The sequence below is a fragment of the Melospiza melodia genome, chromosome 14, assembly GCF_035770615.1.
Source record: "Melospiza melodia melodia isolate bMelMel2 chromosome 14, bMelMel2.pri, whole genome shotgun sequence".
NCBI lineage: Eukaryota > Metazoa > Chordata > Aves > Passeriformes > Passerellidae > Melospiza > Melospiza melodia.
The window spans coordinates 5,792,954-5,861,380 of NC_086207.1; the positions used below are offsets into that span (position 1 = coordinate 5,792,954).

At 59.3% G+C, this 68,427-nt stretch overlaps 1 protein-coding gene across 2 annotated transcripts; it reads right to left on the reverse strand.

Moving 5' to 3' along the window:
- Window positions 1–21,912: 21,912 nt before the first annotated feature.
- Window positions 21,913–59,366, reverse strand: CXXC5 (CXXC finger protein 5). Of its 2 annotated transcripts, none has more exons than XM_063168543.1 (3): window positions 59,283–59,366; window positions 27,654–28,727; window positions 21,913–22,962 (listed from the first exon to the last, which is right to left on the reverse strand). In XM_063168543.1, exons 2-3 carry the CDS (start codon window positions 28,437–28,439, stop codon window positions 22,921–22,923), a joined length of 828 nt encoding a protein of 275 aa, XP_063024613.1. In that variant the 5' UTR covers window positions 28,440–28,727; window positions 59,283–59,366; the 3' UTR covers window positions 21,913–22,920. The 2 variants fall into 2 exon arrangements, with proteins under 2 accessions (XP_063024613.1, XP_063024612.1); XM_063168542.1 differs by having other exon boundaries at window positions 21,913–22,965.
- Between the last annotated feature and the right edge of the window lie 9,061 nt (window positions 59,367–68,427).

A 68,427-nucleotide genomic window follows, 5' to 3' on the forward strand; every position in this document is an offset into this window, starting at 1 on the left:
CTGGCACAGGACCTGGCTCTCTGCAGGATGCCCTCCATCAGGACACGTTGCAGCGAGGCTCAAGGACAGATTTCCCTCTTTGCAGTGCACACTGAGGGTCTGATCAGGGTGAGCACCCTCGGGCACACCCCAAAAGGCTGCATGGGCAGAATCCTGCCAGTTTGACTTACAGTTCCTCCTGGAAGTGGCTCCTGAGGTTCCCACTCAGCAGCCAGGCACTGAGTGTGGCTCTGGGACTGAGCAGGGCCACAGCATGTCCTGGCTAGAGCCCTGCAGTTCCCCTGGCCAGCAGAGCACCCTGTCCCATGGCATGACCAGCCCTGGGAGGGCTCAGGGCGCAGTGGCACCTGGCTGAGCAAGGACGAAGAGCCATTCCAGAGCCACAGGCACAGAGATCCCATCCCACATGGGCCCAGTCCCTGCAGCAGGGAGGTTCTGAGGGCCAGTTTGGGGGCCACGTTGGAGATGTCCCTCCCTGCCCCTTGTTTCCTCTTTGGAGAGCTCTTATTGCCCATGGATAAGAGGAGGAACACACAGTGCTGTGGGTCCAGTCTGGGGTGCTCCAGCAGCTGCCAGTGAGGCAGAGGGGGCCAAGCCTGACCCCCACCGTGTTTCAGCACAAGTTTGGCACCCAGTGAGGTGTCAGTCCCCAGTGACTCCATCCCAGCTCCCAGCCAGAGCCAGCTGGACCTCCCTGTGCAGGAGGGAGACCCTGGCTGAGCGTGGTGTGCAGCCTGAGCTCTCCTGCCCTTTGCCAGCTGCCTTCCCTGCAGTGTGTGGGGTGGGGGGGCTGAGGTTTCCTGGCTCCTTGATGTGTTCTGCTCCTCCTGGTTTGGCCCTGATGGAGCCACGAGGGGTGGTTTGTGCATTCCTTCTGATGAGGTCTTGCAGCCCAGGAGACCCTGCAGTCCTCAGGCTGGAGGAATCACAGAATCACTGGGTTGGAAGAGACCTTCAAAATCATCGAGTCCAGCCCAGTCCCAGCACCTCAACTCAACCCTGGCACCCAGTGCCACATCCAGGCTTTGTTAAACACACCCAGGGATGGGGACTCCACCACCTCCACAGGCAGAACATTCCAGAACTTTATCACTCTTTCTGTAAAAAACTTTTTCCTGATATCCAGCCTGAATTTCCCTTGGTGCAGCTTGAGGCCGTGTGCTCTGGGTGTGTCAGTGCTGCTGCAGACAGAGCCCAGCCCCAGCTGAGCACAGGCACCTTTCAGGAGCTGTGCAGAGTGATGGGGGCAGCCCTGAGTCTCCTTTTCTCCAGGCTGAGCACCCCCAGCTCCCTCAGGGCTTCCTCTCAGGGTTTGTGTTCCCAGCCCCTCTGGATGTGCTCAGTGTCCCAAGGTCCTTCCCAAGCTGAGGGGCCAGAGCTGGGCACAGCACTCAGGGTGTGCCCTCACAGTGCCCAGTGCAGGGCAAGGATGCCCTCCTGAAACCAGGGGTGAGAGCACAGCCTTGCCTGTGACCCTCACTGTTGTTTAAGGGCTGAAGGAGATCCTGAATCTCAGTGGGAAATGTCACAAGTCTCCACATCAGGACTTCTCCAAGTCCCATCTTCCAGGGAGTCCCAGCTGAGTGAATCCTGGACCAGGTCTCTGTCCCACTGAAACTCCTTCCCATCCCCACCACCACGAGTGGCACCATTTCTGCTGCCTCAGCCCTCCAGCCTGTGCTGGGGGCCACAGGAGGATGGAGCCACCCCTGGCCCCCAGCCCCACTGCCCCTAAGCAGCCAAAGCCACATGCCTTGCTCCCAGCTGCTGGAGAACAGCCAGGAACCACTTCCAGACTGCGTCACCATATTCATGGCCTCTCCTGGGCTATATTTAGTTTTGTGACTGCAGGTTTTTCTGGACGTCGAGTTGCTACAGAGCTGGCACTCCCCACTCAGAGCAGAGCACATCCCCGAGGGGAGCTGAGCTGGGAGAGGGGAGATGAGGTAGAAGGGGGAGCTGCACGAGCAGGATTGCAGCATCCCCCAGGTGAGGTTTGCCTTGCTGACAGGAACAAGCAGCACACAGCAATTTTAGCCCTCCCTGTCTCCTCTGCAGGGAGGAGTGTGTGGAGCTGGGCAGCCTGTGCAGAGCCAGTTTTGTTTTGCCACAGCCAGCAGATCTGGAGAGGATGTGAACCTCAGTGCCAAAAGCTGCCTTGCAAAGAGGTCACAGAAAACACAGAATAAGGGAGGGAGGAACGGTGGCTGTGCTGCACACCAGCCACTGAGCTCTGCAGGTTTTTTACCAGTCTGAGCTCAAGGCACTGACTCAAGCAGCACAGCCTCCCTCTGGTCCCCTGGGAGCTCCAGGCTGGCCTGCAGCACAGCAGGGATGGCAGGAGGGCAGCTCTGGGCATCCACTGGCTCCCTGTGGCTCAGGTACAGCTCCAGGCCTTGTGATTCTCCTCCAGCTTCACTCTGATGCCTGGGACCATCCTGGGGTGCCATGGATGGGGTGTGGGCTCTGTCAAACCCCAGAGCAGCACAGGGGGAGCTCTGAGCAGCCTGCTCTAGTGGAGGATGTCCCTGCCCATGGCACAGGGTGGAATGAGAAGAGCTTAAGGTCCTTTCCAACCCCAACCATTCCAGGATTTATTTTATCATTCTGTGAAGCCAGTGCTTCTATGCTCACCTGGCTTAACAACACCTAAACCTTTTTTTCACAATTTACCAGGAGATGAATTAGCTGCTTGGAAACCCCAGACATCAATTATTGATGATGAAGCCAGTGCATGGTGATCCATGGCCTTAGACATGGCACAGCCTCCTTCTTCCAGCCTTCAGGAACCCCAAAACTGCTTTGTGTGAGGAGGTGGAGCAGTCCTGGAATGCTGATCTCAACATAAAGTGGCAGAATTTCCCAGGTCACAGGGGACCTCAGAGGGTCTCTAGTTCAACCTTCTGCTCCAAGCAAGGTCAGCTGCAAGATCTCATTGTCCAGTAGGGCTTGAAAACCTCAGAGGATGGAGACAGTGCAGCTTTCCTGGGTAAGCTGCTGATAACAGGCTGCCTTCATGGAAAAAATGTGTCTTTATCACCAGCCTGAGCTTCTCTTAACTCACCTCATACCTGTTGTCTCTGTTCCTCTCAGCACACACTGCTCTGAAGGGTCTGGATGTCTTCTCCAACACCACCTCACAGGTGCTGCATGGCTGCTTTAGGGCCTTCTGAATCCTTCCTTCTTAAGGGATTGGGATAAAACTCAAGGATTTGAGATCAAGGATGAATCTCCCACAGCCTGGAAAGGGGAGGAACTACCTTCAGAAAGAAATTTTAAAAAACAAATAAAGAAAGAAAAGGAAAAAAATGAAAAAATAAGATTTCAAAAAAGAAAGAGAACTACCTCAAACTCTTGTGACCCTCTTCAATCCCACTAAAAGTGACAGCAAATGAGGAGCTCCCATCCCATCATACTCTGGGCTGCTCTAAGAATCAGGAACAATAAATCAACTGACTTCAGCCCAAGATGTTCCCATCTCTTTGCTGACACCAGATAACACAGAGCTGTGAATATTCCCAGCCTGGAGCACCTCTGAAGGAAAAGAAGCTGCTGCTTGCAAGGCAGGGAAGCAGAGGTACTGAACAGGTAAAACAAGGGAAAAGGAGGCTCCAGAGGTCTCAGGTAAATCCATTAATCCCACGGTGCCTTCATTTTCCATGCTGCTCCTGAGGAACCAGGGCCTGAATGCACAAAGTATCTGCACAGAGAGGCAATTGCTGCCTGATCAGCCTCTTCCCCTGGCTGAAGCTCCTGCCCTGTGCTGATTGCACAGACCCTCAGCACGAGCCAAACCCAAAAATCTATGTTGCCATGGTCAAGGTGAGCTCTGCAGGAGGTGAGCTACATCTTTTTCCAGGTTGACAGCAAGATGAAGAGGGGCTGGAGGCACAGGAGGTAGCTCCATCCATCAGGAGCAGATCTGGTACCACCACCATCCCTCCATCAGGAGCAGATCTGGAATCACCACCAACCCTGCTCCATCCATCAGGAACAGATCTGGTACCACCACCAACAACCCTGCTCCATCCATCAGGGGCAGATCTGGTACCACCACCATCCATCCATCAGGAGCAGATCTGGAATCACCATCAGCCCTGCTCCATCCATCAGGAGTAGATCTGGAATCACCACCAACCCTGCTCCATCCATCAGGAACAGATCTGGTACCACCACCATCAACCCTGCTCCATCCATCAGGGGCAGATCTGGTACCACCACCATCCCTCCATCAGGAGCAGATCTGGAATCACCATCAGCCCTGCTCCATCCATCAGGAGTAGATCTGGAATCACCACCAACCCTGCTCCATCCATCAGGGGCAGATCTGGTACCATCACCATCAGCCCTGCTCCATCCATCAGGATCAGATCTGGTACCACCACCACCAATCCTGCTCCATCCATCAGGAGCAGATCTGGTACCACCACCATCCCTCCATCAGGAGCAGATCTGGTACCACCACCATCCATCCATCAGGAGCAGATCTGGAATCACCACCATCATCACCACCATTGACCATCTTCCCCCTGCCTGCAGCAGTGTCCCTGCAATGCCTCCTCAAGCAGCACTGACCAAGGCCAGCCCTGCTCACAGAGACAGCAGTTCCAGATGTGGCAGCTGTGGACAGGTAGGCAGGAGACTGGAGGTGAGCAGGGATGTAGAATGTGTGATGGAAACACGTGGTTCAGAGCAGTGTGGAGGGCAGGTGGAGTGAGGAGGAACAGAGATGACCAGGTAAGAGTGACCACGAGCTTTGGGTGTGCTGAAGAAGACCAGCTGCCATGACAGAACACCACTGGGAGCGGGCATAAAGGTGAGAGCAATCCAGGAAGCCTTTGGAAGCCACCAGGAGACTTAAAGAGGGTCAGGAGATTGTAGGTCTCATCCTGAGCTACTCATTAGCCACAAGGACTCTGGCCTTTCAACCAGGCTAATTACTGATTGCTCAAAGGATAGCACTTCCCACAGCTGCTAAACTTGCTGACACTGGGCCCTGGATGTCTTCTATTCTGGGAAGGGGGAGTGGAGTCTCCTAGTGTGAACTTGTGGAGCTGGGCAAAGCCACACTGGAGCAGAGATAAAGTCAAGGACAGCTGCAGCTGCTTGGCAATCGTTCAAAATGAGCCACGAGTCACTGACTTGGCTATTCTGGGACCAGCTGAAGAGCCAGAGCTGGGGACAACGAATTCGTGGCCTGCTCGCACAGAAATGGACTGCAGCAAGCCTGGGCCTGACCAGTGCCCAGGCACATTTGTCAGGGGGCTGGTGGGAGGCTGCAAAGCTCGTGCCTGGTCACCAGTGAGGAGCTGTGGCTGCAGATCTGCCTTGGGACTGATCTACCACAGCTCACAGGTCTCCAGCAGGGCAGGACAACACAGCTCCCTGAAAGTCACAGAGAGAAATCGCTGCTTTGAGGAGTTTTCAACCCTTCAAGTTGCCTGAAATTGGGTCAAAGCCTTTGCCCAGGGCTGCCATGCCTGAGAACAACTGCTGCTGAATCTTCTAGAGAACCTAGCAGAGGTCTCCCAAGTCAGAATTTACTGGGGAATGAGGTGGATGAAGCCTGTGATATTCCCTGAATCTGCAACCAGTGACCAGAGTAATCCTCTCAAATCTCTGCCTAAAGCAAGGAACCTGAATTGGAACCTGAATTGTTTATGTGCTGCATTTCCCAGCTTTTGGGTGGGAGCACTGGGCTGGGAGGCTCTGATGTGGCCCAGCAATTTCTGTTCCCTCCCTCCTGTGCTCCCAGCACTGCTGGGACTGACCTGAGCCCTCCACACAGCCCAGTGCAGGTCACCTCCAGAGCTGCAAGACTCAGATAGACAATTAAGCTCGTTGGGAGCTCACCCAAAGGACACCAGGCCTTTTGAGGTCACTCACTGCATATGCTGGAAAGCAGATATGATCTCATTAGGCAAATATTTATGATCAATATTGTCCACACTCTGGCAGTGAGCAGCATCACTTGCAGCTAGAAGCTCTCCAGGGATGGATGTGGGTTAACAGGAGGGCCTGGGCTGAGCGTGAACCTCTGCTCACCTGGCTTGAAAACACCTACATTTCCCATAAACATTTTTTTTTCCACGATTCACGAGGAGATTAATTAGCTGCTTGGAAACCCCAGACATTAATTATTGATTATGCAAAAGATTTTGTTCATCACAGTTGCTGAGCTTGTCAGTGCTGAGGACATCAGGATGGAGGGGAAGTCTGGATTTGCCACCAGTTTCCCAAGGTGGGGCCTCTCCACAAGGCAGAACAGCTCCAAAACAGGAGCCAAGCGTGGCAGGGAGAGCCCAGCTCAGACACAGCTGCCTGAGGGGCAGGAAACTGAGGCACAGGACGGCTTGACCCATTCAGGAAACAGAAACAGCACTCGCTGCACCTTGGGGCATCTAACGGAGCATGGGGCTGCTCCCAGGCATGCGGGGGGCAGATACCCAGGCTCCCCGAGGCTCCGGGGCACAGCCCGGTGCCAGCAGCCCCTCCTCGGCCCCGCTCCCCGGGCAGCAGCAGCCGCGGGAGCGCGGGTGGCAGTGATAAAGCTCCTGCAACGCCCGGCAATTAATCTTGCGGAGCGGTGAGTCAGAGTCACCCGGAGCTTCCTCCCCTCACCCAGAGCCAGCCAGCGCCGTCTCCAGAAGCTCTCGGCTCCAGGGACCTGCAGATGCCACCTGGCTGGGGAGAGGGATTTTTTTTTTTTATTTTTGTGCTGTGCCATCATTGCGAGGTGCTGGATTCCCCTCCGGACCTCTCTGCTGTCCTCAAGGGAAACAAGACCCACCGAGAGCCGCCTGTCTCTGCAGAGGAGTGGGGTGCTTGACTCCCAGCTTCTCTGGCCGTCAGAAAGGCGAGAGGGAGATGCCATCCTCATGATAAAGCCCATATAAAAAAGGTGTCAAAAGCCAGAGGGGAGGAGGAGGCAGGAAGGACTTAAATAAAACTCCCGGGAAGGAACGGGTATATTTAACTCCCACCAAGAAAACGCCCCCGCACATTTTTCCCCCCGTCCCAACTCCCCACAATCTGCGGTGCTCCCCAAACTTTCCCAAGCTTTCCCGGGGAAAAGCCTCTCTTCCCGCCTTGCCCTAGGCATGAATGCAGTTTGCAGTTTTAACAGCAGATGTCTCTCCTATTATGATTTATAAAAATGCTTAAAATAAATAATGCAAACATATTTACAGGAATGAATTCCTGCTCCTGAGCGCGTTTGTCACTCGGAGGCTCCCGAGCAGGAGCGCCTCGCCGCCTGAGTGCCTCCCGCACAGGCTCCCGCTGCCCCCCCGCCGGCTGCGGCGGCTGCCAGGAGCCCAGGGCAGGGTGGCCAAATCCCAAATCCCCCCCCCAGAGCCCCTCCTCAAACCCCGGCTCTGGGCCCACACCAGCGTTTCAATACAAATGTTGTATAATCAACGTGTTAAATATTTAAAATGGTCGTGCAGGAGAGCTGCCCGGCGGTGCCTGATTTCACACATCCTGACAATTTCACGGACCTCTGGGCTTACGTTTCTTGGCAAATAATGAAAGGCGGTGGGAGCCCCCTCGCTCGAAGGGCACGTTGGGGAGGTTTGCCCTGGCCGCAACTCCTTCAAACGCGATGCGACTCGCGCAGCGCCGCTCCCACCTCCGCGCCCAGCCATGTCCAATGCTTTTAAGCGTGACCTTCGCGCGGGGCGGATGCAGCCGTCACGCCGCCGAGGTGACTCAAAGGCAGAGCGGGGGGCCGGGGAGGGGGGCATGGCCGGGGGCAGCTGCCGCCAGAGCCGGCGCTTCCAATGGAATAACTTTTTTTTTTTCTTTTTTTTTTTTCTTTTTTTTTTTTTGTTTTTTTTGCCATGGCCGCTTTTTCCCGCAGCCGCGCTCTTTCCGGCGCGGTGCACACAAAGAGCCGCGTACCTGCGGTGATGCGAGTGGCCCAATTAGCGCTCCGCACCCAGGCTGCCCGTTTCCATAGCTTCACAGCACAGCGCTTCCCTCTCCCGAGGCCATCGGAGCAGGACCCGGCATCTTATCAGCCATCATCCTGCCACGCAGCGCTCCTCCGGGCCCTACCTGCCGACGGCCAGTCTCGCTGGCAACGCAGGATAATATCTTTTCCCACCAGAGCCCGCCGATGATTTCTTCCCCGCTGTAATTTTGTCTCGCTTCCAAAGCCTCTTGCATAACCGGTGCCGAGGAGGCAGAGCACAAAGCAGGGCAGCTACAGGAGCTCCCCCGAGCAGGGGATGGGGTGAGGCTGTCCCACCCTGGAGAACACCCCAAGAGGCTCTGGTGCTTCAGTCCTGCTGAAGGAAGGGTGAGAGGAGGCATCAAAAAGAACTAATGTGTCTCCCTGGCCAAACCTCACTGGCAAGCTCAGCCAAGAGGACAGGAAGGTGGAGGGCTGAATTTTCTCCCCAGTGATCCAGATCCTGCCTGGGTGAGAGCTCCATGGGAGCCCAGAACCACAGCCTCTCAAAGCAGGCACAGAATTTGGGCAGGAAAGCCTGCTCCAAGTAGGGGGGGATGTTTGTGGCCTCCTGAAGGGGTGACTTGCTCCAGCTCCTTGCCTTCCTGCAGGTTCCTTGGGCAAGGAGCAGAAGCAGAGGGCATGTAGAGGCATGAGGTGTCTCTGCTGCAGCCTTTGTCATGGAGATAGCACAATTAAGGTGCTACCTGAATTGTGCAGGGGATGGGGTGAGGCTGTCCCAAGCTGAGGACACCCCAAGAGGCTCTGGTGCTTCAGTCCTGCTGAAGGAAGGGTGAGAGGAGGCATCAAAAAGAACTAATGTGTCTCCCTGGCCAAACCTCACTGGCAAGCTCAGCCAAGAGGACAGGAAGGTGGAGGGCTGAATTTTCTCCCCAGTGATCCAGCTCCATGGGAACCCAGAACCACAGCCTCTCAAAGCAGGCACAGAATTTGGGCAGGAAAGCCTGCTCCAAGGAGGGGGGGATGTTTGTGGCCTCCTGAAGGGGTGACTTGCTCCAGCTCCTTGCCTTCCTGCAGGTTGTCTCAGCAAGGAGCAGAAGCACAGGGTGTGTAGAGGCATGAGGTGTCTCTGCTGCAGCCTTTGTCATGGAGGAGAGACACATTCCAGGTGGCACAAGCAGGGAAATCATGAACTGAATGCCCTGACATCCTCCAAGTGAGGGTCTTGAGTCCTTCCCTTCCTCAGCCAGAGCCACAGCCAGCGCTGCACATCCCATCCATCCCATCCATCCCATCCTACACTTCCCAGCTCTGTGGGCAATGCCAGGAGAGAGAGAGCTGCCAGCCTGGTGAGAGGACCATGGCCATGCCAGCTATCACTGTGCACAGCCCAGCAGGACGGCAGCAGCACACACCATGAGGGCTGCTCAGCACTCTGCATCCTCTGGGTGCTGATGTAGGAAGGGCAGATCCCCACATGGATCCATCCACAACTTCCCAAGCAGGCTGGAGTTGTTAACACTAACAGCTCATCACCAAAATCTCTGATTTCAGAGGGGCTCTAAGTAATTCTCTCTGGTGAGCAGCAGTAGGAGCTGGGGGAATGGCTGGAGCTGTGTCAGGGGAGAGTTAGGTTGGATATTTGGGAAAGGTTCTTGTCCCAAAGGGTGCTCAGGCACTGAACAGGTTCCTCAAGGAAAGATCACATCCACAAGGCTGACAGAGTTCAAGATGTGCTTGGTCAATGCTGTAGAGAAACATTGGGATTGTTGGGATATCCTGAGCAGGGCCAGGAGTTGGACACAATGACTGCCATGGATTCCTTCCAGGTCAGGATATTCCATGATTCTATGATTCCATAATCTGGGAATTTGGGCTCCATCTGCAAGGACAAGGAGCATCTCTTACCTTGGGAAGAGCAATGTTTATTTTTTATTTGTCTGGAACTTTGTGACTGTGACTTTTCACTTGCCATCTAGTAAAGTCATTTATATCAGTAGTGGATAAAACCAAGAGCCTCCTGCTGTTCAAAGCAACACTTTTTTGTTTCAGAAAGAGCATCTAGAACAGTTCATTTTGGGTTGACCCTTAGTTATTTCTTTCCCTTGGGTTTTTGATTTAACAGCCCAAACAATACAGCCCCACTCATGCTCCCAGCCCAAGGATACTTTTTGCCACACATCAAGTGCCTGCTTGAAATTTTCCATGCTTTGTGGCTGACTCAGACTACATTTTTCTCTCCAAAATTTAAGCAAAAACTCATTTCTGAGAAGAGAGCTTTGCCCACCAAGCAGGACCATGAGGCTTTCCCACAGCCTTGCCTGGAATCAGGAATGAGATGGCTGTGCTGGACCTTGCTCCATTTCCCAAGGAGCTGCACGTGCATTTGGGGGAATTACCAGCCTCTGGGAATGGCTGTTTGCAGAGGAGCTTGCAGCCTGGAAATGCCACAGAATTTGCTCAGCCTTTGGAAAACTGAGATATTCCAGGGAGCAGAGGGCAGCCAGGAGGATGGATGTGGTGGGAGCATCACTGTACCCAGGGAAAGGGCACAGCCAGGGTCTGCAGAGATGAGATGTTCCCAGCCCTGCTGATGTGACTCAAGGACTTTGCAAGATGGAGGTGGAATGTTCGTGTTTTCTCTTTTTTCTGGCTTTTTTTTTCTGGCTTTTTTTTTTTTTTCCTGAATCTCTCTCTGGTTTGAAAGCTGCACCTGCAGGACATCTCCAGCTCTGCTGTGAACTCACCTGCCTCACACCTCACCCGTGCTGGTACAGCCTCCTGGAGCCCACCTGGGGGCAAACAGAGGTGATGATGCCACGGATGCTGCAGACAGAGCAGCTTCCTCCAGGAGCTCACACCATCAGAAGGGGTTCATCTCCCAGCAGAGCTCCAGAGGCAGCTGGAGAAGGAGGCAGGGGACACCCAGTGAGAGCAAGAAATGCCACTGGAGCCAAGGAAATCCACAGGAGCCAGGAGAAGGAGCAGGACAAGGCTGATAGACTCAAGAGTGCTCATGTTCCACTGACGGTTTCTCGGCTGTTTAGGTGGCCTGGAAAGGCTTGGGGATGGCCTTGGACAGCCCGGCACTTCAAAGGACGAGAAGAGACTTCAGATCTTTTCTCGGTCTCGGTGTTTATTAATTGTTTATCTAAAAGATTTTCTCTTGGCCCGACCAGAGGTCTGCTCAGCAGCCAGCCATGAGCACACTGAGAGCCCCCGGGGCGGTCACCTATCTTTATACTCGAAATTACGTGTGCAATATTTACCTATTTCCCCCAATACCTTTTACCCTTATTGACCAGTACACCTTTAGTAATAACCAATCCCAAAGTGCCAACATCACCACAGAAGATGGAGGCCAAGAAGAAGAAGAAGGACAGGACACGCCCCAATTCCTCCATCTTACTTCTTTAGACCCCCCTGTACAGAAATCTTAAACGCTGTGTTTCACACTGTAATTAACTTATCTCTCCACCATTCACCCAGTGAAACCCTCCCATCCTCATACAGGTGTCGTCTCCTGTGTAGGATCAAAGTCCAGCCACCAGACACTTCTGGCAACATTCCAGGACTCCCGAGCCCCCCAAGGGTGGTCTCAGTGACTCTGCACCTCAGTCCTGAGGCGCTGAGATCCCACATTCCACCATGGCTGTGCTTTCTGAGCCGTGTTCCCAAACTGCCCCGCCCCACCAGCCTTGGGTGGCACCTGGGGCACTGTGCCAGCCCTGTGCCTGCCCTTCAGGAGAGCTGCAGAGGGACAGCCCCAGGGCAGGTCCCCAGCTTCCTGCAGCTGCTGCTGGGCTGGCAACCCTCTGTGCTGGGCAGCAAAGGCACGTCCACCCCTGCCTGTGCCCACAGCATTGCCTCACCCAGATGGGACAGGCTGTGACCTGATTGTGGGAGGAACAGAAAGGCTCCCAGGCAGCAACTGCAGCAGCCCAGGTTGTGCTGGGTGTCAGCTCAGCTCTGCTTGGCACAGACATGACTCAGGACAACCAGCACACTCCTCTGAGACAGCTGCAGCAGCAGAGACATGGCAAGTGAGGTCCATTTCCCTCTTTTCCCTGCTGTCCTGGAGCTCTGACACTGCCAAGAAAAGCAAAGATGCCCAAAACCTGTGACTGGAATATGAATGTGATGTTCAGGCTGTGGCAGTGGCTGTAACCCAGCTTGAACTCCCCAGCTCAGCCATCCTGAGCTGCAGGCAGCAGGGATGAGACCAGCCCAGCTGAAAAACCCTCCCTGCAGCCCCAGCCCTCCTGTCCCAGGCTGCCCACACCCCTTTGCTTGCCCACAGAGCTCTCCTGCCCGCCTGTGCCACAGCCTGCTGTCCTTGGCACCCCCAGGGCACAGCAGAGGCTGTGGCAGTGTCTGAGCAGATGCTGAAGGAGAGGGAGTAACCCACATGTGGTCATGCCTGGGAAAGCTCCAGGCCACTGGGTTTGGCCATGATGCAGAGCAGAGGGATGTGGATGTGAGAAATCCACAATCTGAGCACAGGGGGCTGCACCCCCAGGCAGTGAGGGGGTGCCAGGGCTGGACACCCCTGGCTGAGGGCTGTGGTCAGTGGGGTCCCACCAGCCTCCAGCTCTTTGGCTCTGAAAAGGGCCAGAAACCTCAGGACAGGCTTCTGCACAGATTATCCAGTGGAGCAGGACTGCCTGCTCTCCCTTTCCATGGGCAAAACTCCACACTCAGCCAGCTCCAGCCCCACAGAGCCCAGCTGAAGAGCTGCCGCTGGTTTTCCACCCTCAGCACAGCAGAGCAGAGGTTTGGGATGAGGCAGAAGGGCCACGTTGGACTGACAACACCCACAGAGCAAGACTGAGCTCCCCAGGATGCAGCAGCCATGTGGGAGCCATGCCTTGCTTGTCGGAACTCTGCCTGTTCCTGTCATGGTTTGGGGACATCTTGCCCCACTTTGGAGATGACTTGTCCATGGCTTGAAGGATGCTCCAAGGTCCTGTGGGCAGCAGAGGCTTTGCCTGTTCCTGGGCTGGAGAAGGGCCTGAGCAGGGCTTTGCTCTCCAGCTGGGCAAGAGGGAAGAGGAGAAAGAAAGGCTGTGGCAGATCTGCTCGAGCAGGGCTGTGGCAGCACCAGGATCTGTGTTAAGAACTGGCTTCCCCAAGTTTAGGAGGCTGAGAGATGCATGGAATAAATTACTTGTGACACTGACTCCCACACTTCCAGACTCACACGGGATTTAGCCACCAGACTCCGGGTAAGTCAGCGCTGGTTATTAAGGTCAGAGAAGTCGGGTGGCTAAATCCCTTCTGGGGCTGAGGCACAGGGCTGGGCCAGCCTGGGGAGGCAGCTGTGCCCCCTGGCACCAGTGCCCAACACCCAGAGCAGCCCAGGAATGAGTGCTCCCATCACAGCCTGGATGGCAAATAAAGGAATTACCCATGATTGGATCCAGCTCCTGCATGGGGATATGGAGGAGAGAGGAGAGAGGAGAGAGGAGAGAGGAGAGAGGAGAGGAGATCTTGCCCTGATCCAGGAACAGCCTGGTTTGTTTTGCTGCTGCTTTCTGAGTGGTTTCACTTATCTCTTTCCTCCTTCACTACCTGGGGTTTCAAATGCTCTAGGGAGATGTCTCCATTAACCACAGTTTTCTTTGGCAGTTATATTTCATTATAGTCTCTCTTCCCACTAATCTTTCCCAGCTTTTGTTGTTGTTATTTTTATTATGACAATTTTCACAAACGCTTTGTTTCCAGCTACACTTAACCTGGCTGTGTCCCTTTAAATACCACAGCCTGGGCAGAATAGGGGATCAGTCCTTTGACAGGAGCTAAAGTCCTGTTTGATCTGGATTAGATGCTGATTTTGCTTACCAGACTAAAGACCGAGGGGGACCACGCAGTGCCTGTGTTTGCACAAACCTGCCTGGTCGCATTCCTCTTCCTGCCCGTGTCCAGCCGCGGGGTGAGCACGGGGCTGAGCTCACAGCGTGAAACCCAAGCGGATAAGCGGTCACTTTGTCTGGAGATGGAAGAAAATGGAGCTGTGGGGGCAGAGGTGGCAGCTCTGCACTGTGCTGGAGGGGTGCCCCGGGGTGCAGAGTGTCCCCAGGGTGGGAGCAGACCAGCACCATCATTGGGATGCTGTGGGCATCCTGCAGCTCTTGGCACTGCTCACTCTGGAGACCCAGCTCTGACTCGCTGCCCATTTAAACTTGGGGTTTAAATGTGGGTCCCTGATGGCCCATCTCATGGGGGACTGGCAGGATGTGGGAGCACCCAGACCCCACCATTCCCCACCCAACAGATTGTGTTTTCTCCAAGGATTCCCATCTCCGCTGTGTCCCTTTCCCACCCCCATTTCCAGCTTCTTCTCCTGCCCTTTTCTCTCGTTCCTCTGCCTAAAGGAAGAGTGTTCTCTCTTTCTCTGTGCACTGCCCATCCCCTCATGTCTTGCCCTGCCCTGGCCCCTTCCCCCAGATCGGCCCCAAGCTCCCAGGAGTGGCTCTGCCTCCTCAGCTGCCCTGCAACCTCACCCTCTGCAACGCCTCTGCCTCTCCTGGAAGGCACCACAGCCAAACCCTGCCCCAGCAGAGGTGACAGGGCCACCAGCCAGCTCAGGCACTCCATGGGCTGCAACTGGGGGGCAGGGAGCCCCCATCACACACACACACTTGCAGCAAAGCCAATTTATGCCTCCCCCTGAGGCTGTCTCGATGGGGAAATGTCAGGACTCACGGCAAGGCAGCGAACCGTGCTGCTGGTGGGAGCCCTCCCAGGCCAGCAGAGAGGCAGGAGCTGGGGTTCAGTGCAAACCCAGGGCCTGCACCCCATCTGTCAGTGAGAGCCCAGGGCCTGCACCCCATCCTGAGCCCAGGGCCTGCACCCCATCCCTCAGTGTGAGCCCATGGTACCCCATCCCTCACCATGAGCCCAGGGCCTGCACCCCATCCCTCAGTGTGATGCCAGGGCCTGCACTGTGAGCCCAGGACCTGCACCCGTCCCTCAGTGCCAGGCCATGGCCTGCACCCCATCCCTCACCATGAGCCCAGGGCCTGCACCCCATCCCTCAGTGAGAGCCCAGCGCCTGCACCCCAACCCTCAGTGTGATGCCAGGGCCTGCACTGTGAGCCCAGGGCCTGCACCCATCCCTCAGTGAGAGCCCAGCGCCTGCACCCATCCCTCAGTGAGAGCCCAGCGCCTGCACCCATCCCTCAGTGCCAGCCCATGGCCTGCACCCCGTCCCTCATTGTGAGCCCAGGGCCTGCACCCCGTCCCTCAGTGCCAGCTCATGGCCTGCATCCCATCCCTCAGTGCCAGCCCAGGGCCTGCACCCCATCCCTCATTTTGAGCCCAGGGCCTGCACCCCATCCCTCACCATGAGCCCAGGGCCTGCACCCCATCCCTCAGTGCCAGCCCAGGGCCTGCACCCCATCCCTCAGTGCCAGCCATGGGCCTGCACCCCATCCCTCAGTGAGAGCCCAGGGCCTGCACCCCAACCCTCAGTGTGATGCCAGGGCCTGCACTGTGAGCCCAGGACCTGCACGCGTCCCTCAGTGCCAGCCCAGGGGCTGCACCCCATCCCTCAGTGAGAGCCCAGGGCCTGCACCCCATCCCTCAGTGAGAGCCCAGGGCCTGCACCCATCCCTCATTGTGAGCCCAGGGCCTGCACCCATCCCTCAGTGCCAGCCATGGGCCTGCACCCATCCCTCAGTGAGAGCCCAGGGCCTGCACCCCATCCCTCATTGTGAGCCCAGGGCCTGCACCCCATCCCTCAGTGAGAGGCCAGGGCCTGCACCCTGTCCCTCAGTGCAGGCGGTGGGGAGCACACCAGTGGGATCTGCCCCAGGCTGGTTTCACCCCACCTGCTTCAGGTAAAAAGCACCCCAAAAATCCTGGAGAGAGGAGAAGGGCGTCTCCTGCTCAGGGAGTCAGAGCCTTGCTGGGGCACCATCTCCCAGCTGGCTGGTGTTCAGGTCACCTGGCAGTAGTTGTGTCCACGATGGCAAGGTGGAAGGATGCCAGTGGTAGTGATGCCACCAGCACGTGTCACCCAGAGGGGACAGGGCACAGCTGGAACTCCTGCTCACTGCCGGGATCCAGCTCTGCCAGACAGAGGTGCAGGACATGCAATATCTTTGTGGGCATCAGTGTCCTGCCTGGTGCAATCCCAGAGCTGGAAAATGAGCTCTACTGGAGCTGGGCAGTCACAGCTGTACCACTGCTGGAGGCATCACTGCCCACAGCGGGTGGAGCCTCAGAAAGCACAGGGCAGCACGTGAGGTAAAATGCAGGAATTATGACTGTAAAGGTCAAGCAGGATGCACTGATGGAGGCCCTTGGCTCCCAGGGCTGGGCTTGGCTGACTCTGCTGCAGCCTCAGCCTGCCAGGACGGAAGGCAGGTGGGTGCTGGCATCACCCCCTGCCCACTGCCAAGCCACCCAAGACAAGAGAGGGACACCTCAGTGGCAAGGGCGGATGAGGAGATGGAGAAACCCAGGGTCACCCAGGGCTCTGCCAGGGGAAGATGTTGCTGTAATCTGACAAGTACAGGGATGAGAGGGGAAAGTTGTGCTGCTGTTCCCCTGTCCACAGGGAATCCTCATGACTGGAGGTGGCCTTGTGAAACACCCTGGTCACTGCTCCTCTTCAACCAGGAGTAGGAGAACAGGCAAAGCCAGAAAGCAGGTGGGACCAGATGGAGCATTTTAATGATTGAGGAGGTCTCATCCATGCTTGCCCTGTTCCTGAACCCATCTTAGGTTTAGTAGAACCTGCCCTAATCACTTGTTGGCTCATGGGTTTGCCAAGAAGACACAGACCAGCAGCTCCTCCATCCCTGACAGGCCTGCCCCAGGCTTGCTTGGACTCAGGGAGATGGCCTGCAGGAGAAGCCAGCTGCAGGAGAAGCCAGCCCGAGGGGCTCAGAGGCAAGGCACGAAAGGGCAAGGCATCCTTCCTTCCCCATAGGCATCTCATCCTCCAGCCCTGGGTCAGAGGTGCAGGAGGGACTGCAGGACCAGCTGAGGGACAAGGACAGGGCAGCCTGGTCCTGTGTCCCCAGTGCCCCTGGCACCATCTGGACACTCCACCAGCACTGCATCCACTCCCAGCACTTCGGTGTGGGGAGACAAAATTACCCAGACCGATGCTTCACCAGGGCTGTCAGCACCAATGGCTGGCCAAAAGCGAGGCCAGCTGCAGGCTGCAAACCCCCAGCTCGGGCTGGTGGCACCTGTCACCTCTGCTAAGGCCCTGCTCAGCGCTGTCGTCCGCCCATCGTCACCCAAGGGCTGAAGGCTCGCGCGGCGCCAGCCGCTGCCTCCCTGCCCGATAACAGCGCGGCGTCGTGCGCTGAGTGGCCTCCTCCTGCTGTCACAGGCCGACCTATTTCTCACAAATCCTGACTGCTCTGCCCTTAAAACATCTTGACGCAGTGTTGAAGGCGGCCTTGGCACTGCAGCCAGTCCTGCTGAAGCGGGAGTAGCCGTGGCTTGGCGTGGGCTTTGCAGCGAGCCTGGGAGAGCAGCAGGGATGGGGAGCACTGATGTGCTCCTCAGGAATAATCAGGCATTGATCGTGGTTAAAAAGAGGAATACCATTGCTCAAATGAGACCAGACTCCCGGTACTGAAGTGATTTCAGCTTTTATTATAATAAAAATAAAAGCCTAAAGTGTAGGGGCCCTCAGGAGCATTCCCTCGTGGATGCTGCAGCGCCGGCACTGGAGCTGCTCAGCAGCAATGGCCCAATGGTCCAGGTGGAGTGGCACGGATTCACTGGGTCAGATGACCCTTTTTATCCTGGTTTTTGTCCCTTTGGATCAGTTTCTGTTTGGATCCTTCATTTGCATGAAGGTTTAAGGCCTTGCTTGGCCCATTACAGTTCTGTCCAGGCTGGCTCGTTTCGCTTGGGAAGAGGTGCACTTTACTGAGGTGTAATTTCTTATAACTACCCTTTTAACCCCTTTTACCATAACCAAATTAACAGTACATGCTTAACGATTATCAACTATTTTACAACAGTTTCTGACCTATTTTTGACACCATGGCTCAACCAGGCTAGAAGGTTCTTGCTGCCACAGCCCAGGGCTGCTGGGTGTTGTGGTTCTCTGCTGGGGCTGAAGGATCTGGTGATGGAAGAGGTGTCCTCCTTCAGGCAAGCACAGCCAGCACACCCCAAGCAGTCACCCACTCTGTGGGGTGGGGAGGGGGAACCTGAGACCCCAAACCAAGACAGCTTCTCCATGGATGCAGCACCGTGGAGCTGCAGGCAGGATGCCAGGCCTGGTGGTGCTCTGGTCCCCAGGGCAGGAGGACCTCAGGCAGTTTCTGTGCAGAAAGCGCCCTGTGATGGCTGCAGCGACATCCCCAGCCTCCTGCAGAGCCACAGCAGGGCAGACAGCCAGGGCCCATGGCCAGCTGGAGCTGCAGCTTTGCCTTGCTGGGGACACAGCTCATCCCAGGGTGGGCTGGTGGGATGCAGGAATGGGTTTCAGCTTCCACCTACAGAGTCCTTTCCAAGGATGCTGCTGGGTAAAATCCCCCTGCCCCAGCTCAGGCGTGGGGAGATCTCAGTGTGTGGGGGTCGGCAGGAATCCTGGAATTCCCAGAGGTGAAGTGATGCAGATGTCAAGCCTTTATCATGGAGAAAGGATCTCCCATGGCTCCTCTCCCTTGAGAAAAGTCCTTTTCAATCTTTCTCTGCTGCAGAGACAAGACAGCATCCCACAGACCTTGTGGGACTCTCCTCCCCTCTCCCACACCCAGCAGGCAATGTTTGTGGGGAAGGAGCCAACACAGAGCTCACTCCCTCTGGAGAATGTGCAGAAAACGAGGCATCCTTAGCCTGAATTCAAAAACTCCACAACCTTTTGGAAGAACTTCAGCCAAGGCTGGAAGTGGGGCTGGAAAGCTGCCATGATGTGTGTGACACCGGGAAGGTCACCTGGCCAGCTGCTGGGGAGCAGAACTTGGGATGATTATTTCAATTAATGGTCCCAGCTGAGCTGTCCCAGCAGCCCCAGGCTCCAGCCTGAGCCAAGCCAGATGTGTGAGAGTGAGCATCCCCCAGATGTGTGAGAGTGAGCATCCCCCAGATGTGTGACAGTGAGCATCCCCATGCCTGGGGACCGCCAGGACACCTGCATTGGTCCCATCCGGCTGCTATGGGGCTGCCAAAACCCCAACCAAGCTGGTGTCAGCTCAGCCCAGGACAGGCTGGGAAGCACCCAGTGATGGTGTTGGACATGCTGATGGCTCTAACACGTGGCACCAGGGCTGGCTTGTCCCCACAGCCCCCTGAGCTGTGATAAGCCCCTACCAAGGAAAGCTGAGCAGATCCCACCATCCAAACGTCCCGCTGGAGCGGTGGGTGTGAACTAGCTCCCCTCCCAGCAACCAGGATTGGGTGCTCATGGAGGTTCCCACCTCACCACAGAGGTTCTGCTGCCTCCCCTGCCCAGCCCTGTTCCCCCAATGTCCCATCCCCTGGTGTCCCTGCAGTGGCAGCGGGAGGTCACGCCTGGCCGGCGGCGGGCCCGCCATCCGGCTCAGCTGAAGCACATTTTGTATTTTGTCCGGCGTTTCCTGCATCCTGCCCCATGCCCAGGCCGGGGGGGCAGGTCAGCCCGGGGTCAGCCGCTAATTGCAGCCCGGGGGACGGCGGGATGAGGCTGGGACCAGCGCCAGGCTGAGACCCGGCACGGGGACACGGAGTGGGGACACCCTGCAGCCCAGCCCGGCGCCCCACAGAGTGCTGGGGTGTCTCTGGCACCGCTGTGAGGGTTCCAGCTCCTGCTGCAGCTCACCCCAGAATCCATCCCGTCCAATCCAGGTTACTCCACATGGAAAACATCACTGCTGGATCAGCCCAGGGTCTGGCCACACCTGGCATCACCTGCTGGCACCTTCCCACGCCACCAAGGCCAAGCGGGGTTGGGGACACGGCTGTGCCCTCTGTGACAGCACGCCCTAGGGCCACAGGCAGGTTTGGTTGCCCTTCTACTAACTCTGTCTAATGAGGATGTTAATTAGGAGAGACTCGAGGCCAGCCCTTGTGGAGCGCCCAGGGTTGTCCCTCAGCGCCGTGCCGAACTCGTTACCCTCATCCCGGGTGCCCTGTGTCACCTGGCTGCCAGCAGGTACCCTGGGGACAGCAGCCCTGGGTGCCACTTCCCCAGCAGCAGCCGTGGGGACAGCCCAGCACAGGGGGTGAGCAGGGAGGAGGGGATGGGTTCACCCTCGGGGATGCCTCAGGTCCTGCTCGTTAGGCAAAGCTCCAGGCCAGCACAGGCCACCCTCCCACACACTCACCTGGGAGGCAGGGATGGAGCCCAGCACGGGGGGAGCTGTGAGTGGGATGGTGGGCACCCAGTACCCCACATCCCACCTCCCCACCTCCCCATCCCACTCACGGGCACGGTTTGAATCCCACATCTTTTTCTCCCTAAGCTGTTTACCAGCATGAGGAAGCCCCTGCTCCCTTTGTCCCCTGCTGATGTCCATGTCCTCCCTGGCAGCTCCATATCCCTGCTATCACTGTCCACCCACGGTCCCTGGCAGTGCCCTGCCAGCCTGGCACAGCGGGGTTTGCTGTGCCATGCTGTCATTTTCCCAAGCATTGCTCTGTGCCAACAGCCCTGAGCACAGCCCTGTAGCTTGTGACACAGCCAGAGCAGGGTGACATTCCCAGCAGTCCCCAGCCCCAGCTGTGGGTGGGATGAAGCAGCACCCACCCTGCAGGTCCCCAGGGGATCAGGGCTGGGGAGTGGGCTCTGTGTGCTGCTCCCCAGCATGGGACAGGGGCTGGCTCCCTCCAGGTACCAGGACTGTGCCTTCAATAGCCCCAACCCTTAGCCACAGTCATAAAGAGAGCAGCCAGACTCCTTTTTCCCAGCACACCCCCACCACATTCCTGCTAAGTGCTTTCGGCTGTGGAGCAGCCTGGCTTGGGAACCAGCTCCCAGCAGCCCCTGGCCAGTGCCACCCTGGTCGGAGCAGAGCCATGCACCAGAGCCCTGCTGGGGCACGACAAGGGTCTGTCTGTCTGTCCCTGCAGGCCTCGAGCTGTGTCACTCACCACACTGGCCCAGCTCCATCACTGTCACCATGTGCTGGTTCCCACACCCAGCCCAGGGCTCAGCTCTGCTGTGACCAGAGTGCCTGGGCTCCAAACCACCCCGAGCTGCAGGAGCAGCGGGGGAATGCTGCTGGAGAGGGCATCTGGGGCAGCTTTCCCCAAGGGCTTTCTGCTCCATGCCAGCAGGTCGCTGCTGGGCAGGGACAGAGCCCACGCACCGCCGTCACCCCCTCCTGCGGGTGCACATCTGGCCAGCAGATGCTGGCCCAAACGCTGGCTGGAGCTGGGGACAAAGGCTCTCGCTCCCTCCTCCCGGCAAGGCAGAGCCAGCACTGCCGGCTCCCGCCGGATCTTTTACTGCCAGGCTGGGAGGGCCCTGGAGAACCTCCGGAGGACTGGTAGGAGGTTCCCAGCCCACCTGCCTGGCGTGATTCCCAACACAGCACCCAAGCACTGGCAGCATCGTCCATGGCTGAGCCCATCCAACATCCCCTCCACCCCAGACAGCTCCTGCTGATCCAGTACCAACATGAGGCCAGGCTGGAAAGCCATCCCAGGGCCCACTCACCTTTGGGAGCTCATTTCAGACTTGTCCCAGCAACACGAGCCTCACAGTAGTTTTTCATTGCATTTCAATGCAATATTGCACTTCAATATTATTTCACCAAAACAAATGGTGCTGGCACTGCTGGGTAAAACTCCAGGCAGGTCAAGGAAATATCCCCAGGAGGAGCCAAGGCTGGCTTAGCCCAGGCACTGCCAGGATTAACCGTGGGGATTTAGCAGCCAGGGCGACTCCAGCTCAGCTCATCACACCATCCCACACACTCTGGCATTGTCACTGGCGAGGTCCCCACAGCCAGCAGGACCACAGCACGTGGGCCACCACCACTGCTGGGGGGCTTGCAGGGCTGGACAGAGGGGTGGGAGAGAAATAACCAAGCTGGAAATCATGACACAAAACATGCATTCATTTTATTCACAAAAACAGCCTGGATCGCTAAAACATTACAAACAGCATTTCAATTTAATGATGGAGAGAGAGCTGGAGAGACTGGGGGGGTGAACAGAAGAGAAATATCACTTTGCGTAACTGCTTCAGCACAGGTCCTGCAATATTTGTTTTATTTTGATTTTAACTTCTGTAAGTTTACAAAAATTACTTCTAGGAGTAAACCGTTGCAATTAGGAGGATTTTCTGTACGCAGCATTTCTTGTTCTATATTAATAAACTAACAACGACTTTTTTTTGCCTTTTTTTTACTCTTTTTTTTTCCTTTTTTTTGAATTCCGCCAGTTGTGTAGCAATTGTTTTCTTCCACCATTTATACCGACCCTCTTGTGGGTTAAACTTCCAGAGGTGAATGGCGAGGAGAAGGGATACTACATCGCTTTAAACATATTCTCATTTATAAACATGAAGTTGAGGCATTCTAGAAACTATCCACTCTATTGTATGATGGGAAAGAATCAAATAAAAAGTATAAATGAGGGTGCAATTAAACAACTGTGCTAAATTACAGTAGTGCTTATTAGTAACTAGATTTTAAAAGGTTACTGTAAATTTACATTCCCTACACAAGTACTGCATCTTTCACACATAAACAACATCAACACCAAAACACAGAAAGAAACTGATTGTCCATACTCTGTCTATTAAGTCTTGGTACTTTACAGATCCATTGTTTTTTTCTTTTAATTATTTTTTTGTTTTTTATTTGAAAAGCAGTTAAATGTCTGACTAGGACTCGAAGATGTTAAAACGAACGCAAAAAAAAAAAAAAAGGAAAAAAAAGAAAAAAAATTATAAAAACAGGAATGAGATTTGCGAGAAAATATTTTTGGTTCTAAAGAGACACAGGTGCATCCATTCATTTCAGCCAAAAATCCCTTGCCTGAGACAACACAAGCAAGCAGTGACATTGCACTTGGATGACAGAGCTTTGGGATTCCCGTTCCTACTGGAACCATCTGAACGCGGCTCCTGTAGGAAGCATCACCTTCTGGAAAGGAAGAGAGACAGGGAGGGGGACAGAAGAAGAAGGGACAAGGCGTTAGGTTGGGTCCAGCACAGGTGTGCAGCACCAGGGCTGAGCAGCCACCCCTCACCCCCACCCCAGCACCCCAGTCCCCAGCCTCGGCATGGATCCAGCCCAGGCTCAGCACCCTTTGGTGCTGCTCTACATCCCAGGATTTCCAACCCACGATGCCAGCAGGAGGGAGACTGGGGTCCCCCTGCTGCCAGACCCCTCCCTGGCTGTAGGCCATTGTTCCCACATGCCCGTGTCCCCCTGTCCCCCTGTCCCCGTGTCCCCGTGCTGCAGCTGGCACGGTGGCACAGCCCCTGGCTTCCCCTCTGGCCAGCGGTGAGCACAGTGTCCAGGCTGTGGGCAGTCAGCACGGCCTGGCACAGCCCAGCACAGTCCCCTCACTGCCAGCCCCCACAGTCCCCGCCATGGACAGACAGACACTCAGAGGACAGGAGCCCAGGCACCAGATGGGTTTAGGAGCGCATTTGGATGGAAACTGGGGTAGGGAGTAGGAGCTGAATGGGCCTGGGGACACCAGAGCAGGACAGGGGACATGCTCAGCCTCAGGGAACAACCTTGACCCCAAGAGAGCAGCCCCAGGCACCAGCAGGGTGCCCCTCACAGGGAAGAGGGATGAGTCCCACCAGGCTCAGCCCTACAAAGGGCCAACAAAGGGCCCAACAACAGACAAGATCTCTTAGAAGCCACCTCCAGGAAAGATGGTGTGGGGCCAAGCCCCAGTAGCACTGTGGTACTCTGGAAGGAGAACCAGGGGACATTTTCCATCTGGATGAGATGGAAAGCCTGCACAATGTTCATGAGAACATGGGTGGAGTATGCAAGGACCACAATGTCTCTCAGTGCCAACAGCCCCAAACAAGGCTGAGCTGTGCCAGCCAGACACACAATCACCACAGGATCACCACACAACCACCTGAGAGGACCCTTCAGGTCCCACATCTCCAAACAAGCAAGGGACACGGATGGGAGAGAGGCCACAGCTGCAGTGACAGGTGTGGGCCAGCAGGCTGGCTGCCATGGGGCAAGCAGGGGCAATACTGAGCCCATGTGCAGGGCTGGGACACCTTATGTAGCATCCTAAGAGTAAAACCAGGCACATTTTGGTCCCTAACTCCATGCAGGAGTCAGCCAGATCTCACTGGGTCCTTCTCTTGGATTGAGACACCAACCAAGCCTCAATGAAACATCTGAGCAGCATCACCCCATCCCTGCAGGAGGGTGTTCCCTTCCACAGGCACACCCCAAACACAGGGCTTGGGCATGGGCAGGGGCATAGGGCCAGAATGGGCAGGAGCTGGTGGTGCCCACCAGGCTGCTGACAGATCCCACCTCTCCTGCTGCCAGCCCATGTTGGGGAGCACATTGAGCTGGGGCAGGGACAGGCATCACCCTGTCCCCAAGGTGTCTATGACACATAATCACACACCTGGGAAGGCACCAGTGTCTGTGCCCAGCCATGCACAGGCCTGTGGCACTCCACCCTGACCACGCTGGATCCCACCCTAGGCACTGAGTGCAGAACAGGCAGGGCAGGGTGGACTCTCCAGCAAGGGCCACAGACCCAGATCCATCAGCCCAGGGGAGAGGAAAGAGGGGAGAAAGAGGGGGCTCCTCATGGGTCTGGGAGGAGATGTCTGATAAATACCTCTGCTTCTTTATTGTTAAAGGAAGATGGACAAGCAGCTCTAATGTGGATGCCCAGGAGAGATCCCCCTCATGCCCACAATCACAGACTCACAGAATGGTTTAGAGGAGAGTTAAACATCATCTCATTCTATCCCCTGTCACAGGCAGGGACACCATCCACCAGACCAGGCTGCTCCAGGCCCCCTCCAGCCTGGCCTTGGACACTTCCAGGGATGGGGCAGCCACAGCTGCTCTGGGCACCGTGTGTCAGGGCCTCAAACCCTCATCATAAACATTTCTACCTGATGTCCAACCTAAATCTATCCCTTTCAGTTTAAAATACACACCCCTTGTGTCTGTCTGTGAGGCTGACATGGGGGTGACAGTGACCCTCACTGGCTCTATCAGGAGCACCAGAGCTCTTCAGCACAGCTTCTCTGGGTGGAGCACAGCTCTGATGAGTCAAACCCCAACTATTCATGGCCTTCATGTGACCTGCAGCTCTGCAGACAAGGCCAGGGTGACCTGTGCAGGGCTGGCCAGCAGCCCCCACGGCATCAGCCAGGGCTGCTGGGGCTGGCAGAGCCCAGAGGAGCCTGGTCAGGGCAGGGACGTGCTGCTGCCTGCTCCCAGCACCCGGCCTGGCCGGTCCCAGAGCCCCAGGCAGCCCCAGCACAGGGGGACACCAGCAGTGACCGGTTCTTCAGGCTCTGTAGATGTGCAGATAAAGCTTAACAGTCACTGAGGGATTTAGCCTGTTTTTTTACACCACCATAAAGGTTTAATTCTATTTTTTTTTACTGCTTGATTTTAGATCAATGTTTAATCGTAGCTGCAGCCCCTGTGTGGGCTCTCCAAGGACACTCCTCTGGATGCACAGGGGTGGCAGGACAGAGTCACTGTCCTTCCTCTGGGGGGCAATGGCACTGCTCCCCATAGACAGGGACAATGCCTCACAAAGCCTTGTGAATGATTCAGCCCCATATGAATGGCCACAGAATGGCCCCTCCTGTCCAAGAGCCAGTGCAGGGGTGTGGTGGCACCCCACCAGCACCAGCAGTCCATGGAGCTCTGCATCCTGGCCCTCTCCAGAGAGATCTCCAGCACAGCACAGGTGCTGGTGGCTGCCCTACAGCTGGCCCAATGTATGAGCAAGGCTGGTTGACAGGTTAGATTCAAGAACCCAGCTTTGACCCAGGTGACCTGGGACATCGGCCGGGGTCATGGTGTCCCTGTCCCTGCCACAATCTTGTACAACCCTACCAAGGTTAACACACAGTGCAAGTGGATGTTCTGAGGGAGGGGAGGGGATGGTCTGTCATGAAAAGGGGATGGTGACACCCTGGAGTGACCCACACCTGCCCAGGTTTCCATCCCACCTGCACGGTGGCATCTCTCTAGACCCTCAACACACCGGGTCATGCCCAGGGGGATGGGGCTCACCTCCAGTGAGGCCCAGCTCTACCAAATGCACAGCTCTATTTCAGTGGCCTCAATTTCCCAGCCAGTCATGAGATGGAGAAACCCATCCCAGAGGTGACTGTTCCATGGGTTCCTGGTGCTATTTATCACCCCCAGACCCAGCGCTGGGAGAAGGGAGCGACTGCTCCGGCTGCTGCGAGCTCCGAGTCTATTGACCCGCTTTAGGACTCTTTGGAAGAAATGAACTTTTTTTTTCCCTTTCTCCCTTTTTCCAGATCACTGACTCAGCAAATTAGAACAAGAATATAATTTAGCAATACAGCGGTTTTTGAAAGACACAGTCCCCCTCTCCTCATCCCCACCTCCCAAATAGATTTTTTTTCCCCTTCAGTATTCATTCAGAGCTGATGCTAATTGAAAAATGTAGAATGTGGCTAAGGGAGCGGCGGGCTTTGGTTGCATCTGGACCACCAGAGGATGGGCAAAGCCCTTGTGCCAGGATGCAGGACCCAGCTGATGTCCAGGTGACTCTTTAGCCTATCTGCCTCTACAGAAGGAGGAAGCACACCAGCATGGCTGAGAATGGAGTCAGCTCACAGAAAAATCAAACCTGGACAGCACCTGGGTGTGCAGGAAGAGGGAGGCTCAGCCAGAGCAGGGTGTGCATGGGGCACCCCTGCCCTGCTGGCACCCAGCTCCCAGACACACCATGCCACCAGCAGCTGCCCACAGCCCCGAATGAGTTTCAGACCCACACATTCCAAGCCAACAGACTTTCTCTGCAGTCCCCACATGAAAGTCACACCTCCCCAGTGGATTTGGCAAGGTGGCACCCCAACCCAATGGCTCTCCTCCAAAGCCAAGGACATCCACAAGCAGGCCTGGTGGGCAGTGACAGCCCGAGCAGCTGGCCCACACCAGGGCACCTGGGCATCCCCAGCAGGAGCAGGGATGTGCCTGGCTCTGCTGGGTGCTGAAACAGGAGCACTGCCAGCGGGGACTGCAGCACTGCTGCCACAGGAAATCCAGCTGCTGCCTCAGGGACTCGTCCTGGCCCAGGGAGACCCGGCACAGCCACTGCACTGGGGATGCTGCCCAGTGCACACTACAGCAGTTTGCTCCCAAAAGCAGGGATCATTGTGCTCCTGCTCAGAGCAGAGTGAGCTGAGGGGCTGGGCTTTGGCTGAACTGTGGCCACAGGTTTGATCATCACCAATTACCCCAAGGTCTGCCCCAAAAAGTCATCCCCCTGCTCTGGGGTTGGACGTTGCTCCCCAGCTCAGGGAGCTGAGGACAGGGGATGCTGTCACCAACACCCCACTGCTGCCTGTGCTTGCAGAGGGGGGAGCAAAGTCCACCGTGCCCAAGGAGAGACCCCAGCCCTCCTCCCCACATCAATCAACCCCAGTACATAGCAGGGGGTGGGAACTGGGGGCACTGGGCAGAGCACACATCTCAGGGTGAGAGCTGTTAATGGAAAAGGGAAAAATAAAAAAAATAAGAAGTACCAGGTGTTTTATTATCTAGGGCAAGATCCAAACCCAGGAGCGCAGCCCGAGGAGGGGTTAGGGTGCCTGAGAGGGGCCGGTTACCTCCAGTGCTGCAGAAGGCTTCTTTTTGAGTTCTTCACATTTTCGGAATTTGCAAATCTGGTGGCCAGTTTTGCGATTCCTACAACTGCTGCACTGCTCGCAGTTTATCCGTCTTCGGCAGGGCGGGCACATGCCGCATCTTTTCCGTTTCTTTTTCCCCGAATTGATGGCAGATGCCAACTCATTCTGCATGGGATACTCTGCCAAGCCAGCCATATGGAGCGCGCTCTCTGCCAGAAACACGCCGGCAGGGGTCATAATGAAAAGGCCTGGGTTGATGGGAAAAGCCCCCAGGTAAGGAAAATCAGAGGGGCCGTTCATTGTCTCTGCAGCTGAGACTGCCTCCATGTCAGAGATACCAGTCCCGTGCTCGCTTGTTAGAGGAAGATGCTCCTGTACCACTCTTTTGAGCATTTCTGTCGACTGAGCAAACTGTTGGAGGGCGGTCTGTCCTTCTGAGGAGAGCTCCGACATCCGGTCTAATTTGCTCAGCATACTAGAGATGTTTTTGTGCTTTGAGGTAGAATGACTTTTATCCACAGTCGCATCGTTGCCATTAGCTAAGGGGTTGCCTTTCTCTGAATGTTCGCTTACCGAGCTGCTGCTACCAAAGGTGGAATAGTGGGAGAGTGGACGGGACTTCTTAAGACTTTTGTTCAAAGGTTCACTTATTATTCCACTTTTGTTCCTCCTCTCAGAGTTGACGGGGGGTTGAGAGTCATCTTGGTTATTTTTTTCCGTCTCTGGCTTGTTCCCAGTGTCTTGATGGGAGCCCGAATTTGACATGGTGCCCGGAGCACAACAACCAAACCAACCCCAAAATTAAAAAAAAAAAAAAAAAAAAAAAAGCTGAAAAACCAAAAAAAAACCCCAACAAAAAACCCAAAACCCCACCCTAATGCCAAAGTGAAAGATCCCCAAGCCCTTCTGGTAGCACTGGCCCGCCAGCCACCGGGGGACGCTCAGACGGGGCCGCGCATCAACGGGGCGTCTCCTCCCGCGCGGGCTGCGGAGCACTCAGGGTGCTCTCAGTGCACAGACATACTCTGCGGCTCTGGGACACACCACGCGGCTCTGCAAGGAGAAAAGAAAAGAGAGTTAGCGCTGGCAAGAGCCAAGAGGCTTTTCAAAGCGGCTCTTCCTCCCCCTGCCATGAAAATCTCAGCGCCGCGAACAAAGGAACTCCAGGGAACGGACCTCGGTGGAGATCCGTTCCGCTGCTCTCCAAAAGGGTCGCCATCCAGACACAAGTGGGGGGTCACAGGGGAAGTCCTGGCCTGGTAGCAATGGCACTCTGATACTTAAAGGCTCTCTGTGCCCGGCTCTCCTCCCCCAGGGACAGCAGCCCCAGGGAAGTCACGGGGCTCATCTCCCGCTCCGCTCCAGCGGCGTGCGGCCCCACACCGGATGGCACCGCAGGCGCCAGCACCATGCTCCCGAGCCAGGAGCTGGAGCTCATGCAAGGGGTGCCTGGTTCCCACCCTGCAGCCACCCTCGTGCCCCCGGCCGAGTGCCATGGAGGCAACAGCCCAGCTCCCACAGTCCCAGGGATGCTGCTCACCCAGCTCAGCCTAGGCTGCACCCCTTCTCCTCCTCTTTCAAGCCACATGGAGAGCAGCAGTGTCCACCTTCGAGTGCCTCAGGGATCCAAAGCATCCTCCTCCAAACCCCAACAGCTGCAGTGTTCACCCCAAATCCCACAGGGAGCTGCACCATCCAATTCTGAGTCACTTCCAGCATCCACTTCCAAATCTCACGGTCAGCCATGGTGTTCACCACCTCCAAATTCCCATAAGAGTTGCAATGTCCACTTCTAAATCCCATGGATAGCCATGGTATCCACCTCCTAACCCCACCAAGGGCTGCAGTATCCATCTCCAAACCAAACAGGGAGCTGCAGCATCCACTTCCAAGCCTCATCAGGAGCTGCAGTGCCCACCTCCAACCCCATAGGCAGCCACAGCATCCACCTCCATGCCCCAGTGCTGACCTCCTGCCATGCCCCAGCATGCCCAGCACACATGCCCAGCTGCTCCAGAAGCGCCATGGGCTCAGCAGTGACAGCAAGAGCCTTCCTGAAGCGGATGCTATGCTGCTGTCCCTGGGGCAACTCCGGGGCAGCTGGGTCCAGTGTGGCTGCAAACACTTGTTGTTGTGAAATTCCTCCTCCTCCTCCCTCCCGAGCACGCACGCACACAGGCACCGCCAAGTAATCAGGCTTTAGAGGAGAAAAGCTGCAGGGCTTAATGGAGCAGGAACCCACGTCCCCACCCCGGCGGCAGCTGGGGGAGGGTGGCACTGGGAGGAGGCCCCTTGCCCACCCCACCCCTCCGTCCTGGCTGTCCCAGCACCTTCCTCTCCAGGGCCCAGACGGGGATGTGGCCACGTGTGGAGAGCTCTGCTGAGACCCTCACTCCTGTGTGGGGGTGATGCAGCAGAGCGAGGGGCATCCTGCACCCCCGCTCCCCACTCCTGCTCATCCACCACCCTTCGGATCCCCTTCTCCAGTGTAACCCCAGGAACCCCACACAGCCCAGGGCGACCCTGTCCCACGGACAGAGCTCGGGCATCGCCCTTAAAGCGCTGATGGGGGCAAGGTCCTTGTGCCAACAGCCGTGGTACCGGCTGCGGAAGCAGCCCCGGTGTCTCACTCCGGTGCCAGAGCCGGCTCGCCCACGGAGAAACCCCCCCGCCCTGGCGCTGAAAACCGCTTGCTTCAGCTGCTGCGGGATTTAAGATGCAGCGCGGATCGATGCAGGGCTTGGGCTCCAGCCGGGAGCTCGCCAGGCCACGTGGGGAGGGAGGGCTGCGGCGGCAGGACGGGCTGCCCTTCCCCAGCATCCCGCTCCGCGCCAGGCAGGGCATGCTGGGCAGCCGGGAGGTGGGGTGCGCCCCAATGGGATGACGGGGTGCTGGGCACATGGGCGGGCTGCTGCCAGGCAGCTCAACCACCCATCCCCTCTGCCAGGGAGGTGGGGGACCTGTCCCTGGGGACCTTAGGACGGGTCACACCTCAGTGCCGACAGCAACGGGCGCTGGGGCCGGAGCGGGGAGCGCGGCAGGAAAGGCACCGGACGGGAGGATGTGAGATAAAGCGCCCGGTGCTGTTATCTCACGCCTGCCCGCGGCCGCCTTTCCTGCGGCCCTGCGCCTCTTCCGCCCGCCCCGCGCCGTGCACGGAGCCACGGGCCCGGCCAGACCGGCCCGGCACCGCCACCCTGCCCGCACTGCCACCCTGGGCAGCACTGCCACCCTGGGCAGCACTGCCACCCTGGTCAGCACTGACACCCTGGGCAGCACTGCCACCCTGCCCGCACTGCCACCCTGGTCAGCACTGCCACCCTGCCCGCACTGCCACCCTGCCCGCACTGCCACCCTGCCCGACACCGCCACCCTGCCCGCACTGCCACCCTGGGCAGCACTGCCACCCTGCCCGCACTGCCACCCTGCCCGGCACCGCCACCCTACCCGCACTGCCACCCTGCCCGCATTGCCACCCTGGTCAGCACTGCCACCCTGCCCGGCACTGCCACCCTGCCCGCACTGCCACCCTGCCCGGCATTGCCACCCTGGTCAGCACTGCCACCCTGGTCAGCACTGCCACCCTGCCCGCACCGCCACCCTGCCCTGCACTGCCACCCTGCCCGGCACCGCCACCCTACCCGCACTGCCACCCTGGGCAGCACTGCCACCCTGGTCAGCACTGACACCCTGGGCAGCACTGCCACCCTGCCCGACACCGCCACCCTGCCCGCACTGCCACCCTGCCCGGCACTGCCACCCTGCCCACCCACCCAGGGGCATCGGAGCCACCGTCCCGCGGGGCTGCCGGGGAGCCACGGGCGGTTCCCAGCCTCGACTGCTGGAGATGCTCTGTAAAGAGCTGGATCCTGCCCCATGGGTCTCCCCACGGCCCCACAGCGGGCTCCAGGTGCCAGAGTGAGGAGGACACCAGCTGAAGCCATGGCGTGGTGACCATTTCCACCAGTTCCCATCTTCTTCTGCAGCCACCACACCGTCCAGCCTCCCTGGCTGGTCCCACCATGCCACACGGATCGAGTGCCAGCAGCTCTGAGGCCCCGCTGGCCGCCCCCTCCCAGCGGGGCGATGGCTGCACAGCCTGGCACAGCCCCCGGGCACCCAGGGGGCAATGGCTGCACAGCCTGGCACAGCCTGGCACAGCCCCCGGGCACCCAGGGGGCAATGGCTGCACAGCCTGGCACAGCCTGGCACAGCCCCCGGGCACCCCCGGCTGCGGGACAGGGTCACCCTCGCACCCACGGAGACACCGGGCACGGCGCCGTGGCCGCACTCAGCCGCAGCGGCGCAAGGCAGTGCCCGCTGCTGGCACGGGGTGCGGCGCCGAGCCGTGCCGAGCCGTGCCGAGCCGTGCCAGCGGCGCCACCGCACAATCCCCCATTGTCCCGGCCGCCGCTTCGCCTCCGCCAGCTCCCACCATCTGCAGCCACCCGGCGCTGCCCTCCAGCCCCCGGGGCCACCGCGCCAGCAGGCGCCGGACACCGCGGCCGTGCCAGCCGCGACGGGGCTGTCCCCACGCTGTCCCCACACCGGGGTACGCGGCTAGCTGACATCAAAGGGGGATCCCCCACCCCGACACCGCGGGACCACCCAGCACAGCAGATAGCGCTGCTCCTCGCCAGCCGCTGCCCGGCCCCGGCGTTAATTGCAGCGGGGGGAGGAATTAATGATCTTAATCCCTTCTTTATGATTGACCCGAGTAAAGACGGTGAGGGCCCCCCCGTGCCGTTCCTGCCCCTTTTCCGGCCCCCATCGCTCGGGGAAGGCGCCGGGCAGCGTCATCTGGGTCCCTGTCAGAAGGTGCTTAGTCCCGGCCGGCCGCCGCATTAAGGGGCACGTGATGGGCTCCCTCGGCCCGGCCTGTGCGCGGGGCAGCTTAACAGCCTGGAGCCACGCCAGGGTTCAAGGGGACACCACCAAGGTCGGGAGGCCCCAGCCCACCACCTGGGCTTCCCAAGCCTTTGCAGGACACTGTTCCTCCCCTGCATCCAGCCCCCTGCCGTGGCCAGGGTTCAAAGGACAGGGGGTCCCAAGGTGAGGGACTGCACGTGTGGAACGTGTTGTCCTGAGAAGCCGTGGCTGTCCCATCCCTGGAAATGTTACAGGTCAAATTGGAGGGTTACCTAGTTAGTCCAGGGTTTGGAGTAACCTGGTGTGGTGGAACATGTCCCTGCTCACGGCAGGGGGTGGAATGAGATGATCTTTAAGGAACTTCAAACCCAAACCATCCTGTGATTCTATGATTTCCATGGGTCATCCCAAAGACCTGCCTCCCACCAGCCTGGAATGCTCAGAGGGGGCAAGGCAGCTGTGCTCTCCCATGATCCTGGTGGGGAAAAAATGGGATACTCCTTTGCATGGGTCTTCCCTCATTTCTCAGCCCCACACCACCCCTCACCTCCTTCACTCTGCCCCAGGGCTCCCTGCACCCCAGCACACAGGGGACTGCTCTGCAATAGTCCTGACAATGCCAAAATAAATAAAGGTTGCAAAAGGATCATCTCTGGTGGTCCGGAAAAACCCCTGCCAGCCAGGGAGACCGGCTGAGAGTGCCCCCAGTTGCAGGCACCATTCACTGTCAGAGGGGAGCAGGAGAGGAGCTTCGTTTTTCCTAAAAAAATGACAAGCTGCAAATTCCAGCTGGCTCCCCTGTGTTTTCGCTGCATGGCTGGAAAGCCATCAGCTCCCGCCGACCTAAAAAGTCTCGTCTTCAAGAGAGAACTTCTGCTTTCCTTTAATTTTAAATAAATCACCCTGCTCCCAGCAAAGCCGCCGGTTGGTCAGCCGTGCACAGACACGGCGTGAAGGGAGAAGAAAGCAGCAAAGCTGAAGCCGAGCTGCTCCAGGCTCCGGAAACAAAAGGAGAAAATCAAAATTCTCCTTTTTTCTAATCCCTGGGCGCTGGGTGGGCACTGGGGGCGGTGGCTTTGTCCGCCCGCGGCAGACGGAGGACGAGGACGGAAGGGACCCCGGCGTCTTTTCAGCCTGCAGAAAGGCTGCAATTGTCCCCTCTGCCACGGTTTTGTCCCCACTTCCTCCCCCTCCCCGCGTGGCCACCCGCCCGGCATGGCCCCCACCTCCTGCCCACCACCATCACCCCCTGCTGATGGATGGACAGACAGACAGATGGACGGACTCAGCCGTGCCATGGACTGACCAAAGTAGGGCGTCCATCACCAGTGTGTGCCCCTCTCGAAGGCATCCCAGGAAATATGTCAGTCAAGGGAGGCTCCAACTGGAGGCACCTTTTCCTTGCAGCTCCAAAGAGGGGCTGGAGATGGTCCCTGTGCTCCTCAGCTGCCCTGGCCAACAGTGGACAGGACCTTGAGATGGCCAGGAGCACGGGACCATAGGTGTGGAAGCGATGCACGGGGAGACATGACACCCTGGAGGCATCCTGGTGTCTGAAACACATCCTGGGATGAGACACCCGGCGGGTCAAACAGCACCACGGCCCTGGAGCTCTGCCACAAGCCAGAAGGTCCAGCAGCAACCCAGGTCAAAGGCTCAGGAGAACAAGCCCCACCAGAACAAGGCTCACAGCAGCTCTGACCCCAGCACCACACCAGCTGATTCAGCAACCAGGTGCCCATTTCTGCAGCACAGTCAAACCTGCTGCTCCCTCCACCAGGTGACACAGGTCAGCTGAAACAGGCGGAGATGTCTTATCACAGCCTCACCAGCCAGATGTCCAGCAGCAGGGGAACCAAGAGAGAATTCAATCCATGATCTCCCATGGCTGATTACCCCTACAGGACACCTATCAATGGTGCCTGATAACCAGGTGCCTGAGGCAAAGACAAGCCTGTTATTTGCAAGCCATCATCTCTGTCAACCCAACAGCCCCCAAGCTCTGCTCTCTGCATTCATCCTCCCAAAAACTGGTCCAGCCAGAAGATCCACTCCTGGAGGTACCATGGAAGTTACCATCACCCACCACCTTTTCTCCAGACATCAAGAGAGGACACCCAGGCCTGGGGGTGGTTGGGGCAGCGCTGTGAATGCTCAGGCTCACCCTGGGTGGGTTAAAGAGCCAGAGGTATGACTGGTCAAGGTATGACAGATTGCCACATGGGCAACTCACAGGGACATAGCTCATCTCTTGTGCTCCAGAAGATCCTCCGAAGGGCCAGTCGTGGCAGCCACTCTGCTGAGGTGGCACTGAGGGATGTTAAGAAGCCAACTCCTGAATTAAAAAGGCTATGGAAGATTAAATCCAGCATCTGGAGTTTGCCCTGGAAGCAGATGGCGAATCATCATGGTGCACAGAGTGGCTTTCACCCGTCTCCTTCTCACAGGCAGCCACTCGACCCCGGTGATGTGACCCAGGAGCAGCTCTGGACATACACACAGGGTGGGCCAGGATGTGTCCTGCCAGGCACACTCTCAGGGACAGCGTGGTGAGGCCACGCCACATCCTGCTGAGCAGGCAGGAGGTGATGCCACCTCCCCAGGTGGGCTCCCTCCACCAGGGATCCAGCAAGGGCACATTCTTTCCCATGGGTGCTGGGTTTTTCCATGTACCCCCATGGCTGCTGCAGGATCCCAATCTGCTGGCACAGCCACACCCAGATTCACCCCAGAGCCTACCACCAGCGTGCCCTGGACTGCCAAGGAGCTTATCATTGTAGAGAGGACAAGAAAGTGCCCAGGGACAGCACTGCCTCCGTGCACATCCTTGCACATCACCTGTGGCCCTGGCACAGCCGGAGCCACCACTGCAGTGACCGACCTGCGCCCGGGGCTGCCCCAGCTGGGAAATGTGGCCGTGTCCTGCCTCCACAGGGTGGTGGTTACGGATTAAGGAGTCTTAAATGTCAGACGACCAGGCGCTCCCTAGAAATCCACTTATCTCCGCTGCCACTCGGAGCGGCCAGAGCCGGGCGGTTATGGAGATAACGCGATTTGAAGCGTCCACCCGAGCATTGCAGGGCTGCGGGTGCCCTGCGGACAGCGCCAGGCACCTCCTCCCCTCCTCCCCTCGCCCATCTGCTGCCCAGAGAGCCGGGTGATGGCCACGCTGCTCAGCCCGGGGGCTGCACCCACCTGCATGGTGCCCCCCTCCCCAATTCCGGGGGATGAGGGAGGCTTGGCAGCCTCGGCGCTCATCCATCCCCCCCTGTGCCAAAGCTGCACCAATTCGCTGCCCAAATCCTAAAACGACTGTAACTAAAACCTACCAGATTGAGCCTGGGGAAGAGCCCCCCCTGCCTCTCCCCCCTCTCCAAATGGGATTGAACAGATCTGCTCTCGCACGAGCCCAGCTCGCAGCCAAGCAGCATCTGACATTCACGCGCCGTGGCACGGCTCTGCGCTCGCCCACTCCCCCCGGCTCGCATCGCCCCGGAGCCGCGCCAGCAATCCCAGCCCTGCACAACACCCCCTGTCCTCTGCTAATCCCCTCCAGACCTCCCTGGAGGGACTCTCTGGCCCAACTAGCTCCCCATGTTCTGTTCAATGAGTGAGGTCCCCGAGGTGATTCAGGGCTGGGAGGTTCAGGCAGAATGACCCCAGGGCGTGGGGGACAGGTGGGCAGGGGCAGGCGCTGCCCCATGGCAGATGCCAACAACAACGGGCATCCCAGCAGGACCCCAAAGAGCTGAGGGGCTGAAGGTGGCTGTGCCCCAGGGAGACCCACGCTGCCTGCCCAGGCCAAGCTAAGATGTGTGAATCTCTGTGTGTTAACAGATGGGGCCATTACAGAGTCAATTACTTGGGGTCTGACCGACAACCAGGTCACAGAGACACCCCTGGCATGGGCAGAGTGAAGGGAAGGTAATTAAAAACCAGGGGAAAAGTTGTAGGCACAGTCACATGGGAATACTGGATGGCAAAGAGCCCCAAGGCCAGCAGTGCCACCTCCAATGGTGTTCCAATCTACATGTGCCACCTCCAAGTGCCACTTTTGATGGTGCCCAAATCTATTCATGCCACCTCCAAGTGTCAGCCTCAATTGTGCCTAAATCCGTTAGTGCCACCACAAATGCCACCTCCACCAGTGGCATCTTCAAGAACAGCTCCAGCCTGGAGGGGTCCCCCTGTGCTCTCAGCTCTCTCAAAACCTCATCCCTCCACGTCCCACCAGGCAGCTCCATGGTGGCAGAGAGGCTAACACAGATCCCAGGAGAGCTGGCACTGGGATGGGCAGGTGCACCCACACCAGCACCTGTGTCACTGTCACCACTGCCAGCTCAGGGCATTTGAGTTTGGCCATTAATGGGTGGTGTGAACCTTACGGCACTCAGTGATGAGATCCCAAATCCCCCCATCCCTGCTCCTGAGGGCAGCCGCTTTGCAAGAGCCACTGTTCCCAGCAGGAAGGCGAGGGCCCCGTCGGACAGCGGGTCTGCAGCCATGGACAGATGTCTGAGAGCACGGCAATAATCCCGTCTTCCTCTGGGAGGATTCGGGTCGCCCTGGCCCTCACCGGGGGTTTATCCATTGTCTGGATCTGCCGGCCGTTGTTATTTTTGGTCAGCACCGCGTTTTGCTTGGCCTCGCTGGCAGGAGGGAAATAGGAGGAAGAAGAGAAAGGGGAGGAAGGCTTCTTGGTCAGAGCTCGGCGGGGGGAAGACCGGCTCAGCTTTGGGAGGGGAGAGTGAGGCACCCCACAGCCCTCAGGGAGTGCAAGTTGGTCTCTTCCCAGCCCCACAGCCTTGCTGAGCACAGCCAAAACTCACCACAGCGACAGGGCTGGCACCATCCCATCCCCAGTGCTGCCATGGGGAGTTGCTTCCAGTAAGCCCAGTGGGCCAGAGAGGCTGGAGAGGTTTTGGGGTACAGATTTTGGGAGGCAGGCGGCAGTCAGGGTTCTCTCTGTCACCAACACCAAGTGCAGGGCAGTTCTCTGAGGGATGAGCACACCCTGCCCACACACCCACATGTGTCTCAGGTCCATGCAGACAAGCCAAAAATGCTGGGTTGCTTCAGGAAGACAGATCCCCAACCTGCCCTGACACCCTGGGCTGTGAATTCCCATCCCTCACACCTCACTCTCAGCATTGCAGCATCCCAACAGCGTCCCAGCCCTGCTGGCAGGTCCCATCCTCCCTGTCGGAGCTCACCAACATTGCAGGGTGCAGCTCAGGCAGCCCCTGAGATCTGCACCTGGATCACTGCAGAGGCACTAGTGAGACACTGGAACACATCAGCCAGGGCAGCTGTGGCTGCCCCATCCTGGAAATGTCCGAGGCCAGGTTGGATGGGGTTTGGATAAACCCAGGATAGCGGAAGGTGTCCCTGCCCATGGCAGAGGTTTGGAATGAGATGAGCATTAAGGTCCCTTCCAACCCAAACCATTCCATGATTCTATGATTCTATCCTGCAGGACAGGTATAAGGGGAGGCAGAGCTGGGGTAAGAGCATCCAAGAGGATGTTTCTAGGGAGAAGACACAGAAATGCCTCAAGACTTTGCTTCTCCCCGTCTCCCCAGCAGCGATGCAGGGAGCATCCCCTCGAGGCAGGGCTTGCCATCCTTCTCCACATCTTTACACCACCTCCCAGCTTGCCTGCAGAGCAGGAAGACAGGATAAAGATGCCTCCCTGCTCCGTGGGATCTCGCTCCTACCAGAGATGGAAGGCATGAGCACAAAACTGCCTCTCCCGAGCTTTCCCCACGCTCAGCACCGCTTGTCACTCAAGCAAACCCTGTGGCCTTTAAGCTGCCAAGGTACCAGAGCTGCTCTGGAATCGGAGTTCGCTCGGCTCCTGCCCTGGAGCAAGGAATCTGAAATGCTGCCACTGGAAACGAAACAGAGCATCCGTCATTTTACTTGCCAGAAATATATCCAGCCCCCAAAAAAAGAAATACTGCCTGCAAAAGAGCCAGCAACAAAGCCCTCGATTCCACCGGTGAAGCAGAGCCCGGCGTCGGGCATTTCCACTGGAATTCTGATTCTCTTCCCAGTTCAAAATCACCCAGAATAAAACGAGCAGCAGGGCTGGGTTGTGGCCAGAGGGGCCAGAAGAAGCCACCAGGTCATAACCAGAAGCTCTCACCTAGGATGCTACAAAGGAAATCCATGGCTCTGAAAGGAAAAGAGGCAGGTGGCAGAGGCAGGGCTGGAGGGGATGGAAGGTCCAGAGGAGCACAGCAAAGCCCAGGCAGCCCCACTGTGGGGATGTCCAGGGGAAGCCACCCTACCCACGGCATCCCAGGCAGGCAGGCAGGCAGGCAGGTCAGCACCCCCAGCCGTTCCCAGTGGCATCCCCAGCAAAGGCAGCAGCGTTCCCAGCCAGCCCAGCCCCCAGCCCAGGCACGCCAACCCAAATATCTGCGAGAGGCGCTCCCCTCCCTGGGAACGGCGACTCGCCGCGGAGTTCACATGCCCCAGCAATGCCTGATTAAACTCCCAAACTCCAAGGGAATACCCCTGAGGCTGTCTGAAGATAAGCTAGGAGCTAGGCTGCTCTCAGGAAACGCAGGAACTGGGAAAGAGCAATCCCTTTTTTTTTTTTTTTCTTTTCTTTTAGATCCAGAATAACACAGAGCAAACCCTGTTGCTCTCCAGCTCAGCCACAAGCTGAGCTTGCTGCTGTGCACCCCAAGAGCTTCCTGCTCCCCGAGACAACACAGGTGACTGACCCCTGACCCCTGCAAGCCAGATGCTGCTGGGGGCACTGGGGATGGAACCAGAGAGCCCAGGAGAACACAGGCAGCACAGGGGAGCAGGCTGGAGGGTGCTGAGAAGGAGGGCAGAGCTGGCAGAGGGCAGGGTGCTGCCCAGGAGAACACAGGCAGCACAGGGGAGCAGGCTGGAGGGTGCTGAGCAAGAGGACAGAGCTGGCAGAGGGCAGGGTGCTGCCCAGCACACTGAGTGCCAGAGGATGGGCACACTTGCTGCCAGCACCTCCAGGGCTGGGATGCTTGGCAGGTGCTCCACCATTTTGGTTCAGCCTAGGGAACACCTCAGGTGGTGCTTTCTCTGATCCTCAGGTCTCCTGCACCCCTCACTGTCTTTTTCCCTTCCTTGACCATGTTGGATGGTCACAGCACCAGACCCAGATCTCCCAGGGCATCCACACACTCAAGGGCAAGGACAGTCAAGGAGCCCTGTTAATGCAGCACCCAAACAAATGGGCAAACTGGAGCACCCTGGGATCAAGAGGAGGATGATGCTCCTCCTTTTCTGCACCTGCTGGATCCCAGGGAGCCACCAGCATCTCATCCTGCAGGAGAGCAGAGCCACAGGCACGTCCTGGGGAGCAGGGAGCCCTTGGGTATCCTGGCTGATGGCGGGGACACTGCAGCACTGGCATCAGTGGTGACCAAATGTCCTCAGACACAAGGTCTGCTTCAGCCAGGGCCATGGCTGGGAGACCCAACACACAGCGTGCTCTGAGGTGAGCAAACACACCTGAGGCCAGAGCACACACATGGACACAGCCAAGCCAAGCTCTCCTTCAGAGATTCCTCTTGGATCTCTTGGTTCTGAACCAAGAATCAGCCCAAATGAAAGGCATCTTCCTTCCCCTGCATGGCAATAGAGGACAGAGAATCAGCACTGCTGGGAACCTGCTGGCAAGAGTTATTAGGAAAACTGTTCCTGGAGAATTGTTTCCAGAAAACTGTCAGGGGTGGCAGGGCAGGGAGGTGCTGTACCAAGGCCCAGTTTCTGTGCTTGATCAGACACGAGTGTGACTGCAGCAAACACTGGGACTGCCGTGGGACACTCAGGTTCTCCTGGGGGTCCTGCACAGCCTGAGACCCCACTGTGACCTTTCCATGCATGAAGGGGGTGTGGGGGATTGGTGGAGGGAGACTTCTCACCATGGCCTGTTGTAACAGAGCGAGGCACAAGGGTTTTAAACTGACAGAGGTAAATAAGATGTTAGCAGGAAATTCCCTGTAAGGTGGCACAGGTACCCAGAGCAGCTGTGGCTGCCCCATCCCTGGAGTGTCCAAGGCCAGGTTGGAGAGGACTTGGAGCCACCTGAGACTTGGAGCCACCTGCCCATGGCAGGGGGTGGAATGAGATATTCTTTTCTGACCAAAGCATTTTCTGATTCTATGGCAATTTTTAAAAAGCACAAGTGAGGTGGGAGAAGCTGTCAGGTCCTAAAGAACCAGCCCCAGGATGTTTGGAAAGCAGATCTGGAGGTCTGGGAAGGAGGAAGGGGTCACCATCAGCAGCCAGAGCATGAGTCAGGATGGGAGGACCCTCAGCTGGAAGGGCTGCAGGACTCACAGTAAGAACCAGAGAGGGTCACTCTATGACCTGGAGGAGAGCAGCCATGGAAAAACCCATCTACAAACTGTCACCACACAGGAAAATAGGGAAGGGCCACAAGTCTGAGCCTGGGGAAGTTGAAGCACGAAGGAAACACCACTTGGTGGGAGCTGGAAAGGGCTTATCACACTAGGAACGTGCCTTGAGGGGACTGACTGCAGGGTGTCAGTCTGTCTGGGCTCCTGCTCCTTCCTGGCCCCAATCTGAGGGACAACACTAAAACCAGAGCGAGATGTCAATGCTTCTGCCTTCCCTCCCTTCCAGGCTGGAATGACAAGGAGCAGGTTGGGTGTAGTTGGTGGTCCAGCCCTTCTGCAGCAAGCCCAGGGTGGTTCAGGACTCCCAGGACCTGCCTGCTGAATTGGTGACCCCCTGCACGAGAACAATCCTCCCTCACCAGGGAAGGGCTTGATCCCATCAGGGTTTTCATCCCTTCTGAAAGCCAACACCCACATCCCCATCTCCTGATGGATCTTCCCACAGCACTGCCAAGCTCCTGGCATGGGAGGGAAGCTCCAGAGCACAGAGCTCCCACTGCCCACTCTCAGCTTCCAGGATGAACACCCTCCTCGACTTGCTGCTTCCCCAGCCTCCTCCATCCCATCCTCCTCCCTGTTCCCCATGCCAGAGGGTGCTGCACCTTGCCCTCAGCACCAGATCCATGGATGATGAGTCCAAGGAAGGCTGAGGGATGAGCAGGGGCTGTGGGATGAGCTGGGCAAGGGAGCACCCCTAATCCGTCCCCCAACAAGCTGGAGCACCAGCAGTTACAGACTTGGTGGTGGTGGATTCAACAAAAAGAAACCCATCCTTGTGTCTGGAATGAGGCACTGGAATTTTAGGGACTGTCCAGATCTCCCTCAGTGTTCTGATGAAGCTGTTTTCATCCCACCAGCTCCACAAAGACCTGTCTGGGGGAGAAGGGGATTTCCCACTATCACAGCTCCTGACACTTCTGACACGAGGCACAATGAGGTTAAGGCAGGAAAAATCCCAAGCAATTCCTGACCAGGTTCCCCTCCACCAGACTGCCTTCCCCATCCCCAGCCCAGCTGCACCTACCTGCCCTCCCTGCACTTTTCTCCTGCACACTGTGATGCTGAACGACAGCCCCCGGAGGGGGAACAGCCTCCTCTGAGCATTTTTCAGACAAAAAAATGTTCTTTTTCACCCTGATGATGCATTTTAACAATGCAACCAAGCCAAATCCCGGTGCCAGGGCTGCAGCCCTCACTGTCCTGGGGGAGCAGGCAGCACCCACGCTGGGATCCAGGATGGGTCCCTCCAGAGGATGGCCATGGCATCCTTGTGTCCCCACAGCAGCACCCCTGCTTCAGCCCAGGGGGTTTAATCTGGAGCAGTGCAAGTCCCTGCTGCAGCCCCCCGAGGTGTAAGGCTCCCTGAGCTCTTAATGGGCTTATGGAGCTGCTGGGAGCAGAGCAGCTCCCCCAGCACAGCACCCAGGGGGGCTCAGAGGCATCCCCAGCTGGCACCCCTGCCTGGCACCCCCACCGTGGGTTTCACTGCTCCTCAGGTCTCCTGCACCCCTCACTCTCTTTTTCCCTTGCTGGAGCTGTTCCATGTTGGATGGTCACAGCACCAGACCAGATCTCCCAGGCCATCTGCACACTCAAGGGCCAGGGCAGTGAAGGAAGCCACGTTAATGCAGCACCCAAACAAATGGGCAAACTGGAGCACCCTGGGAACAAGGATGCTTGCTCCACCCACCAGCCCCATCCAGGATGGCACCGAGTGCTCAGCCTGCTCTCTCCCCATCCCAAACCCCTCCTCCTGCTCTCCTTAAGGATGTGTGTCCTCCCCAGCCCTACAGCAAACCCACTCCACCCAGGCTGTGCCACCAGCCTGGCACCCACAGCTCTCCCTGCCTGCACCTGCAACCTGTGCCCCCCACCTCACCCCACTCTGGTTCCTGCTCCAATCCTCACCCCATCGTGATTGTGCACCCACACATCTCACCCTACACCTGCACCCCACAAATCACCCTACACCTGCACCCCACAAATCACCCCACATCTCACCCCACATCATCACCCTGATCCCCCCCACTCTGGGGGTTCAGACCCCCTCAAATTCAGGCTGAGCATGCAAGGAGCATGTGCTACACAGCCTGGTAATGCTGGAGGGGCCAGCACATCATCCCACACCATCCCTGGGAAATCCTGGTTTTTCCAGGCTTGGATCAAGCACAGAGGACTGGGAACAACAGCCAGCAGGAGCAGGGCCATCCAGGGAAAATCCTGCTGGAAAGCAGTAAAACCCCATTCATCAAAACCCCATTCTCAACCAGCACAAGTTTTGGGGAGGCAGCCCCTTTTCTCTGTCAGAAAAGGCTCTGCCTTCCTTTTCGTCCTGTTTTGGGGATTTGGACTTTGTGCATTTGGGTTTTTCCAGAGGGGAAATATTTTTTAAAAGTAATAAAAACCACCCCAAAACCTAAGAACGTTACTGAGCTCCTGTGAATTCCCTATCAGCTGCCGTACACGCACATGGCACAGAAAAATCCTTAGCAAATTCCTGCTGAAAAATAATAAAAAAACCAGGAAAACCCACCAAAGGCTGAGCTTGCCGGACACAGCGCGCCAGGAGGGGCTGACAGAGCTGTTACGGTCTATTGGGCCAATAATCCACAAACTAAGACAGATTTATTGTACATGGCAGATCCTAACAGCTCCAAAGAAACCATCACTGTCTCCTGGCGCTTAAAATTCACTTTCTTGGGGGGGGGAAAAAAAGGGCCAAAATATGGCTTTATGAGATAAGATGCGTGGTTGGACCATTCTGTGACAGGCAGAAGCCTGTGCAAACACATCCACAGCTCTTTTTTTTTTTCCTTGGTATATAAATATATAAAATATCTCCCCTTCCAAGGCGAGCACGACTGCATTACCCGTCGGAGCGCTGTCCTTACCACCGGATTACCCGGCTTGGTTTCACCTCCCTTAGCAAGATGGATTTGCAGGGATGTTGTTTCTGCCTCGATATTAGTGATCAAAACCAGGGGAGAGATAGAAAATCAAGTTAATTAAAGATAAAATGAGCCCCTGCACAAGCAACATCATCCATCCGCCTGGCTTGCTGGGATGGGTGAGTTTGGGTCCCCTCTCCTTGGGGAGAGGGAGATGTTGGAGGGGAGAGCAGGCTCTTCCCAATAGCGTGACACTGATGGCGAGCGTGATGGGGGGGATAGTTTGATGCTGCTGATGATAATAAAAATAATAATATTAAAAAGGTCAGAGCTGGTGCTTTCCCTGTTTCTGGCGGACAGGACCCCAGCCAGCGTGGAGCAGCAGGCCGAGGGCGGGCTCAGCCCCATGCCATCGGTAATTGCGGCGTCTGTTCGCATCCCCGCCACGCTGAAATCACGCTGGGCCCGGCTCGGAGCTGCCGGCGGCTGATCGTATCGGCCGCGGATCAAAGAGGCTCAGCTTACGGCTTTAGCACGGCTCGTCCCAGCCGGCCCAGGGGGGGCCGCGCACCCGGGATGCTCCGGGGACGCTCGGAGGGTGCGTGGGTGGATGGAGCATCCCTCGGTGGGGCGATACCCGGGGGGACAGCCAGCCCTGCATGGCGGCTCAGCTGTGCTGTGTGACAGCCCCACCGAGCCCGTGTGACCCCAAAAACATCAGCGTTATGGGGGTGAGCGTGGGGAGCTGACAACCAGGAGAGGAGCTCTAGGAGAGCCGGAGCGATGCTCAGAGGCAGGGATGGGGAAGGTTTGCAGAATGCACAGCTGCAGACCCCAGTACGGGGAGGAGGGTTTGCACGGATGCCACGGCTGCAGACCCCGGTTGAACCCCAAAACCGTGCCAGGATGCGAGCTGTGGGATGCTGGACCACACCCCGGCTGCACCCCAAAACCGTGCCAGGGTGCGAGCTGTGGGATGATGGACCAGACCCCGGTTAAACCCCAAAACTCTGCCAGGATGCGAGCAGTGAATGCTGGATCAGACCCCGGCTGCACCCCAAATCCGTGCCAGATGTGCGAGCTGTGGATGCTGGACCAGATCCCGGTTGAACCCCAAACTCTGCCAGGATGCGAGCAGTGGATCCTGGACTAGACCCCGGTTGAACCCCAAATCCGTGCCAGGGCTGCGAGCAGTGGATGCCGGGCCACACAAGGGCGATGCCCGCGGGCAGGGCCGGGGCACGGAGGGCTCTGCAGGGATGCCCCGGCTCCAGCCCTGCGGTGCAGCCGAGGGAAGGGAGGGATGTGCCGGGACTGGCCGGGTGGCTCCGGGGAGGGAGGGAGGGAGTTGAACGAGTAATTAGAGCAGGAGGCTGTGAGTCAGCAAACGATGCGTAACCTCGGCGAGGCTGACAATGAGGCAAAAGATGGCAGTTTCGACCGAGAGCGCCGGCTGAAAGGGCACATTTAGATATGCAAAAAGCGGCAACTCCTGACAATCCCAGGGCTGCGACCCCGCTCGGCTCCGGAGCCGCCGTCTGCCGCCGAGCTCCCGACGCCTTCCTCCAAAATCATTGTGAACAGAGACATGGGTGGGCGCAGACCCAACCCCACGGAGCGAGCTCGTGGGGATCGCTCCCAAAAAAGCAGCAGCCAGGGAAAAACAGCGGCAGCTGCCTGCAGAGCGGGATGTGACCAGCCCCGGCAGCTGACCTTGCTCGGGCCGCCCCGGGGAGAAGCAGCACACAGGATGGATAGGAAGGGTTGGCTTGGCAGCAAAGCCCGGCTCCAGCCACAGGCTCGTCCCCCCCGTTTTGGGGGTGCAGCAGCGGGGCTGCAGGCAGGTACAGCCGCCCTCGGCGAGAAGAGTTTAATTAACCCCGGAAAGCGATCGTTAAACGGCCGGCGCGGGTAATCGATGCGGAAGGGGCAGCTCCGGGACCATCTGCTCGGGGAGGGAGGGAGCGATGGCGGCTCCGGTCCCCCCCGGCCCCCCGCGCCTGCCGGGAAGCGGCGGGGCAGCTGCTGCGGGCCCGATCCCGGCCTGAACCCCGGCCAAGGCATCCCGGGGGGATGGGAGCTGCCCCGCGCCTCAAGCCCCGCTTCCCGTAAAGCCCCGAGGCCCGGCCGCACGTGATTTCCGACCCGGCACGGCCCCCCCGGCTCCAGCCCACCGAGGGTCACTCCGCAGGATGGGCTGGAGCAGAGGGATGTGGCCGATTCTCACCCCTGAGATGAGTTTGTGGCAGTCTCAGCCTCGAGGGCTCAGGGGGTTTGTGGATTTTGGAGCAGCCAGCCCCCCCGGGGAATACTCAGAGGGATGCTCTCGGCATCCCGGCATCACCCAGGATATCTCATCCTGGTCTGGGGCACTGTGTCCCTTCCCATCCCCCAGCACCCCCAGGCCTTCCTCCAACCCTGAATTTCCAAGTTTCTGCTTGTTTCCACCCAGTAAATGATGGGGGGTGCTCAGGGGCAGCAAGGCTGGGCGTGGTGGATGTGCTCCCGAGGCACCCAGGAGCCACTCCCCACTCCAGGCTTGGAGAAATCACTGTCCCCAGCGATGTCCCCAGCTGTGAGGAGACCTTCTGCCATCAGCACACCCTGAGCAGCTCCCAGGATCAGCACATTGTGGGGAACCTGTGGGGCCATGGCACTGGCAGGACCCTCCCTGCTGCTGGGGCGATGCAGACCCTGGGCATGGAGCCACAGGCATCCTCCTGCTGGTCTGGACCCGTCCCCCACCCATGGGGAGGAGAGGAGCACCCAAGGAGGGGCAGAGCTGCACCCCCAGGAAGAAAGGAGCCCAAGAGTGCTTCCAGAGGAGGCACTGGCACAAGGAACAAGCCCTGGCACACAGCATGGCTGGGAGGCCAGGGAAAAGCCCCTTCCCATCCCCTCACCCTGCCTGGGGCACAGGGGATGGTGGAGCTGCTGCTGGCCCAGGCAAGGGCAGGCTGGCAGGTGGGTCCCCAGGCCAGGGGCCTGCAAAGCACAGGGTGCTCCTTGCCCCATGCATGGAGACATCCTGGGCTCCTCCTCCCCTCCCCAGCCCTGCAGAGCCCCGGGGAGGGGACCCTGCTCTCCCCACTGCCATGGCAGCAGCTCAGCTGCACCCACCCAACCCTTGCCCACAAATGGTGCCACTCTGAGGCCCACCCTGCTCCAGGCAGGGAGATTCAGTTCCTTTGGCAGAGCAGGTGAGGCTCCAGCACAGAGCTGGCTGTGTGAGGCTTTGCCAGCACACCCAGCACACCAGGGGAACACTCAGGGATGCTCCTGGCGGCCCAGCATCACCCAGGTACCAGCACCCAGCCACTGGACCCTTCCATCCCCACCTGGATGCCCATGGCAGCCCCTGGGAGAGCAGCTGGAGCACTCTGGGCAGGAGGCAGCAGGGAGACCCCTGAGGAGAAAGAGGGATGCTCTGCCTCCACTGCAGGAGGGAAACTGAGGCAGGGGAGGGCTGGGATGGGCCCACACACTTGGCACAGCAAGGGGACCTCGAGCCAGCTTTTCCTGACACTCCCCATCCAGAGGGGGGATGTCTGTCCCTGTCTGGGGACAAACAGGATCCCTGTCCCCACTCTGTGCTGAGCACAGGGAGCAAGGGCAGAGCAGGAACAGCCCCTGCCCTGGCACTGCCACAGCCCAGAATGGGACGTGAGACAGGATCACACCCTCAGTGGGGCCCACCCCAGCCCTCTCAGGAAGGATCCAGCCCCTCAAACTGGGGCTCAGCCCCAGAACAGCACTCAAACCACCCCCCAAACACTGCTCAGCCCCCTGAAATGGTGCTCAGCCACCCACACTGGTGCTTGCTGGCCAAAGTGGCTCTCAGCTTCCCAAAACAGTGCTCAACTCCCACACTAGGGCTCATCCCCAGGCCAGCACTGACCCCCTGAGTGGGTGCTGAACACCCCAGGGAGGTGTTTGAGCCCTGAGATGGTGCCTGACCCCCAAGACAGGGCTCAGCCCCCTGAACCAGGCACTGAGCTGCTGCCCAGACCCCAAACTGGAGTTCAAGCCCCAAAACAGTGCCTGAGCCTCAAGCTGGTTTGGTCTCCTAAAGTGCTGTTTGACTCTCAAGCTGGTGCTCAGCCCCCCAAAGCACCAAACCCCCAAATCAGTGCTTGACCCCCAATCCAGTACAATCCTTGACCACCAAACCAGTCCCCAGCTCCCCAAAATGGTGCTCAGCCCCTCGAGCCAGCGATCAACACCCCAAAATGCTGCTTGACCCCCAAGGCAGTGCTCAGCCCCCAGAAAGCCTTGTCCCACAGGAGGGGTCACCACTGCATGGTCCCCCCAGGGACAGGGACAGCCACTCCAGTCCTCCCAGTACACCCACTGGTCACACAGCCCCTCAGAACGGCCAGACAGCCCTGAGGGGGTTTCCCAATTTCCTTTGGCCCTTCATCAGCAAAAGGACACAGGAACACCATGGCAGGGAAGCTGTGGGAAGGGACATGTCCCTGTGTCCCTCACTCTGTGTCCTGCAGGGCACCCCTGACCCCTTTCCCATCATTTCCCAGGGGAGCAGCACCAGTGGGATGGACAGGATTCCCAGAGCTCTGCCGGGAGCCTCCCCAGCCCCAGAGCCAGGGAGTGTGGGGGTCCTGGCCAAAGGTAAGGAATGGCAGGATATCCCTGGTTATCCTGGGGGGGCTGCATGGTGGGATGGTCTGTGGGATGGTTTGTGGGATGGTTTGTGGGATGGTTTGTGGGATGGTTTGTGGGATGGTCTGTGGGATGGTTTGTGGGATGGGATGGTTTGTGGGATGGTTTGTGGGATGGTTTGTGGGATGGTTTGTGGGATGGTTTGAGGGATGGTTTGTGGGATGGTTTGAGGGATGGTTTGTGGGATGGTCTGTGGGATGCTTTGTGGGATGGTTTGTGGGATGGGATGGTTTGTGGGATGGTTTGTGGGATCGTTTGTGGGACGGTTTGTGGGATGGTTTGTGGGATGGGATGGTTTGTGGGATGGTTTGTGGGATGGTTTGAGGGATGGTTTGTGGGATGGTCTGTGGGATGCTTTGTGGGATGGTTTGTGGGATGGGATGGTTTGTGGGATGGGATGGTTTGTGGGATGGTTTGTGGGATGGTTTGTGGGATGGTTTGTGGGGTGCAGACCAGGGTCCCTGGGTGGGATGAGAGCACATCCAGCACATCCAGTCTCTAATGGAGGGGGCTGCTGGCTGTGGGGATGAACTCCCCAGTGCCAGGGGCCTGTCCAGCCCTGTCCATCGGGATGAGCTGCTGAAGCCACCCCCACACAGCCCAGAGGAGCCATTCCCAGGATCAGTTATGGTTATGGATGTGCCTGTCTGTCCCCCAAAGCACCAACCACAGACAGCCTGGGGACCCCCAGGACTGGCCCAGCTCCCCCAGTTCCCCTTTCCCCCCAGACACAGCCCCCATCCCTGCCCCATCTCATCCCTCCCTGCTGCCCCCCACCCCTAATGGAACTGGCTGCTGCACAGACTCATCCCAGTTTAATCTTCACGGTGCATCAGGCACGGGGAGGAAAAACACAACGATTTTCCTTTTTTTTTTTTTTTTTTTGGGTCTTAATCTTTACCTGGGGTCAGATTTACCAATCCTCCCACTAATCCCCCAACGCCTTCGCAAAGCAAAGGGCCCCCTCCTCCCCCAGCCCTCGGGAGCCAGCCCAGGGAGGGCCCACAGCCCCAGGGTGCCTCGGGATTAGCGCTCCAGGTGACTCCGGTTTTCCCCAACGAGGTGGCAATAAATGTTTTTAAAGGCTTTTTTTTATTTAAGGAATCTGAGTGTGAGGATGGGGGAAGGAGATCACACGGTGGTGAGGAAATAGAGGCAAAGCCTGGGAGTCTTGGCTCCACTGACAGGCTCAGATTCGGGGGAAATACTCAGGGAAAGGATGACAAAACATTTCCTAGAGAGGATTCCATGCCATTCCCTGCCTCAGTTTACCCGTGTGTAGAGATGAAAATGGGGGGACTCAGATGGCCCTGAACAGCCTCCAGTCACCCCCGGGGGCAGGACTGGGAAGCAGCCCCGACCTGCAGGTGTGGGGACAGAGCTCCTGTGGGTGTGGGGGTTCTGGGATCCCTGTGGATGGGGCACACGGGGCTCTGCAGAAGGGGGCAGGCAGAGCAGGGGGCTGTGCATGGGGGGCTCTGCAGAGAGGGACAACGGGGATCTGCACATGGGGGGACAGGGGGCCCTGCACAGGAGGGCACAGGGGGCCCTGGAGATGAGGGGACACGGAGCTTTGAAGATGAAGGGACACAGAACAGGGGGACAGGGGTGCCTGGAGGCAGGAGGGAGCATGGGGGGCTTTGAAAATGGGGGCAAATGAGTCCCTAAAGAAGTGGGGACAGGGAGAGATGAAGAGACAGGGTGCTCTGTAAAAGGAGGACAGGGCCTTTGCAGATGAGGAGGGGACAAGAGGGACAGGGTTCCCTGCAGAAGGAGGGGACAGGAGCCCTGGCAGCTTGAGAGGGACAGAGGAGAGGGGTCCCTGCAAAAGGAGAGAGCAGGTGGTAGGGGGACAAGGGTCTTGCAGACAGAGAGGGACAGAGGTGCCTGCAGATAGGGGAGACACAGATGCCACAAATCTGCCCTTTCCACACCAACCTCCCCCGGGGCTGCCCCAGCTCTGCCGCACACACACCCAGGCTCGTGGAGCAGGGACTGCCCCAGCCGTGCCCAGCCCGTGCCCAGCCCGTGTCCAGCCCGGTTCCCCAGCCGTGCCCAGCCCGTTCCCCAGCCGTGCCCAGCCTGTTCCCCAGCCGTGCCCAGCCTGTTCCCCAGCCGTTCCCAGCCGTGCCCAGCCCGTTCCCCAGCCGTGCCCAGCCCGGTCCCCAGCCGTGCCCAGCCCGTGCCCAGCCGTGCCCAGCCCGGTCCCCAGCCGTGCCCAGCCGTGCCCAGCCGTGCCCAGCCGTGCCCAGCCCGGTGCCCGCGGGCGGCGCTGAGCGGGGATGGCAGCGCGGCCCCCGCCCGGCCCCGGCACCGCGCACGCTCCGGCGGCCGCAGCGCCGCGCCAGCCTGGAATTTGCAAGCTGTCCTGATGCATTAAAGCGCAAACGCCTGGCGTCCGGCTGCCAGCCCCGTGCCCGGCTGTGCCAGCCCTCCCCGGGGACGCCGCTGCGGGGCCAGCTGTCCCCAAGGGCGCCCAGAGCCACCATCATCATCATCTTCATCCTCCACGGTTGTTTTTTTCCCCCCCAGCCCCAGCTTTAAATAGGGAATGGGGAGATGGTGCCAGGCTCATGCTGGTACCGCGGGGATGCAGGGGACACTAGGGACACCAAGACATCAAGGGGTTCCACTGTCACCCATGCAGTGCTGGCAGGGGTGACAGTGAAGCCTCACGTAGTACCAGCCCAGGGCATGGAGGGAATGGAGAGAAACAGACGGACACGGATGGACAGATGGATGGGATGCTGTGCTTGCCATTCCAGGGACAGAGGGATGGGATCCAAGGTGAGCGCCATGGCAGCCCTGAGGGATGGGAGCCAAGGTGAGAGCCATGGCAGCCCTGAGGGATGGGAGCCAAGGTGAGAGCCATGGCAGCCCTGCAAGGACCACGCTGGAGAGCCAGACTCAGATGGGCTGCAGGACCCTGGGACAGCACCCACGCCATGGGGGTACCAGGGTATCCCCCCCTCTCTTCAGCCATACAAGCTCACTCCCTGCACCGGGTACTTCACATGGGTGAAGGAGGGACAGCCCAATTCACAGCTCAGTGTCCAGCCAGCACCTCCCATCCCACATCTCCCACCCTGATGCTTTTCAGATTCCCTGAGACTCCCCAAAACCACTGTCACATGTGCCAGGGGATCCCCTGAGCAAGTCCACACTGGGCACCTGCCAAGGGTGGGGGCACAGGGGGACACCCCAATCCCTGGCACACACTCACTCTGCTCCCACACACCCAGTGATGCTCCCAAGTGGTTCGAGAGCCCCACGCCCACCCGGTGGCCAGCAGGACATGCTCCGTGCCCACATCCCGGCAGGATGGGCTCAGCCGGCCGTGCCCATCCCGGCCGGAACCGCGAACAGCAGCGGGGGACGCCGCGGGAGGGGGGAGCGCCGCAACGGGAGTGTGAAGAAATCGCTCCTGCGAGCTCTGTCCGAGCCAGCTAACGAGGCCATATTTGAAATGCCTCGCATACCTCCGGTCATCAGATTAGTGAGATGCAGAAGGTAAAGCAGAGGGCAAGAGCAGCGCGCCCGGCTCCGGCAGCGATCCCGGGAACTGGGGCAAAGCCCCGGCTGGCAGCGAGGCGCGGGCACAGTGCCCACGGCAGAGAGAGCCCACGGGCGGGCAGAGAGAGCCCACGGGCGGGCAGAGAGTGCCCCCGAGGAGAAAGGCCATGGGCACAGTGCCCACGGGCAGAGAGAGCCCACGGGCACTGAGAGCCCACGGGCTGAGAGTGCCCACAGATAAGCAGAGAGTGCCCACGGGCACCCTGGCAGTGATGGGCACTGGGAGCTCCTCCCCGCTGGGACCCCGGCAGATGCAGAAGGGAAAGGTGGGCAAGGATAACCCAACGTGCTGCCACGTCCTGGCCACCAGCCACTGCCACCTCCCCATGGCCCTGCCGAGGCCTGGACCTGCTGAAAAACCTTTCAGTGTTTTACAGGGCTTACAGGAAAGTCAGAGAGGGACTTTTCAGCAGGGTCTGTCACGATAGGACAAGGGGTGAGGGGTTTAAACTCAAAGAGGAAAGTTTGGGATTGGATATTAGGAAGAATTCTTCTCTGTGAGGGTGCTGAGGCCCTGGCACAGGGTGCACAGAGAAGCTCTGGCTGCCCCATCCCTGGAAGTGTTCAAGGCCAGGTAGGATGGGACTTTGAGCCATTTGGGCTAGTGGAAGGTGTCCCTGCCCATGGCAGGGGTTGTAACTAAATAACCTTTAAGGTCCCTTCCTGCCCAAACTGTTCTAGGAGTCTATAGAAGGAGCAAGATCCCACAGAGCCTCCAAGCATCACCTGTGGGCACAGCTCACCTGCCTGGGCAGGAATGGCCCCCCCTGGCCCTGCTCCAGGTCCAGGAGTGGCAGGAGAGCAGGAGCTGCCTCTGGGCAGCAGGTGGGTGCAGTGAAACAAGAGCTCTTACAGGGTAAGAGCACCTGGATCTGCAACACTTGGGACCTTTCCGGGTTGGGATGCTCAATTGGGAATGTCTCAGCTTTCAGGATGTTCAAATGAGACACTGGGCTTGGATGTGGAGCCCAAAATCCCATCTCTGAGGGAGAGAAAGAGGCACAAAGAGAAAGAGGCACAAGCACAAGTCCTAGCAAAGCAAAGTGAGAACCAATGACACCAAGACCCTTGGGGACACCAAAAGAGAACGTGGGGCTGAGTGGATGGAGCTGCATTGCTTGGCTGGGCATGGACAACTCCACACAGAGGACTGTGGCAGCTAGATATTGCCCAGATATCCCTACAGAAAGTGGAGCACAGGCATGGACTCAGGGCAGATTTGCAGAGGCAAAACCAAAACATCACCAAACAAGGGCTGCTCCCAACCACAGCCAACCAGCCACACAGCAGGAGATGCCCAGGGACAGCAGCAGCAGAGCAGGCCAGAGGGGAACATGCCCAATGCCATCACAAACAGCCCCCATTCCAGCAGGCACCAAACCCAGCACTGCTCAGCAAACGTGTGCCAGGGGCAGCTGAGGGTACCAGGGGTGGCATGCCACCCTGGCAGCCACCAGGAGCCACTGGAGTCACTCGCAGGGCCAGGAGGGCACTGCTGCCAGCCCTGCCACCAGCCAGGTGACACTCAGACCCTGGGCATGGAGCCCATCTCAGAGGTGACCCAGAAGTGACAGGGTCACCTCAGCCCGTGGGCAGGTGCCACCCCTCACCCACAATGTCCCCACTGCAATGTCACAGGGCTGGCACAGGGCAGGGCCAGCAGCCCCAGCCCTCTCCAGCTCCCACCTCTCAGGGCTGGCAGGGTGGGGATGGAAAAGCACATCCTGCTGGGAAAATCAGAAAGCAGCTTTTCTTTTTTCATTCTTTGCCACTGCTTCCAGGGCCACAGCTGACACAGATCCTCCTGTGCCCAGGCCACCACAGTGACAGCATCACTGAGGGCAGGGGATGCATCCTCATCCTCCCTGCACCATGGAGGAACAGTGACACTGCTCCAGGACACTGTTCCAGGACAAGGACACCCAGGCAGAGCCACACATCCCAAGGCAAGCCCACAGCCTGGGAGCCATTAGCCCAGTCCCTTCCGTGCCATAACCATGGATGGTGGGAACCAGGGACACCAAGGCAGCTACAGGAAAACCTCCTGACCTCAAAAATCCTTTTATGCACATAACCACAGGCTGTCACCCACGTGCAGCACGGGCTGTCATCTCAGACCATCTACACACTCCACCTGCTTGCAGGCCTTGGGAAAAGACAAGCAGGGATGAAATCACTCTGAAGATGTAAGGAGCCAGCAGTCCAGCACCCCAAAAGGACAAACTGTGGGGTGGGGACATCACCAGCACTGGGATGGTGACAGACCCCAAAGGACAGACTGTGGGGTGGCCACATCACCAGCACTGGGATGGTGACAGACCCCAAAGGACGAACTGTGGGGTGGGCACATCACCAGCACTGGGGTGCTGACAAACCCCAAAGGACAGACTGTGGGGTGGGCACATCACCAGCACTGGGGTGCTGACAAACCCCAAAGGACAGACTGTGGGGTGGCCACATCACCAGCACTGGGGTGCTGACAGACCCCAAAGCTTTCTGGCTGTGGATGTCAGGCGCCTGAGGGCCCAAGGCCAGGGTAAATGTGGCCCTTGGACTTTTCCCAAGGCAAAGGGAGCCACAGGTGACCCTCAGCCACTCCCTGGGGTCACACTGTTCTCTGCCTGCTGTCCCTGGAGCTCTCCTGGGGCTCCAGCCCCATGGCTTCCCAAGGGATACAGGACATGGGTAGGGATGGAGGCTGCTCCTCACCCCCATATCCAGATGCTCCCCAGGATGGCAAGGGCAGCCTCCCCACCAGGACATGTCCCTTAGAGCTGGTCCCCATGGCAGAGCCACTGCTGAGCAGCACCAAACTCACGTTTCCTTCTGGGATTTCCACTGGCCACCTTTGGAGGTGGTTCCTCCTCCAACCACCCCTTTTGCCCACACATTTCTGCCCTCCTGCCCCTCCCACACCCCTGCTCCCTGCACCAAATCCCAGAATGGTTTGGGTTGGAAGGGACCTTAAAGCTCCTCTCCTTTCACCCCCTGCCATGGGCAGGGACACCTTCCACCATCCCAGGCTGCTCCAAGCCCTGCCCAGCCTGGCCTGGGACACTTCCAGGGATCCAGGGGCAGCCACAGCTGCTCTGGGCACCCTGTGCCAGGGCCTGCCCACCCTGTATAAAACATTTCTTCCCTATGTACAAGTTAACCCTGACCTGTTACAGTTTAAAGCTCTCACCCCTTGTGCCCTCACTCCAGGCCCTTGCCCAAAGTCCCTCTCCAGCTCTCTTGAAACTCCTTTGAGCACTGGAAGGAGCTTTAAGGTCTCCCTGTGGCCTTCTCTACTCCAGGCTCAACACGCCCAGCCTGTCTCCAGAGCAGAGGGGTTCCAGCCCTTGGAGCATCCCCATGGCCTCCTCCAGAGCTGCTCCAACCTCCCCACATCTGTCTGTGCTGGGGATGCCACAGCTGGACGTGGTGCCCCAGGGGGGTCTCCCCAGAGCAGAGCAGAGCAGAGCACAGGGGAGCACCCGCTGCTCACCCTGCTGCCCATGGTGCAGCCCAGGACACACTCACCTTGCTGGGCTGCCAGTGCCCGGTGCTGGCTCATGTCCCATCTGTCACCCACCAGCACCCCCAGCCATTCTCTGCATGCTGCTCCCAGCCCGTCATTCCCCCAGCTGGGCTGGGGCTGTCCCCACACGGCTGCAAGACCTTGGGCATGGCTGAACCTGCCACCTTCCTCTTTCCCCACCACCTGCCTGGCAGGAAAGCAGCCAATGCCACACAGCACCCACTGCCAGCATCTCCATCCCTTCCCCATCCATTCTCATGTCCCCATCTGAGTGAAGGGCCAGCCTCCACCTGGGGCAGTGGCTCCCATCCTGCTCCCCATCCTGGATGAGTTTCAAGAGCACCAATCACTCTGGGGACACCCGTGCTCCGTGCCTGGGCTCTGTGCAGGCTGCAAGGGGCAGCAGTGACAACTGGGAGTCCCACAAGACCCCTCATGCTCCCAGGAGTCACAGCTGAGTCAGGGGAAAAGGAAGGGGAAAGGGGAAGAAAAAAAAAGAAACAAGCCTTTTGAGTGCAATATTTTAGTTGAGCACCAGAGCATGAGTAAAGGAGGGAGCTTTTCGTGGTCTGGTGAGTTTAAGCTATGAGCTGAAAGTTTAACTATTAATACACTTAATCAAGAGGTTGTTCCTACAGCCAGGATTTGGGAAAACAAACCAGGGAGGCAGGAGAGCAGTGCCATCGCTGTGGCCACCCCGGGGAATGTCCCTGCTGGGGGAGGTGGAGGGTCCAGGACCAGCTGGGGATGACCCAACCTCGGCCAAGCCCTGCACGGGCACACCGGGAGGTGCCAGGGCCAACACCCTGGATCTGGCCATCCCCACAGTGCCCCACACAGAGATTGGTCAGAGGGGACAGTTTTGGGGAGAGGCTGTCACCCCCAGACCCTGCAGCATCCCCAGGGCACAGACGAGCAGCACCTGCACTGCTGCCACCTGCCCGGAAGGTGCCGGTGACACCGGGGATGCCGGTGGGTGAGGGACCCCCAGGGTCGGGGTCCAAAACACCCCCCACAGCTCCTCCGGCCCAAAGCTGTGTCCCAGAGGAGGAGGAGGAGGAGGGCCAGGCCGAGTTTCGGGGTGCAGCAGGCGGAGCTCGGCGCCAGGGGCAGAGGCGGCAGCGGGCGGTGCGGGCAGTGCCTGGCAGCGCGGCGCCGGCTGCCCGCATCCCCACCACAAAATCCACGGCAAGGACGCTCGGCCGGCTCTGCCTCTCCCCACCGAGACGGGGGGAGGACACGGGGACATTGGTGACGCCCGGCACAACCCCCCCAGCCCTGCCTGCCCATCCGGCCCGGCACGCAGCCCCCCCGGCCCTGCCCCCGGGGCCGCCGAGCCCCGAACGGCGCCGGGACCAACTTCTGAGCGGCACCGGCGGCTCCTTTGTTACTTTGCTTTTGTTGTCACACGCCGGCGCGTCCCCGTCCCCATCGTCCCGTCACCGTGTCCCCCCCCACGTCCCTCCCACAGCCCCCCCCAGGCGGCGTCCCCGAGGTCAGGGCGCGACATCTGCCAGCGCGCCGGGGCGACGCCGCTACCGGCACCGGGGAGGGGGCGCGGCGCCGGGGGCATCTCCGGGGGCATCTCCGGGGGCATCTCCGGGGTGACACCGCCACCGAGGGCGATGCGCTGCGGCGGCTCCGCGGGGGCCGCTGGAGGAGCCGTTTGCCCAAAGCTGTTCCCGCTGGGAACGCGAAGGACGGACGGGCGGACGGACAGACGGAGGGACGGAGCGAGGTTTCCATGCCTACCAGCGCTCCCGCTGAGCGGGACCTCGGGGAGAGTCACCCCCCCCCCGCCTTCCCATGCGACCCCCCTGGCTCGGCCCCGCCGGGGATGCAGCGCAGCCCGCGGGCAGCAGCGGGGCCGGGGAACGCGGGGGGCCGGCGAGGCCGGAGGGGTCCCGGTCCCCCCGCAGCCCCAGGTGCGGCCCCGCCGCCGGGCTGGGGGCCGGGGGGCGCGGACAAAGCGGCACAAAGGGGCCGCTGACACAGCAGGGCCCGTTTCCAGAGAAACAAAACTTCCGCCGGCCCCGGCTCCGCGCCCCAGGTAGCCGGGATGGGCATCCCCCCCCATCCCCAGGCCCCCCCAAAGGCGGCCTCAGCCGCCCTCCCGCAGCACGGCATCCCTCAGCATTCCGCCGGCCCCCCCGGCACGGAGCGGCGGGGGGTGAAGGTTGCCCGGCCGGGTCAGCGCACACGCGGGGCCGGTACCGCAGGATGTGAGCGCAGCTTTGTTTGTGCGTGGGATGGACCCCCCCGCCGTGCCCATCCCACCCCCGAACCCCCCGTGCCACCCCCCCATCCTCCGCTCCCCGATCAATCATCCCAGCAAAGAATAACCCGACCCCAAGCAGCCCCGGCCCCGCAGGAAGGACGCTGCCGGCTGCGGGATGCGGTGGAAATTATAAAAAAAAAAAAAAAAAAAATCGGAAAAATAAAATTAAAATAAAGGGAAAAAAAACCAACAACAACAACAAAACGCCCCACACCTCCGTGGGGCGCATGGGGCCGCGGTTCGGCGGAGTTTGAGGCCGTAATTCCCAAATTCGGGTCCAACGCACAGCCCCCACGGTGCTTTCGGGGCCGGTGGCACCGAACGAGGGACGTTCCACGGCGCGATCGCGGCGGCTCCGTGGGTGTCGGGGCGCGGGGGGCACCGTGCCCGCCGGGGCTGGGGCAGCGGGGGGTTCGGGAATCCCGTCTGCCGGCGGAGCGGGGCGGGGGGCTCGCCGGGAACGGGGGGGATGATAAAGTTGGGCGAGTTGTCGCACATGGCTGGGCGATGGCGAGCGGCGCCGCTCCCGCGGCCACCCCGCGCCCGGGCACCGGCGGCGGAGCCCAAGTGCCGCGGGAGCCCCGGCGCGCCCCGGGGAGGCGGCAGCGACCCCCGCGCGGTCACCGGCGCAGGGCGGGGGTTCCCCCGCGCCCCCCACGCCAGCCCCGCCGCGGGTGGCACCGCCGGCCCCGCTGCCCACCGCCTCCCCCGGCGCCGCCGCCCCCGCCGCCCCCCGGCCCCGCCGCCACCATTGTCACCCGGGAAACCACCGGGCGCTGCCGCGGCGGTCCGGGGCGGCGGGGGGAGCCGTGGGGGGCTCACTCCATCCCTGCCCGCCGCTCCCGGCGCATCCCCGCCGGGCTGCGGGTACCGGCGGCGGGGTTCGGTCGCACCGAGAAAAACTTTGCTCGTTACCCCGACGTTCCCCCCCTTCCCCTCCCATCCCCGGGAAGCGGCGGGGCCGCTCGGGCGCCGCGCAGGCAGCACCGGCCGGGCCCGACGCGGGCAGGCGGGCAGGCGGCCAGCTCCGGCCCCGCCGCCGCCGCGGGCAGCCCGGGCACGGCGCCGGGCAGCGGGGCGAGCCGCGGATCCCCCCGCCAAACTTTTTCTCCTCCGCCGCCTCCCCTTTCTCCGAGAGCCCCCCGACACCCCCCACCCCAACTCCGCCGCCGGAGCGCCCCGGGGGCCGGCACCGAGAGCGGTCCGGGAGCCGCCGCGCTGCGGGCAGCGCTGCCGGGAGCGGCGGGGGCCGCCCGGGAGCCGGGCAAGGGGCAGCAGGGGAAGGGAGCGGGGTAGGGAGGGGAGGTCAGCACCTGCCCGGGGCCGGGGCCGGGGCCGGGGAGCCGAGGCGGGCTCGGTGCCTCGCCGCCGCCGCACACCCACCTCCACATCGCCGCTCGCTCTGGGAGTGCGCAGCCCCCGCTCCGCGCTGCACGGCGCTGCCGCCGCCGCCGCCGCTGCCCGCGGCTGCCGGCAAAACCCGGACCGGACCGGGCCGAGCGCCCCGCGCCGCCGGACAACGCCGCGACACGGCACGGCACGGCACGGCACGACACGCCGCGCGCGCCCCCCGCCGCCCCGCGCGCGCGCCGCCGGCCCCCGGCTCGCCCGACCCCCAGCGCCGAGCGGCGACACCCCCAGCCCGGGGCACCGCCACCCCCGCGTGTCACCCAGCCGTGCGACAGCCCACCCGCGCGTGGGACACCGCGCGACCCCCGTGTCCCGCCCACCCCCCGCGGGATTGTCCCGCTGTGACCCCCGCGTCTCATCTACACTCCCAGCTGCCCCCATGGGTGGCACCGTGGTGTGTCCCCTCGTGTCCCCGATGTCCCCTCATGGGTGTCACTGTGCTGTGCCGTCCGTGGGCTGTACGCCCCACACGGGTGTTGCTGCGGTGTGTCACCCTCCGTGTCCCGGCTGCCTCCCCTTGCCCCCCCCACCCCCCGAGTGTCACCGAGGTGTCCCAACCCCTCGTGTCACACCCGGATGGGATTGGAGTGTGTCCCCCGTGTCCCACCCACCCCCACGGACGCCATTCTGTTCATACCCGTCCGTGTCCCACCTGTCCCCCACAGGTTTCACCCCACTGTGCACCCCGCGTCCTGGCCGCACCCATGGGTGCCAGCATGGTGTCCCCTCCAGCTCAGTGTGCCCCCCTTAATCCCCAGCGATGCCCGGTGGGATGTCACCATCCTTTCTCTGGGTGTCACCATCCTTTCTCTGGGTGTCACCATCCCGTCTCTGGGTGTCACCATCCCATCTCTGGGTGTCACCATCCCATCTCTGGGTGTCACCCAACTGTGCCTCCTCCCTCCCCGCTGTTTCCTGAGGGGTGACACCCCCATGTGCACCCACATCCCCAGAACGTTCCTCATCTGTCTGTCTGTCCCTCTGTGGGTGCACATCCCTCTGTCCATTCCCCCCTGCATGTGCTCCACCCTTGTCCCCAGCGTGGGGTGTCCCCATCCCTCTGCATCCCCTCTGCGGTTCCGATCCCTCTGTTCTCCCTTCCCACAGCGCCTTCCCATCTCTCCGTCCCCCCGTGGGGTGCAGTGGCAGAAGGTCCCAGAAGAAAGAGTCCCCCCCCAGGTATTCGGGGTGCAGCAGAGGGGACTGAGGGGTGCAGAGCCCCCCAATCGCTCCGCACAGCCGGGACCGCACTGGGGAGGAGCCCCAAGCCCGGAGCCCCGGAGCCCCAGCCTCGCTGCCGCCACCGGGAGGGACCTCGCGGTCTCCCAGCGGGACATCGCTGAAATCCCCCTGAATAAACAGCAAATAATCGATGGTCCGATAAGTCAGCTGCAGGGAGGGGACAAATCCCGAGGTTTGGCCCCGCGGCAGTGTGGGGGGATAACACTCTTGGCCCAGAAGTTTCCTGCTCAACTTTTTGCCAGAATTTTTTGCGGCTGAGGGGGAGAGTTGTTGTTGAGTTTGGGTTTTTTTTTTTTTTTTTCTCTCCCCTTGGAGTTGTGGGCACTGAAATATTGGAAGTTAAAAAAAAAAAAATCCTTAAATCCCCGCTCCTCAGCCGAGAGCAGCTTCCCAGGGACAAACAGCCCAAAAAAAAAACCCACCACCCCCAATTCCTGCAGCCTTTTCAGTTGCCAGCAAAATACCCAAACCCTCTCAAAAGCAGAAACCCTGACAAAAATGAAACTGGGTTTGTGTTGCCGTTGATTTTTTTTTTTTTTTTTCACAGGAATGCGAAATCTCTTCCCACCCCGCTCCCGCCTCGAAATGAAACAAAAAAAATCTGCGATGGGGCGGGGGGTGGGGGGCGAGCGGCGCGGATGCTGTTTGTATTTGATCCACGTCTCGTTAATTATGCGCCTCTCTCTCGCAGATTTAGCCACTGGGATTTGCAACCGCGGGTGCTGTGACGATGCTCCAGCTTCCCAAAAAATCTCCCTCCGGGTGGCAGCGATGGGGGAGCGCGGTCCCATCCTCCCGGGCACCCTTTCAGCTCCTCTGCTGGCCCTCTCAATGTGTTCCCAACCTGCCTCCCTCTGCATTTCAGCCTCTCAGCCCTCCCAAAACGGGAGCAGGGGAGCCTCGTGCCCGGCACAAGGGATGAGGGTGGCACTGGTGACACGGGAGAAGGGAGAGAATGCTACCAGCACCACTCCAGGTGACACTGCCCAGCGTACAGCACCATCTCACCCGTGTGGGCTTCACCAAGGGCATTTTCTTTGCCCCTTTTTGGCTGTTTTTAAGGACCTGACACAATCCCCTGATGCCAGCATGAAGCACAGGGTGTTGATGTCCCCTTTGCCAAGGCAGGGCCTGTGGCAGTGGCACCTGGAGTTCGCCACCCACTGAAGGTCCCCAAATGCAGCAGCATTTCACTTCTCAGAGTGTTTGGAAAACTTGTGGGCAAATCACCTCTACTGAGGTCTGGGATGCTCAAAGAGAAGGGAAACTGAGGCACAAAGCCAAGCTGGGACTTGGCGACAGTGACAGCAGCAAAGCTGTGGCATCAGCCCAGTGTCCCCAGCCAAGCTCCAGGCTCCCAACCATTCCCACTGCCCAGTCCCCAGCCCTCCAGGCACAGGGAGCCCCCCAATGCAGAGGAGGGTCCCCAGTGCTCCCCACAGCATGGGGACAAGGGACACAGTCCCTGAGCCTCCACTCTGCTCCTGGGGCCTTTCCAGTGGCATACTGGGGTCTGGGGGGAACAGGAGGATGAGGATGGAGGGCAAGGGGGACAGTGGTGGAGAATGAGTGGGCCACAGATGGAGGAGGATGAGGATGAGGATGAAGAGCAAACAGGACAGGGAGGGAGGGTGACAGGACAGGATGGAGAATGATCAGGCCAGGGTTGGGAGACAAGTGGGACAAGGTTGAAGGGTGAGCAGAATAGGGGCAGAGATGAAGGGACAGAAAGACAGGAGAATGATGGTGCCAGGGATGGAGGACACAGGATGCAGGGAAAGATGGGGACAGATAGCAAGGGGACAGGGCAGAAACCTGTCACCAACCAGCAGCACTGCCCCTGCTCGCTGCCTGCCAGGGCCACAATCTACCCAGAATCTACCCTGCCAGTGCTGGGCTTTGGGCTCTGGCAGTGGGGTCTCACTGCCCCTCCCCAGGGGGAACAAACCCAGAGCTGTGCCCAGCTCCAGGAGAAGAGCCAGGAATAACTGGGGTGGGGCATGGAGGTGTTCCAGAGCAGCCTGCCCCTGCAGCACCGAGGGGAGGCCATGCAGGTCCATGTCCCCCTCCCCAGGGTGGCAGTGGGACACCGTGAGACAGTGGCTGGAGGGCTGCCAAGGCTGTGTGACAGGGAGACACATCCCAACAGTCTCCAAACACACCTCCAAAATTGCCAACCCCAAATTCCCCCAGCCCAGCCACCGCCATCCAAGTGGGTTACAGAGCTGGCACTGCCTTGGCACCTCCTCCGTGCAGGGTGCTGGGAGGCTCCTGGTGGAGGGGAAGCCGCGTCAGGAGCCCCAGACCTTGGTGACATCCCTGATTTTGGGGAGGGGGCTGGATGGGGGACCCCATGCTGGGATTCACCCACCACTTTGGCAAGCTGGGGGCAGCCTGGCACACACCCCTCGGCCCTGGGGGTGCTGGCAAGCAGGGCTGGAGCTGGGTGGTGTTTGGTGAGCCCTCCCGGAGCGTGGGTCGGAGTGACCCCCACGGTGCCCAGCAGTGACACAGGGCTCTGTGCGTGCCCAGCCGAGCCCGGGGACACCGCAGCCCCTGTGTGACCGCACGGGATCCGCCCTCGCTGGTCACACACGGCCGGGGGTCCCGCGGGCAGCCCGAGCCCCCGGCCGGCCCCGCTGCCCCTCAGCTGAGCCCTGCAGGGTTAATTTTTAACCCCAGCTGTCTCCGCATGGCGGCTGGGCGCGCTGGCCCCGCGCATGGGGACATGCCACAGCCACCGCGGGGGACCCGCCACCCCTCCCTGGAGCCGGCTGGAGGCGGGGGTGACACAGGGGGTGTCCCCGTCCCTCGGGGGAGCCCGGCGCGGCCTCCCGGGACGCTCCAGGAGGGGGATGCGGTGCGGGACAGGCGGGAGGCAGCGGCCTTTGTGCCCGGGGGGGTCCGGGCTGTCCCCCCGGCTCCTGAGCAAACGGCAGCGGCTCTGCCCGGGAATGTCCTGGCAGGAGGGACCCGGGCCTCAAAGCAAACAGACGCCGCGGCGGCGGCCGGGAGAGGGGCAGGAAGCCGCCCTCGCTCTGCCCTCAAGGGGGGAGCGTGTGTGCGGAGCCCCGGGGGTGGCCAGCATCCCCCGGCCTGCAGGAAGGGAAGGAAGCACGGCCAGACCCCCACCCCAACCGGCCCTGCTGGGGGCTGAGGAGCTGCTCCATCGTGCCAAGGGACACCGGGGCCGTGCGGGTGTCCCAGCCCTTGGCAGGGGGGTCTGTGCCGCAGGGAAGGGTGGGCTGCAGCCAGAGTCCCGCCTACGTGCCAGGCAGCGGGAGAACCACGAGGACACTCGAGCTGCAGCGTTTCCACCTCCGGGGACCCTGGCAGGCGTTGGGAAATTTTTTTTTTTTTTTTGAGCCGGGGATTCGCCTGGAATTCAGACGCCCACGTGGTCCAAAATAGCCTGGCTCCAACATCCGGAGCGCCCTGCAAAAGCCATCTGCCTGCGCAGGCAGGGCGGGCAGCCGCGGGGCTGGGGCACCCGCACAGCCCATCCCACCCCATCCCTCCCCTTCCCGTGCCTGCTGCGGGTCACAGAAGCCATGCCCAAGCCACACCGGGGACAGACGGACAGGCAGTGCTGGTGGCCAGGCAGGGGACACTGGTCCTGGTCACATTAATACAGCAGTTTTCCCAGTGCTGGCCGGTTTTTGTCTCTAGGAAGACACCAGCGACATGAAAACAACCATTCTCAGACCAGAGGATGTTGCCCCTTGGATGGGAGCTGAAATGCAGAGCAAGCCAGGCTCCAGGGGGCAATTGTAATTATTCCTCCACCCATGTTCCCTCTCAGGTCTCATCCCCTGGCCAGCGCTATGGTGTCATCTCAAATCCACTCCCAGCCCCTGGTGGGACAGCATCCTTCAGCCCCAGCACCTGGGATGGGAGGACACCTGCCCAATGGTCCCTCTTCGTGAGCTCTCACCACCAGGACAGCAGAGCCACATGGGGCTTTCCAAACCTCTCCTGCCTGTCCACACAAACAAGGAGACAGAAAGGTTTTAAAAACAGCCGTGCCAGTTACATGATTTCCACTGGAAATATCAAAGTTACTTATGGGAAGAGCTAATTTGGGCACACTTGAGTCAGGAGCCCTGGAGAAATGAGGGTGAAAACCGTGCTGTGGCAGCCAGGTCATTGCCTCGTGCCCAGCACTCCACCCAGGTGTTGCAGGCTCAGCCTCTCAGGCAGCAGGGATTTGGGATCCTGAGGAGGGTGCTGAGAGTCACCTGAGCACGGCTGTGTTTTAAGGAGGGCCATGGAGGAGCCTGCAATGTGCAGTGTAAATCTGGTTTATGGCTGTACATGGGCCAGCAGCCAGCAGGGCTGTGGGCACAGGAGGAGCAGGAGGAGGTGATGCCCTGTGACCTCCCATGGTCATGAGGCCTCTGAGAACAAGCACGTGGTTGGTCCCTCCCCTGTGGGATCCCACACATTTCCCTCCATTCCACATCCCCTCTTCCCATCAATGCCTGCAGCTAAGCCTTCACCGAGACATTGTGGAGGTGAACCATCCTCACCTTGTCTTGCAGAAAGGACTTGGGCATTGGAACAGGCTGCCCAGGAAAGTGGTGGAGTTGCCAGCCCTGGAAGTGTTAAAAGACCAGTAGGTGTGGCACTTGGGGACATGGTGAACACAGTGGTGTGGGGTTAGACCTGGGGACATGGGGAACACAGTGTGTGGGGTTAGACCTGGGGATGTGGGGAACACAGTGTGTGGGGTTAGACCTGGGGACATGGTGAACACAGTGGGGTGGGGTTAGACCTGGGGGCATGGGGAACACAGTGGGGTGGGGTTAGACCTGGGGACTGGTGAACACAGAGTGTGGGGTTAGACCTGGGGGCGTGGTGAACACAGTGGGGTGGGGTTAGACTTGGGGGGATGGTGAACACAGTGTGTGGGGTTAGACCTGGGGGCGTGGTGAACACAGTGGTGTGGGGTTAGACCTGGGGGCATGGGGAACACAGTGGGGTGGGGTTAGACCTGGGGGCATGGGGAACACAGTGGGGTGGGGTTAGACCTGGGGGCATGGGGAACACAGTGGGGTGGGGTTAGACCTGGGGGCATGGTGAACACAGTGGGGTGGGGTTAGACCTGGGGACTGGTGAACACAGAGTGTGGGGTTAGACCTGGGGACATGGTGAACACAGTGGGGTGGGGTTAGACCTGGGGATGTGGTGAACACAGTGTGTGGGGTTAGACCTGGGGGGATGGTGAACACAGTGTGTGGGGTTAGACCTGGGGATGTGGTGAACACAGTAGTGTTGGGTTAATGGTAGGACTTGGTGTCCTTAAAAGGCTTTTCCAGCCTGCAGGATTCTGTGATTCTGTGACTCTCACAGGCTGCCTTCTCTGTTCTGATCTTCTTTGCCCAGCTCCACCACCCTGAGAGGAAATCACCCCCTGACTTTCACAGGCTGGAGCAGTGCCCAGAGCCCACAGAACCCAGCCCTTCCCCTGTGGCCGTAACAGACAGCAGCAGCACGTGATGGATGCCGTGGAAGGGGCTGGCAGACCTGACTCTGGGGGTGTGAGAAGCTGTCCCCCCTCATCACCTGAACACCACCCACGTGTCTGCCCTGCACTGATCTGAAGCCTGGAATGGATTGTGATGTGTCAAAAGGATCAGCTATGTCCAGGCCACTCTTCCTCCTGACAGGAAGCTTTGGAGCTGAGCATCAACAGGACATGTCTCACATCACATCTGTAACCACCTAAACCTTCCAAGATCTCTCTCCTCACTCTATCCTCAAGGACCCTTCAACAGCAGGGTTCAGCTGCAAGGGCAGCCCCCAGTTCTTGCTGAGCTGAGGTGGGAGGGTCCCTTGAGGTCCTCTGGGAGACACCCAGTGCAGCCAGGCTGCACTCAGCCACCGCTCCTGCCATCAGGGAAGCCACCTCTTCCCCAGGACACCCTCTGGCACCTGGCTGGGGACGGGCCAGCAGCCCTTCCCTGCCCTATCCCACCTGCTTGCTCTCCTTGCCTGGAAGCTTCCCTGCACTCCCCACGCTCTGGGGACACTTCCACAGCCCCCCAGGGACGTCTGGCACTGACACAACTGCTGTGTGGAGAGGAGACAGGCCTGGAGCTCTGACGTGCAGCTCCATTCCTTCCGGGGCAAACACGAGCGAAGGAATCACGGCAAGGAGCCAGCCTGGAGTTGGATGGGAACAGACCACCATCTCCTTACCTAGGAAGACCAACTGGACTTGTCAAGAGGAAAGAAATTCATCTACATCTCACACATATGGTCTCATCCTAATGGATATGTATGAGCATAAGGGAAGAAGAATAACCTTCTGGTTAGGCTAAGGGCTTGGCAGTTGAGATTTCGCGATGCTATTCTCAGCGCTGTCCACACCTTGCTCCCAAGCCTTAGAAAACTCTTTATCCATCCTCAGGCCTCACGTTCCCATCTGGAAAAGGGGCCCATACCTATTTTGTGCTCCTTGCAAAGGAGAGAGGAGGGATGCTTGGGATGCATCTCCCTCCTCAAGCGGCTCTTGTTGTGAGTTAAGGAGAGCGGGGAAGAATGAAGAGCCACGAGGCATCTCTGGGAAAGCTCCAGCGCTGCTGAAGGCTGCCTGGAAAACTCACTTCAGTGGAAAAAGGGAAAATGGTCTTTTCCCAGCACTCTGGGGCAGCACAGCTCATCACCTCGGATAACCCAGAGCAAACTGGAGCTATCAGAGCATGTTTTCATCCTGTGACCCAGCCCAGACCCTTCCTGGGCTCGACATCTTCCAGGAGGGATACAGGGATGGGCACTGCCCGAGCTGAGGGCACTGCCCAGAGGCCCCTGCCAGGCTGCCAGGCAGGCAGGAGTCAATGGCCTGTGCTGGGCAGGTGTTCCCTGTCAGCAAACCTGCTCCAGAAAGATGGTGCTCAATGCTGGGACTGGCAGTGACCTTGCCTGAGGGACTCCAAGGGGTGAGGTGCTCCAGGGAAGGTGTCCTAGGAGCCTTGAGGTGCTGCAGGAGATGAGATGCCCTAGGTGACCCCAAGGGATGAGGTGTCCTGGTGACCCCCAAGGGATGAGGTGTCCTGGTGACCCCCAAGGGATGAGATGCCCTAGGTGACCCCAAGGGATGAGATATCCTAGGTGACCCCAAGGGATGAGGTGTCCTGGTGACCCCAAGGATGAGGTGTCCTGGTGACTCCAAGGGATGAGGTGCCCTGGTGACCCCAAGGGATGAGGTGTCCTGGTGACCCCCAAGGGATGAGGTGTCCTGGTGACTCCAAGGGATGAGGTGTCCTGGTGACCCCAAGGATGAGGTGCCCCAGGTGACCCCAAGGGATGAGGTGTCCTGGTGACCCCAAGGATGAGGTGTCCTGGTGACCCCAAGGATGAGGTGTCCTGGTGACTCCAAGGGATGAGGTGTCCTGGTGACCCCCAAGGGATGAGCTGCCCTAGGGGACTCCAAGGGATGAGGTGTCCTGGTGACCCCAAGGATGAGGTGCTCCAGGTGCCTGGGGATGCTCCACAGGATGAGGTTCTCCAAGTGCCCTGAAGGTCCCCAGAGGCTGAGATGTTCAGAGGCTCACAGCACATGGCCAGGCTGGAACTGGCAGATGTCACCACCTTCCCAGAGGTGGACAAGGTGTCTCCCCACCAATTCCCCACTGCTGGAAATGTCAGAGTCTAGCTGTGCCCATGCTGGACAGAATCACCCACCTCCAGCCCAGCATGGGGGTCACCCCATTGTCCCTGCCCAGCCTTCCCAGCCCTGGGATTGCCATAGATCCGTGGGTGAACCCAGGATGTCCTGTTCACCTGCCTCCTCCAGCTCCCCTGATCCAGCACTGCCTGGGACCCTGTTCCCTGGGTGGATGCCAGCACGGGTTCCCTCCTCCATCTCCTCCTC

What these genes read in the sequence shown, in the direction of transcription:
- CXXC5 (XM_063168542.1), bottom strand. Translation starts at nt 28,439, where the DNA reads ATGTCAAATTCGGGCTCCCATCAAGACACTGGGAACAAGCCAGAGACG. An exon ending in AGCCTTCTGCAGCACTGGAG is followed by an intron (nt 22,966 to 27,653) that starts GTAACCGGCCCC and finishes CTTCCTTTCCAG; the next exon opens with AAGGTGATGCTTCCTACAGG.